The sequence below is a fragment of the Ictidomys tridecemlineatus genome, chromosome 7 (assembly GCF_052094955.1).
Source record: "Ictidomys tridecemlineatus isolate mIctTri1 chromosome 7, mIctTri1.hap1, whole genome shotgun sequence".
NCBI lineage: Eukaryota > Metazoa > Chordata > Mammalia > Rodentia > Sciuridae > Ictidomys > Ictidomys tridecemlineatus.
In genome coordinates, this window is record NC_135483.1 from 188,211,172 (window position 1) to 188,283,260 (window position 72,089).

Below are 72,089 nucleotides of genomic sequence, written 5' to 3' on the forward strand. Positions count from 1 at the left end.
ATGAATCACTAATGTTCCACACACTCAGAACAACTTGCAAAAGCATGTCTTGCTGTCATCTGTTTTTAGGTGCTTCTTGACAGTCCTCTAAAATATAGTGAATGAAAGCATCCATAATTTGGTTCATTTATTCACTTTCCAGTTAATTTTAAAAATGAACACTTTGGGGCTGGTGGTATATCTAAGTGGTAGAGTGCTTAACTAGCACGTGCAAGGTCCTGGGTTAGATACCCATCACCATACTGCACAATAATGATTAGCAGTTTTGGCATTTGGTAAGTAAATTCATGTCTAGAATATTACAAATTTTATTTCTGGCAAAGTTTTGTTTTTGTTGTTGACTTATTGGAAATAATTATACTATAGTTATACATAAAATTTGTAGATTTTTTCAAATCCTATTAGTAACCATCCAAGCAAAAAGCATACAATAGTGATTGTGTAATTTATTCAAAACTTTATTTTAGTTGCCTTTTAAATGTATGTAAAAAAAGGACACGTTATGTATGTTTTAGGTTTTAATATTTACTTCCACAAGCAATGAGACATTGTAATGTAAGAAAACAGCCAAATCAAATACACATATGAGCCACCTAGTGGTCAAATATTATTGTCACTTTCAGTTTATGGCTAAACTAAGCATTGTCACTCCTAAACAACCACTGGACTGAACTTGTGATTTAGAAAGCTACATTGGATCAAGTGATAGATTTTGTTTCATATGCCTATCATTGCATGTAAGTATCTTTACTCTGTGTGATGTCTGCATAATCTGTCAGTGATAGTTGGTTTTGGACAAGATCTGTAAGAAGGTGGTTTTGGATGAGACACAGCAGTCCTGAAGCAATGTGTGGTGACGCTGAAGTCACACTCTTTGCAGTCCCTTTACAGAAATCATTGTTCCAGGTCTTAAAATAACCATGCTCTGATTAAAGAAAACTGTGAATCCCTTATGAATGCCATCTTGTTTGATAGCTGGAGAAGCTGAGAAAAGTAACCCTGATGTTGCCTAGTACTGGTTTTGTGCAGTAGCTCTGAGTATGTGGTGAAACTTTGGATAAGGAAATGACAGTGAGTTGGTTTGATTGACATGTTCGAATATAATTGCAATTATATTCCTAACTAAAAGGATCAGCAGGGACCCTAGTAAAATTCTGTTGCCTTGGAATCATTACATCTGACTCAAAAACATGGCTCATGCTTCTCCTCAATATGTGCATGGGTGAATATGCCTGCATCCTGTTTTTTTTTTTTTTTTTTTTTGTGTGTGTGTGTGTCAGCAGCCATTTGGATTGCAGGACAAGCTTTTCTATTTGCTTTCTTGGCCTTTTGGCAGGTACAAAGGTACTGACTTGTTTCATGATAAGAACGCCATAGAAATGAAAGCTATAAGTGGGTGTTTAAGCACTCAGAAATTAAAAAGGTCATTTTTAACTCATTGTGGGTGCTGTGGTCAGGAGCAGCTCATAAAAAAAGCAAGGAAAGTCCCACTTCACTTTCAATATTCGTTTTTACTTTCTCTGAGAATGTTTCCGTTTAGTATTGAAACATGCAGACATGATATGCACTTTCTTTTCCTGAGCTCTAATCAAATTACTAAAAGGCAACAAAATATACAACCAGCAAATGTTAAGAGTCAATAAATAAAACATTTTTCATACCAAGGAAAAGACCTAACTAAGCAATCCCAGAGGAAATTTGAGTTAGCTCTAGAGATACATATATGGAAAGTTGTTCTACCCATTTGAATCTTTTATAAGATGTGTAAAATTATCAGAAATAAAAAAAGGAACTGAGGCAAAAAGGCAAATATTAAAAAATGTTGATGATCTTCATCAGGTATTACTTTGCCAATATCACTGAAATGAAATTCTTGAACCTATTCTGACACTGAAAGACATTTCTAATATGGCAGAAATCTAATTTCACTGCGGAGTCACACGCAGCGTTATCAGCCTCAGCAGACACTTTGGATACAATTCATAGGACGCACAGTGTCAAGTAAAACGTGAGCACAATTCAGGATGGGCAAGAGGTGCTGGAGCCGCAGCATCCACAGATCCTTAAGCTCTATATTGAACACTTGAACTTCAAATGCTGGAATGAAAGTTGATATTCTCTATAACTTAAAATTTCTTGGGATAGAAGCGGTGTGAAGGACAAAGAACTAAGCGGAAGAGTTTGCATGGTCAGCCCCCCTATATGGACAAGGCTGTCGCAGCTCTCAGGGGCTGAATCTAGGCTGAGCTGGTCCTTTGTTTTGACTTAATCCTTCTCATCCTTGTGCTTTCTGGAGTGCAACTGTATCCAAATTTCAGCTTCTGCTGCAAACTGCATCCCTACCTGCCTTGCATTTAGTCTAACCAACCCGGTGGTGGTATTTAGGCTTCCAATCAGAGGTCGTTCTACACATACTCTCTCCGCTTTACCTGGATTCTGTACCTGAAAGCGACACACCTGCTCGTTTAACACACACTAATCAAGTCGAGCAGAGCGTTTTCTTATTTTGGTGGTAACAGGGCAAAAAGTGGCTGATCACTCAAACAAAGAAGGGTGATTTGGGGTAGGGGAACAGTATCTGGAAAAGGGGTCACATTTCTTATGCTCCCCTGACAGGCAGTCAGTTCCACAAAACTGTTATAAGTGACATTTCTATTTCAAAGTTAGTGAAATGCTGTAGCACCTTATCTTCTCCCATTTGTATTTCAGGGGTCTTCAGATTATTGGGACAAATCCTAGGAGTGGATAATGTACCTTGTAATGTTGTTAAAACATAGTGATATGACTTCAAAACAGAACACGTGCCTCTCTAGCGGGCAGTATCTTTATTAAAGACTTCCTTTACCTTGTGAGACTTTTTCTGTCAAGGGTAATAGGACCATTTGAAAGACCAAGGTCAGACCCTACAATCTCAGATACAAGCAAAGCCTTGGAATGTTTCAGATCTCAACCACCTACTGCCTTCTTTTTGTATGTACAGAGAGATGAACAGGTAAGACTACATGAAGCTCACTTAATCTTATTTATGGAGATTAAAAGAAAGTCAGCCTTGTTTTTCTTTTTTACCTTGAAAGGCCTTTAGTGGAGAGGCACCAAGCCAAGCCCCACCCAGCCCCTAGGGCAGGTCCTAACACTCAGGATAGAAATGGCAAAAGCAGAGGTCTCTAAGCACAGTTCTGCACAGGCTGTGTCTCTTCAGGGCAGAGTTCTGCTCAGCACACCTGGATCATTACAGATGTCACCACTTTGTCAAAGGCCCTGGACTGGATGCGGTCTCCAGGGTTGCAGAAGAGGTTGCACACCATGTCTGTGCAGAAGCTATGCAGCTTCCAGATCATGCTGCAGATTTCATTGTCTCTTCATAGTCCTCTGTGTTGGAGGAATCTACCACAATGACAAACTTCACCTTGGAGTTGGTCACATAGCCGTATGCCCTCTGTTGGGTAGAGCAGGCCCAGGTAGGGCTCCCTCTGGTACACCAGGGCCTTCCCCCTGGTAGAGATCATCTTATCCGCCACATCCATGGAGGTGTGCACCATGTAGTGGAATTCAGCTCATTCTCCATGGGGGTTCTGTACAGAGGGTAATTCTCCTTGGCGATCACTGCGATACACACCACCATCATAAGTGCAAAATAAGTATCATGTATTCATATTTCTTTGAGGTCACACCTCTATCTCAGATACAGTTGTTCTTTCACAGAGAAAAATCTATGTAAAAAGATGATTACAGCAGTTTTCAAGATGGCGGATTAGAGGAGGCCGCTTTCCTGGCTGATCCCTGGAGTGAAACCAAGGAAGCGGACAGGCAGCTTCTCAGCAAGGTGGGTGAACAACAACAACAAAAGGGCGAGGAGGTTTACTGGAGTTTAAAACTGGACATTCAGAGCAGATCAGGGACTCAGAAGGTTCGATATAATAATGTAAAGGAGAAATCCCCAGCGGTACAGCTACTGTCTCAGCCTGGCTAGAAAGGAGTGGTCCCTCCATGAGAATAGTGGACAGATAAGGGAAGGAAAGGAACCTGAATGTTTAGGAGGCCAGAGGCTCATCTGGGTATGGCGAGGTCAAGGACATTGCCCGACTAGACTGCCTGGGCATTATCCTTGTGTGGGAGAGAAGCTGCCATCTCTCCAGGTGGCGTGCAGAGGACAGAGGAAGGAATCATTTTGCAGCCACAGTACAGGCCAGCTGCGGGAGCCGATTCCGGCAAATCCAAGGTTGGCCTGAAATGCAGGCCTGGTCAACCCCCACTACCCAAGACACAGTGAGCCCAAGTGGCCAGGGGAAAATCAAACATGGAAAGAGGTTTACACAGGGGACAACTGGTTGTGGAAACCCCCAGGATCTCCCTCTCCCCCTCCAATCTGGCTGCTTGCAGGACCAATGAATAACCCAATCAATAAATGGGCTAAGGAACAGAACAGACACTTCACAAAAGAAAAAATAGGAATCGTCCACAAATATATGGAAAAATGTTCAACATCACTAGCAAGTAGAGAAATGCAAATTAAAACTACACTGAGATTTCATCTCACTTCAGTCAGACGGCAGTTATAAAGAATACACGTAACAATAAATGTTGGCGAGGATGTGGGAAAAAAAGTACACTCCTACATTGCTGGTGGGACTGCAAATTGGTACAACCACTTGGAAAAGCAGTATAGAGATTCCTCAGAAAACTTGGAATGGAAAATCCTTGACCCAATTATCCCACTCCTTGGCATGTACCGAAAGGACTTAAAATCAGGATACTATAGTGACACAGCCATCAATGTTCATAGCAGCTCAATTCACAGTAGCTAAGCTCTTGAACCAGTGTAGGTGCCCTTCAATAGATAAATTGATAGAGAAAATGTGGTACATATACACACTGAATATTACTCAGCCATAAAAAAAGAATAAAATTTTGGCATTTGCCTGTAAGTGGATGGAATTGGAGGCTATCATGCTAAGTAAAATAAGCTGACCCCCCAAATCCAAAGGTTGAATATTCTCTCTGATATGTGGATGCCGACTCACAGTAGGCTGGGGGGAGGGAGGAGTGAGAGGTTCACCTGATTGAGGGGAAAAATGGGGGCAAGGATGGAGGGATGGGAATGGGAAAGACAGTAGAATGAACTGGACATAACTTTGCTGTGTTCATATATGAACACACAACCAATGTAACTACATCATATACAACCACAAGAATGAGAAGTTATATTGTAAGTATGTATGATATGTCAAAATACATTCTACTGTCATGTATAAAAGAACAACAACAACAGAGATACATGATTACTATATGAATAACCCAAGGTAGGCTTTGTACATTTTGGCTGTGATCCAGAATTGAAATGGCAGGTGAGCAGATTGACAATTATAATGTCCTCATTAGAAATCAGTTTGGTAATATTTTATGAAACTAAATTACTTTCCCAAACCCTTTTATACCTGAGGTCATGATGATAGGATAATTCTGGGAGAGTGACTTACTGGGTGAGTTCCATGGATGTGCTGGACAAAGGGCTGATTCACATCCCAGGCAGGACAGAGAGAAGACCAGGATTTGATTTATGCTACTTGGAACACCATTCATACGCATTTAGTGTTTGAATTGTTCAGTTCTGGAATGTTCTACCTACCAGACTGTAGCTGACCTGCCTGAAACGAGGGAAAGCAAAACTGGATAAAGGGGAGCTGCTGTGTTGAGTTTGGGACTGAATATTATTTTCAGTTTAGTGAATGAGTTTTGAGATTTGTAATGAAGTGTGTTTGAAATAAAATCTTGCGTCAGTGTTCTTTATTCCCAATGTCTGACTGCTCAACACAGTCTCCACTGTAAGTTCCAAGTAGCGGATATGTTCAGATAACTTACAGCAGAATTCCAACAACAACAAAAAATTGGCCTCTTTAAAAAATTTAAATGCACTTTATTTAGCACAAGCTCTGCCTTTTAAAAATTAAGTGTTTCTGGGATGGGGGTATAGCTCCATGGTAGATCTCACGTTTAGCCTGTAGGAAGCCATGGGTTCAAATTTCCAGCACCAAAAAATAAAGAATAAATAAATACAAATTAGGTGTTTAATTCCCCCAAGTTTATATATATTTATATATATAAATACTGCTAGAAACCCCCTGGAAATTCCCTGTACAGTGTTCTCTTTTAGATATCCCACTGATGCAGCATTACCACATCTATCTGGGGTCATGGTGGGAAGGAAGCTCCCTGCCTCTCCCAGGCCACTGAGAATTGATGTGACTATCTTCCCCTGGACGTGCAGGGGTATACAGAGCTATTCCTGAGGTAGAGTTTCAACACAAAATCTCAGCAGAGCACAAAATAAAAAAATAATTATGAAAAAAAATTAAATTGGCAAAATCATCAAATCAGAGCTTGTGAATAATACTGTTTTCAAAGTCCAAGAGCAGCCCTTAGAAATGGGACCAGATCTTGTTGTTCTCTCAGAGAACTGCAGAATTGAAACGGAGACATGCTCACGGGAAGAGGAAGAAAAATGGCTCACCAGACAAGACAATGTCCCAGGTGTTGAATACTTAGATCTGATGAGCATCTAAGCCAAGCAACGAGGTCAGCACAGTTGGTATATCTGCTCAGTAACAAGAACATCACCTCCAAGATTATGGTTTGTTTCCATGCCGTTTGCATGTTCTTACAAGTGACTGGAACTAGAATTTCCAGTTACTGCTATTCAAGGGGGTCCCCAACATGGGCTGTTCGTCTGTGATGGGTCCTGCTGACTACACACAGCTCAGCTGGGCTCACAGACATCTGCTTCAAAGCTGAGCTTGTGTTGTGGTTTTGAAAAGGCTCCCTGGAGCCCATAGTTGCAGACCGTGTCGATGCGTGGCGACCCGTCTCAAGCTCTCCTTCTCAAAATCCTGCCTTTCCATTCACTGATTTGAAAACAACCACAGTTGATGTAATAAGGTCAGAGCTTTGTCGCCATGCCCACGTTCCTGGGTTCCTCTGGTTGTGGCCGAGCTGGGCTCTGTACTTCCTTTCGGCATTTGGCAGAGTAGAGGATGTATATGCTTCTTATCAGGAAAATGCCAGCGATGACTGCAAAATAACTCCCGTAAACTAAAAACTGGAGAAAAACGAATAATCAGCCTCATATAAAATCTGACCACCTATGTCATTGACATCGTGGAATGATGCTGTCAGCTTGCTTGGATGATGGGGAAACAGACCTAGGATCTGAGGATGGGTCATGTTGATTAGACAATCCGCTCTTCTATCTTAGAAGAATCAAGTGTGAAAATGTAAGCAATTCAGGGATAGGGAGTCACTAGTTTGGAGGCAGATTGTCTAGACTCAAATCCCAGCTGCTGTTATCAATAGTGAAAGCACATTACATCCTACAGATTTATCTAGGTGTCCATGTTTGGAGGCTGGAATAGTGTTTTGTGCTATGTCTCAAACTCTTGGCTTGTGCCACCAGGCCTGACTTATGTGCAGTGTCTGTAAGGAAGAATTTAAGACCCCAAGGCTACTTCTTACCTCCCTTACCCAGGTAAATATCGACCTTCATGGTGTTATAATATAATTAAGGAATCGTGTGTTTTTAAGTTTGCCTAGCCAAAGAATTTAAGAAATCACAATATTGTTAGCTGTTGAAGAACTTTGGAGGCAACCTAGTTACTCTACATTCCCAGCAACTACATGAGAAGGAAAACAGAAGTCCTGGAGCTTACCTGCGTGGTGACTGGCAGGTTGAGCCCTCTCTGATCCACCACAATCACAGTCATGACAGTCTGAATCACCAAGGCAATAAAGGTGTTCATTCCAAACACCAGGGCATAGCGCTCCACGCTTAGGTTCACCGCGATCTGAAATCTACCATGAGATGTCAGACAAGTATTTTAACCACAAGATACAGGAGAGTCTTACCTTCAAAAGCTAGCAACTGGAGAGAACACAGTGTTGTTAATTGTACTTCTTGTCTAAATCCCTCAGTATACACGGACAGGCAGAGCAAAGGAATTAAATATCATTAAAGGCTGAATTAAGGATAACATGGGAAAAGTCCTCCTATCCAACTTAGTGCTTGCCAGAAATTAATCCTGAGTTCCTGAGTGTCCTAAATTCTCATAACATAAGAATATTGGCTGTCATCTAATCATAGATACTGTTTCCCAGTGAATTTTTTTTTTTTTTTTTTTTTTTTTTTTTTTTTTAGTATTATCTGTTTACTGTTAATTGCTGGCATGGACAAAGTTTGGTGTATCAATTATTCTTTGGAAGATCCAGACCTTGAGTGCTTGTACAATTGAGTAAATCTGAATTTAATTTGTAATTATATAGATTTTTAAACTCTTACTATATTCATTGAAATACAGGTGAAAGGCTTTGGACTTTGAATTTTTTTTTTTTTATGTAAAGAAAAAACGGAGTCCTATCTTAAAGTCTTCACCTTAAAAAACAACAACGAAAACCTCCAGACAAGAGTTTATCCATTAAGCCAGGGCAACACAGGGGAAAATTAACTTGCTAACTTGTTTCTTCTCCTTCCTTTGTCCCATGATGCTTTTCCTGCAGCTCTAACTCAATGTCTCCTCAATTGTTTATCAAAGACTTTTCACAAGTTAAAAACAAATCAACCTGATAAAGTTGCTTCAACATTTTTTCATGCACCTTGAAATTCAAGTGTTTCTCATCTCTTTAGTTACTATTAAAGCACATTTCCTGTATCCAGCTTTAACTATACTTATATGAACCATATCATTCTTTAGTCATTTTCTAAAACATCTCTCTGAAAAAAATGCAAAGATTATAGGAAATTCTATATCCCAGAGATCTTCTTTAAGAAATAATTAAATACCATTTGGTTCCATGTATCAGGGCAACCACGTTTCTTTTAATATTTTTATCTACTTTATTTCAGTATTCAATTTTTTATAAATTTCCCGAGAATATTTGGTTCACAGAAAAGTATGTGCTTGGAATTACTGAAGCAGCAAATGAGATTAGGGATGAAATCTAAACTTCAGCATTTAAAATTAAATCACATTACACCTTGTTATGGAAAATTGTTGGAAATAAAAAATAAAACCCTGATAATGTACCATTGCTTCTGTTTTATCACGAAGAATTGCTGGAAATTAAAAAAAAATCATTGAAACCAGACAATGTATCATTGCTTTTGATTTAGAAGGTAGCAGAACTTTTTTCCTGAATGACTAATCTGAGCAATATTCAGATAACAAATGGTTAAACGGAAAGATGACTTGGTTGTATTGGGTTTAAAATTAAGTAGTTTTAATATTGCAATTAAATTTAATATTGCAAGTAAATATTGCAATCATTAAATGTCACAATTGATTGCAATATTGTGTTTTAATATTGCAATTACATTCAATATTGCAATTGATTAAAATCCTTCTGAAGTTCTCAGAGGAACTTCAGGAATAAAAGAGGAAAAAATGCTTGGTAATACTCACACTGCTATGGTTATGAGAAGCATATAGCTGGACTTGAACACCAAATAGCCAGTGTAGCACACCCAGATGCTGAATGTGTAATGCATGAGGAGCAGAGACCCTGCACTGAACGTGGAGAAGATGGCCAGAGCCAGCTCCCCCAGGAGATCCCAGTTGATTTTCACATAACCCACTGCGAAGGCAGCCAGGGCTCCTGAAAACAAAACACGGGGAAGATCAATATACTGACTTTGTACACAGAAACCATCAACACACCTCAAACACTTGGCTCTTGAGCAATTCTGAAAGATGAATACATTGCTTTCACCAAAATTGTGTGATCTATCTGAATGAAGATCTATCCTTATTCATCTAGGTTTTCTTCTCTTTTCATTTCCTATTTCTCAGTTACTTCGTCATACACTTTAAATTAGTATCTATAACATACCAGGCATTAGACTAGGCAGAGGGTCCAAAAATGTTCCTACTCACAGCAGGAAGATTGGATAATCGACAAGAGACTGGATAATTGATGGTAATTAGGGTTAGTAATTGTGGTTCTCCTTAACAAAGTGAAAGGCATTTAAGTTTCAAAAAAGACTGAAAATTGATGAATTAATTTTCCCATATGTTATCTAAGAATGGGCCATATCTACAAAGGAGTATTTCCCCCAAGAATTTGGAAGGTAGGAGCAATCATTCCAATGAGCCAATTTGGGCACAGTTTTGGTTTTCAGGAGTGACACTGAAGCCCCCCAAAGACAGACAATAACAAAACAAAGACCACATGAGTTTTCTGAAACTTTTTGAATGAGGGTGTGGAAAAACCTCACTTCCTAAAAAATATCTTCAAAGCCTCATTTGACATTTAAGTTTCCATTTACAAGGCTGTAAATATTTATTGTAGAAAAAACTTCAAAGGCAGATTTCTCTCTGATATTAGAGTCTTGACTCTCATACCTCTTCCACGTCTTTTTTTTTTTTTTAAAAAAAACAACAACATAAAACTACTTTTAAAAATTGGTGGTATACAGGATTGCTGGGATGAGTACTAGTTAGATCATTGACAAGACTCTTTCAGTGAGATTTTGGAAGCCTTAATGAATTTTCAAAAATAATTAATAAAACTCATTACTTAGGCAAATCTTTTTCCTTTTGATATTAAAAACAATTCTGAAAGAACAGGGAATACTATGTCACTTGTCCAAATGATGAAATGGAGCCTGAGGAATTCAATAACAATTTATTTGGTTCTAAGGTCTGAGATCTCGAATTACTTTTACCTATACCCAAACATTAAGTAAAAGGTTATGATACTCCCATTTTTCCAGAATATTCCAATCTTGGAAAAAAATTAGCATGCTTCTGAACAGAGCTAATTATTTACCACTCTGGAAATGTTTAGAGAATTGAATTTAAAATGTAGCATATCAAAGGAAGATAAAGTGATGTTTACCTACCTCCAAATGTTGCAATAGCTTCTACTGCTCCATTATAGATGGAGGAATCTTGGGATGGGGCCTTGTCATCCCACAGGATCTGCACATAGTTCAAAACCTGGTTAAAACCCGCTGTGGAAAGAGCCCACCACAGGGACCAGTAGAAAAGACGCTTTGAGGAGTAGCACTCCCGCAGATCCTGGAACCACTGCACGCAGCTCCTCCAAGCCTCATGTTTGGGCTTGGGGCTGCTGGCCTGGCTCTCCTCCCCAGGCCTGGGAAGGCTGCCTGCTTCTTGGTCACCTCTAAGGTCTTCCTCTGGGACGGCAGTCTGTCCTGGTGTCTTCTGAGAAGCTTGTTTGCTGGGTTTTGCATGGAAAAACATGCTCTTCTTGGGCATTGGCAGAAAGAGGGAGAAGAAGAAAGCCACAGAGACAGAGGCCAAGGAGATGACGTGGAGGTGGAAGTAGGACACGTTTGCCAGGGAAACCAGGAGCTGGGCCAGCACCGAGGCCGCTGTGTAGGCCACCAGCGTGACACTCCGACAGTAGCCGCTCACCTTCTGGTAGTGCTCTGGTCTGACCACACTGTAGATGTAGGCGTAGTAGGCCACCTCGGTGGCCGACACCAGACCATAGACAAATTCAACCAGCTGCATGATCTTCACTCCTTGGCCAAACAGGAGCAGCAGCCAGGTGACAATGAAGCTTATCCCCTGTAAGACGATGACCGGCTTGTAGCGGACGTAATCAGTGAGGACAAACACGGGGAGCAGCAGCACCAGGTAAGAGTAGGTCCAAACAGGAAGGATCTCGTTGGTGATCTGCAAAGTGAGACACAGCGTGACCATGAGCCCGGCCATCTCTAGGGGACCTGCAGTGAGTACCTCACATTCCGTAGCTCACCAGATATTCTTGTGGAATCACATGATTGAAAACAGATTTTTAAGGTAACCTCTAAAAGATATTCCCCTTTCCCACGGGGGTCCAAAACCAACCAGAACCTTTCCCTCCACCAAAGAAAGGTGGGGGAATCCTACCTAACTTATATACTTACAGTATCCCAGGAGAATATATCGGGAGAGTGGGTAATCAGAATTTTATTTTATAGTAAATTTAAGTTTTAATAATATGTACAGTTAAGTGTATTAGTTAAAAAGCTACCCCTGCCCCTTTGGTTTTCCAAGTCTTAAAAAAAAAAAATTCCTATTTTTTTTTTTTTAGTATTAGGGATTAAACCCAGATGCACACTACTTTTGAGGTCCCTCTAAATTCAGAAGGTTGGCCTTGAACTTGTGATCCTCTTGTCTACGTGTCATGACTCGCTGGGATTACAGGTGTGACTAGCATCCCTGGCTCCTTTGTTGTCTGAACTGCTTGGGGGTACTGAAACCGTTACCCCAAGTGATTTTACAGAACAGGCTTGCCTTTCAGCCCTGCCACCTCACCACCAATAAACCCGCACCAATCAGCCCTCTAGGTGGAGCCACCCATAACGTTTTCATGGCTGTGGCTGGAGGTGGTAAAACCAGCCCAGGATACTTTTCTGGCCGGTGGGGACATTTTCTGGTTGCATTCATTATAAAGAAAAAGAATCTTTTTGGGGAGAGGGTACTGGGAATGGAACTCAGGGGAGCTTAACCACTGAGCTACATCCCCAGCTCTTTTTATTTTAAGACAGGATCTTGCTAAATTACTTAGGATCTCACTAAGTTGCTGAAGCTGGCTTTGAACTTGCCACCTTCCAGCTTCAGCCTTCCAGGTTGCTGGGTTATGGGCATGTGCCACCCAAGTCCAGTGAGACGGATCTTTTAAGTAAGAGAATTTGGCTTTCTAGGGAAGGAGGGAGTGATGGGAGAGAAAGCTGTTAATGTCTCACCTGCTGCTAAATAATTTTTTAAAAAATTGTTTTTAGTTGTACGTGGACACAATACCTTTATTTTATTTATTTTTATGTGGTGCTGAGGATAGAACCCCAAACCTCATACAAGTTAGGCAAGAGTTCTATCACTGAGCCACAACTGCAATCCCTATTTAATAGTTTTAAAACTGAATAACAACCTAAAGAAATATGGAATGTGTCACTTAACAATGAGGACATATTCTGAAAAATGCATCACTGAGCACTTTTCATTGAGCAATTTTCTTTGTGTACTTACACAACCCCAGATGGCATAGATTACTACATGCCTAGGTATGTCATATATATGGTATAGCCTACAGCTCCCAGGACATGATGAACAAAACACCAGGAGATTAAATTACATTCAAGAGAAAAAGATGTGGTCAAGAGATGGTGGCAAACAGGAGATACGTAAACACACACAAGCAATAAAGATGTAGGAGGCTGCTGCTGGTGGTCCCGGGCATGCTGTTCCATACTTGTCTTGTTACAAGTAGGACTATATTCTAAAACAGTGATTAAAAGCCACAAAGTGGTAAATGCATAAACCAGGAAGTCATTTATTATTATTAAGAAGTATTAGAGCTGGGGCTGTAGTTCAATGGTAGAGTGCTTGCCTCGCACCACATAAAAATATATAAAGATTTTTTTAAAAAGAAGAATTGTTATAGCCAGGCATCACACACATGCCTGTGATCTCACTGACTTTCAAGTTTGAAGAGCCTGAGCAACTTAGTGAGAGCCTCACTCACAACAAATAATAAAAAAAGGACTGGGGGGGGTGCTGTGGCTGTGGCTCAGTGGTGGAGCGCTTGCCTAGCACGTGTGAGGCACAGGGTTTGAGACTTAGCACTGCATACAGAAATAAACAAATTAAATAAAGGCATGATGTCCATCTACAACTACAAAAATAAATAAATAAATTTAAGTAAAAGGGCTGGGGATATAGATGAGCGGAAGTGCACCTTGGGTTTAATCCCCAGCAGAAAGAAAGGAAGGAAGGAAGAAAGGAAGGAAGGAAGGAAAAATACATATACTATATATGGTACACAATTATACACATTATATTTTTATATGGATGGCAGTGTGGTAGATTTGTTGATACTCACATTGATACAATCACAAGAGTAATGCATTATGCTGTGACTTAAGTTGGCCATGGCATCACTAGATGAAAGGAAGTTTTCAGCCTTTTCAACTATTTTGCAATCTTATAGGACCACTATCATGTAGATTCTTCGATGACTTTGTTATGTGATGCATAATTATATTTAAATTTTCTATTAGATATTGTTTATACCCAGCAGCCTTCCAGTTCACTAGGACTAGAGCCTGTGCTTAGAATTGACTTTTTTTTTTTTTTTTTTTTTTTTTAGGGTAAGTGTAATAAAGACAATAAAGATCTGAAAGGTTCCTATGCATTGAGACTAATGTCAGGACTATTATACAGGTATCGTGCTTGGCTGCCTAGTTTTGCAGATGTGAGGAGGAAGCATAACTCTATTGTATGATAAGTACTATGAAAATGGAACTCGCTGAGGTTTTCAAATTAAATGAGACCTATGTCCTTGTTCAAGTCCTGTAAAACTGAAGTTTATGTGTATGTGTATTAACTTACCTCTGTGCTGGTCAGGTTTTTATTTGGTCCAGATAAATATGGGATAAGGAATGGTTCTGAGGGTCTCATCATGGAGAAAAATCCAAATAAACAGAGGATCACAGTGGGATAAATCCAGGAATTGCTCGGTGAAGTTCTCAAACAATCCATGGCTAATCAAATGGAAACAAAGCAAAAATTAAGTAATCTCTTCCTTTCTTTTTTCTTTTTTGGAGGTGCTGGGGATCAAAACCAGAGCCTTATGCATGCTAAGCAACTGTTCTATCTCTGAGCTCCATCTGGGGACCCTCTACATGTTTTCTGAAAGGCTAGAGTTTCATCCATTTGTGTTGAAACAAAAAGGTGAATAATGAATAGGTGTTCTCAAATGTTGCTCAGGTGAGTCAGTCATGCCCTCCTCTGTCAATTAACTTCTTTTTAATTATCACTGAGGGAAGCAACAATGGTTATAAGTAGCTAGTAGTTATTGAGAAGCAGTGGGCCAACACAGGAACGAACCTAAGGAAAGCGCTAGCCAGTGGACTGGTGTACATGGGCCAGGTAAAGCACTTCCAAGAGAACACGTGGAGCTACTCCAACCTTCCACTCCCTGCCCACTCCACTGGGCAGTGATTCCGAGACTGTCCGCACAAGGGCAGCATTTGTTTATTCATGCATTCACCTCTCCAGCCGACTGTACTTGCCTAGCATTTTGCTAGACACAGAATAAATACCCAAGATATTTGTTAGGTGTGTCCCATCTTCTAAGAATTTATAATTCTTCAGTTAGAAGATTAAACTGGACAAAGACCTGACTTGCTGACTTTTGTCACTGGTAGGCTATTACTTTTTATTTGTATTTTATTTTTGGGGGGCACTGGGGCTGTGAATGCTGGGCAAGCCCACCACCACTGGCCACACCTCTAGCTCTTCTACTTTTCATCGTAACTGGGCTCTTCTTGAATCCTGCGGTTTCACACCACTCAATGTGGGCAGGTAGTCAATTAATACTTTATACTTTTTCCTAGCACAGAAATTACCTGAAATTCAAACTTCAGACATATAACACAAGAGGCTCTCATTTGTCATCCCACAGCAAACAAACAAAACTAGCCTTATTTTATGGTGGCTGAACTTGAAAACATTTGTTTTGTCTTGATGATTACAGTGTGTGCAAGCATACTCATTCCTATGCCTTCATGTTTGAGATTCAGCTTAGCTGTATTTTTGGTGGTCCTGATTGTGGTTAACTTCTGAGAATATTCACAAGAAGGAAACTAACCTGTTGTAGGATGCTTTTCTGTGTATTATCTTATTAAAGCCTCATAGCAACTATAAAATACATCATTTCCCCAAATTCTGAGTTGACTGTACAGAAAATCCGTGATGTTCAATGACTACATTCAAACCACATGGTTAAGTCCTGAAGCTAGGTGTCCCCAGCTCCCATTAGGATGCTCCCCCGACTCCACTGGCCTCACTCCTGTGGCCCCTCCCCTCTGCTGCAGCGGGTAACTAATGACACCCTCTTTTCACAGTGAGGAAAGGAAATGTTTTCACAAACATGTCCACATGTTTGTGGCTTAATCACATGTGTGGCTTAATCTAGAGGCTTCCAGAGGCTATGAAGGTTTGAAAGTGGGCCAGAGAGAGGTAAAAGGGTGCTTTTTCCAGAAGAACTAGTCTCCTGGGTGGAACTCCAGGTGTCTAGGCATAGGATCTTGCTGAGTCACGCCAAAGCTTGTCACCTACCCAGCTTTGTCACAACATGGCTCCAAACAGATGCATGGTTTTTCTCTTAAGTTAAATAAGGTAAACACCATTTTTTTTAAGAAACAGTGTAGAGAACAAGATGATCAGATTTTGGAACCAGGATTGTGACAACAGTGAACAATGATGACAGTGTAAAAGTTCTGTCCAGGGCAAATCGGGGTTGACGGTCCTTGGCTTATTCCCTCACACCAGAAATCATGGGCTTTCTCTTCTTCCTGGGGTGCCGCTGGGTTTGCTGGGAACTTCTCACAGGAAAGGGCATCCTCGCTAGTCCATTACTAAGGTCATCTTTTGAAGGGTGATCTTGATGGGGTGGCATGTGCTGACTCCACAGCTGGAACATTCTGTCCGTCTGTGCTGACCATGGATTGGACAGCCAACTCCAAGTCATCTTCTCCATGTATCGCAGAGACCTAGGACTACTCCCATGGCTGCCGGCTGTCAGAAGGCCCCTGGATTCCTGAACTGTCTCCTTATGCTCGGGATATTGCTGCCCATCTAGATATAGCTGAGAAGGTCAAGCAGAAAAATATAACAGATGTCCCCTAGAGTGTGAGCCCCGGGAGGGCAGGGCCTATTGTCCGGTTCACTACTGCACCCTGAGTGTCTCAGACAGTGCCTGATACATGGTAGGCCCTCAAGGAAGACGCTGAATAAATGGGATAAACCAGCAACTCCAGACTGCTTGGTTAAGAACAGGCAAGGTATAGGAGCCGGGGACGGCAGAACTGCAGAAGGGATAACTACCCCAACCCCGACCCCTGCCCCGCTGAGAATAAGTGCTGCCTGGTTTTCCTGGGTGAGCTTCTCTTTCAAGTTTCATCAGTGAAAGACCAGGGAGATCCTCGATTCTGCAAGAACCTTGCAGTTCAGTTTCTCATCTGTAAAATGGGACAGCAACCTTGGCTGCACCAAGACCATTAACTCTTTCTCCTGGGGAGCTTGTAGCCTATGGTCTCACTAATACATGGAAGTCATTACATATCTATCACCATCTTTCATTTTTATTTTTATTTAGCACTTGGGATTGAACCCAGGCTATTCTATCACTGAGCTAAATACCCCAGCCCCTTTTATTTTTTATTTTGAGACAGGGCCTTGCTAAGTTGCTGAGGCTAGCCTTCAACTTTTGATCCTCCTACCTCAGCCTCCTGAGTTGGTAGAATTAAAAGCATGCACCACTGAACCTGGCTTTCTGCTGCTTCTAACCCAGTGACTGTGTCCCACAGTATGTTAGTGTATATTGTGACCACATATGTATGTTTATATATTTTTGCTAACCTAAACAAAAGTTGCAGAAAAAAACTTGACTGTACTCTGTAATGCCTTCTGATAATTACTATTTTTTGCCTCATTAAAAAAAAAAAAGTGTGCTTGCAACTCACTGGATTTCTTTGACACCACAGTCTGAAAAACACAATATAAAACAATGGAATTGGAATGTTGCAGATAGCGCTGGGCTTTCTTGATATAAGGTAAGAGGAAAGATTAGTGAGGCTGGAATTAGAAAAACCGAGTCCAAGTCCCAGCTCTGATGTGAAAACCAGCACAATTCTTATTCCCTCTGGCTTTCATTTCTCCTTTGGCTGCAGGAGAATAGTAACTGTTTCTCATCTTATGAAAAAAGCCACAGCCCTCCCCCAGGTACCTTAGTGTCCTACCATTCCATATTCAACTCTGTCTATTTTGGGCATTTCCAAACAAGGCCACAGATTTTTATTGCTTCCCTATTGTTGGTAGAAGAATGATAATTTCCTTGCTAAGATATCTAACGCTACTTCATTGTAAGAGGCTCAGATTTTTTCTTTCTTTCCTATAAAATGTCAGATTTTTTTTTTTGTATTTGACTTGGTTCAAGTTTGCCTGGAGTGGCTTCTCACCACTTTGTTTTCATCTACCTTGGGAAGATTTCTTTTTATGTCACCTCTTACATGCTTGTAGTTTCTTGGTATAAGAGTTCATTTTATTCTCTTCTCTTTTTTTTTTCCAATTATTACCATGTTGTTGACTTTTTTCCACTTTGAACCACTTCCTTTAGTTGTTTTTTCCTTTCAGTAAGAAATAATACCATATTTGAAACTAACATAATTGGGACACTTTAACACAGAGCCCCTGCCTCAGGCCTTTTTTGTATTTTACTTAGAGACAGGGTCTCACTGAGTTGCTTAGGGCCTTGCTAAGTTGCTGAGGCTGGCTCTGAACATGATCCTCCTGCCAAAGCCTCCCGAGCTGCTGGGATTTCAGGTGTGTGCCTCCGTGCCTGGCAACTTAATTCTTACATTGACTGCAAGATGTACTCATTGGCCATCTTAATTCTGTGGTTTGGAGGGAAAAAATCTTTCTTCTTCTGTTTTGAAAATAGGAAGCATAACAGACTACGTCATTGCCAGGATCCCAGAAGTGAGCTACTAGAGCAGGTTAGAGCACATTTACTAATTCCACTGCTGAGTTTCCTTTAGTCAGCTTTCACTTACAGAGTTATTGTGTACATTATGCCCTTCCCCAACTTGTGCACATAAACGTTTTCAGGTGTTGGCCATGTATTTATTGGGGGAAGCTTATGTGCTTAATTGAGAACTTAAGTCAACTTGCACCTTATCTAAATTTCAGGTACGGACAGTGTCTTTATTTCCTAACCCGTAGGTAACTTGTGTTTATATACACAACAAAACTCTGTGGCTGCAGATATTTCTAGGTGTATTCCATTTGTGTGGAATAGGCAACTATTAAAAGCCAAGAACCGCAGAATCCTGGCATCACAGGAGGCTTCCAGAAGCCCTGTGTGGGGGAGGGTTTCCACCCAGGAGGAGCCTTAGCTGACTGAGTCTTTCCAAGAGAGGAGGACAGTGGAAAGGAATCTCTTCTTCAAATCCCCTCCCATGTTTGCTTAGAAGATACTGTCAGAATCAACCCAGATGCCAAAAACGTTCAAGGAAGCTGTCTAGAATCCCCAGTCTCCACCCAATTCCAGCCCAACCCCCCTCCACTAATCACTCCAGCCCCCTGAGACAGGGTGCCTGACGGGGCACCCCATCTTCACATTCCTCCCCAGAGCTTTACTGCAGTCAAATGAGAGCAACAGCTTGATCATTTAAAATAATAATCTTACAGCCTCAAAATTCCAAAGGGTTCGGGCAGCTGAGCCACAGACATATGCAAAAGATGTCACTTGTCCCAAGACAAAGGAGCCTTAGTGTGTTCCGAAGGAAAAGCCAGCTGTTTTATTGCTTCTGCACACAGGGCAGAATCATGCTGGGGCCACAGGTGTGGCAGGTGTTCCCCTCATACCAGGCACACTTTGGACACCAACTGGGTGTCTGCTGATTCGACTCAGTCCTGAGGCTGTCACCTGGAGAAAGTAGATAGCGATTCCCCAGGTTAGGGACTCAGTCCCACTAGGCTGCAAGTAGGCTGTCATCTATAGCTCTGACAGACTGGCTGTAAACTGGGTTCCCACTACTCCCTTCTTGAGTTCAGTTAATTTTCTGTGATGGTTCCAAGAGCTCCCCTGAACATATTTACTGCCTGCCCCTGCTTCCCTGGTACTGGGGATTGAACCCAGGGGTGCTCTACCACTAAGCTACATCCCAGCCCTTTTCATTTTTTTAAATTTTGAGACAGGGTCTTGTTAAATTGCTCAGGCTGGCCTGGAACTCACCATCTTCCTGCCTCTCACTGAGATTACAGGCATGTGCCACTGTACCTGATGGTTTGCTGGCTTTTTATAAGGGCTGTTTCAAAGGACATAAATGAACAGTCAGATGAAGGATGGACGCCAGGAGGAGGTATGGGGGCCATGGAGCTCCAATGCTTCCCTATAAGGGGTGCCAACCCACCAGCATCTGTGTGTCCAGCAAGCCAGCTCTTCCGAGCTTATGGTTCAAGAGTTTTCAGACCTTGATCTCCAGCCCCCCCACCCCCACTTCCTGGAATTCAAGCCCTCTAATCTGTAATCACTGGGTCTCCCCAGTGACTAGGTCTAGGGGCCTCACTCTAAGATAAGCTCATTAGCAGAGACCCAGAGTTATCCACGGGTCATTGTGAAAAACACAAACATTCCTACCACTCAGGAACTTCCACCAGTTTCAGCTTCGTGAGAGCAACCTGGGAAGATGACCAAACACTGCATATTTCCTAGTAGTTACGTTTTCTAAGGAGTTTACATTTTCAGCTTTCCATACTGCCAGTCCAGCCTCTCATCAGACAGAAGCAAACTAAAAGTCTGATTACTAAAAATAAAAATATTTGCTTTTAGCTGATAGCAGAGTATAACAACAATTATGCCTTTTATCAACTTATTACTAAAATAGAGAATTTAATTTTGAATAAAACATCCAAATAAAGCAGAGTTGCAGTCTGCTTAACTCAAGGCAAGTTGCTGGAGGAGGCCTGGGTTAGCAATCCAGGCAACTTAAAGAATGATTCATAAAAGAAGGAGAGGGAAGGAGGGAGGGAGGGAGGGAGGGAGGGAGAGACAGGACTACACTATCAACTGGATTTCACAGCTATTCATCCAGAGATACCCTTTAAAACACGTTAAGGGAAGGTGCACACTTAAAACTTAGTGCTGACATTAGACAAAAGAACTGTGTCCAAATAAATAATGAATTCCTAAAATTCAACAATAAAATATGAGCAGAAGATCTTAATGCTTCATAAAAATATAGTAAATTATCAGGAATCACAAGGTAAAATGATGAGAATATCTCACAACCACTAGAATGACTAAGCACAAAAAGACAAGCAACCAAATATTGGCAAAGACTTTGAGCCACTGAATTTGTATACACTGCTTGTGGGAATGTAAAATGATAAACAACTCTTTGGAAAATTATTTTCAGTCTATCCAAGAAAATTGGTATATTCATAACAACAAAAAAGCAAGAAGCAACTGAAGTGTTCATTAAATGGGGAATGTACATATTATGGTGTATATTAACAACTAATAGCAACGAGAAATAAAAAAAAAATAGTGCACTACTTCAAAAACTTGGGTGAATATTGAAAACAGGATATTTTGTCCCAAAGAATCCAGACACAAAAATGTACATAAAGTCCTAAAGCAAATCAAACTAATCTATGATGATAAAAACTTGATCAGTTGTTGCCTGGAGTAAGGGGTAGGAAAGAACTGATTGCAAAAGAGCACAAGGCACTTTTGGGGGTGATAAAATGCTCTGTATTTGATTGTAGAGAGGGTTACAAACTGCTGTCCAAAGTCACATGCTGCATGCTTATAATGTACAGTTTATTATATGCAAATCATACCTCAACAAAGATTATTTAATACATGGAACAGAACAAATGAATCTTAAACACCATTCTTCCTAAAAGAACCCAGACACAAAAAAGACAAGCTATATGATTATATTTGTATCAAGTCTCCAGACAAAACCACAGTACTTTAGGCAGATATCAGAATTATCATTTCTGAGATTGGGGGTCACTGACTGAAGAGGGAAACTTTTGGTTTGATTAAATAGTCTATGTTTTGATGGGGTAGAGTTACATGGATATATGCAATTAGAAACAATGAAACTTAAAGTCTGTATCTATACCACATGTGACTCATTCCTCATTTTAAGCAAATGCACCATTTCCCCCTACACAACCCTCTCAGCTTGGACCTTGGCTACTGGAACAACTATGAAGGTTAATCTCAAATTTCAGCACAGGGCAAGACTTCTACATAATCACAAAACAGAGCAAGATCTTTGAATCTCGGTCTGTCCCAGAAAGTTTAGATTGGAAATAGTGCCCATAAATCAAAGCTAGGACAGGCTAACAAGTCTAGCAAGTCTGGCCAAGTAGAACACTCTTTAAACTAATTCAGAGAGAATGGGTTACCTGTTCCTCCTGTACGCTAAATTTATCTCTCTCTGTAATCAGAATTGTTGTCCTGACTTCAAATTGAACTTCTGCTCTTTCCAGCTGCCAGCTGCTGCAAATCCCAGTCACAATGCCCCTTCTTCCTCTGTCAGGAGCCTTTCCTCCTCCTTCAGAACTGACCTGTCACAGCAAGGTCTCCCACCCCATTTCCAACGTTGAGTCCACGCCCTTCAGCAACCACCCTCTTTTGGAACCCCAAAGGAAAAAACAGATTCTACCTACACCGAGGAGACTTGGCTGCTCGGTGGGGGAGGGGGAAGACCCTTCCTGAGTGCAGGGGGTGGGGAGAAAGGATCACAAAGGTCTCCAGAACTTTCGACATGACCATTAGACAGATACTGAGTCTGAGCGGAAGAAGATTTAAATATGGTGCCACAAACCCGCCTGACCAGTGCCTCGGGACCAGATTGCACTTCCCGCAGGAGAGGGTGAGAGCTAGGACCGGGATCCACCTATGTGTGCACGGAGGAGCAAGGTCTCCACGCACGATGTTGAAAATCCTGTTTTCAACAACATCTTCAAGGTTCAACAGTCTCCATCTCTCCCCACTCCCCGCTTCCCTTCTTGTTTCTCCTCAGCCCCCAAATCTGCCCAGGAAAAACTGTCTGGCCAGCCCCGCTGGCAGCTCTGAACTGCAACAGGCTGGATGATAGAGTCGGGTGGCCTTAGGTCTGACCATTTCCCGGTGCACCAGCCACAGCCTGGCAGTTTGGAAGGTCCAGAGCTGGGGGAAATTCTCCCGGGACTCCCAGAGCCGTGGCGCGCCCCTGTACTCACTGAGACTCATGGTGCGGGACATCTACCTAAGCAGAGGACTTTAACACTCCCGCCTACAGCAAGACACCTGTGGCCGCCCTCCCGGAGATTAAGCCCTGGAGACTCAGACCCACAGTGACAGCTGTGGCGTGAGGAGGCTGCAACTGCGAAGAAGTAGCGTGCTGGGGCGAACAGGGTCCTGTGCACGAGTGCTGTGCGCCCTGGGGAAACAGCAAGTGAGCGCATACTCGCTGCACCAGAAGTGCAGGGCATTCTCCTTAGTCAAGATTCAATTGGTCCTCGTGCCCAAGGGAGGGCAGGCTTACCCGCAGCTGGCCCCTGGGACAAGCCATTTCACCCCGAACACAAGCTGCTCTTCCAGCCAGCCTGGGAGGTTCCATCGAACCATCCTAAGAGATTTTTACATGACAGGAACATTATAAGATCTCTGTAGCCTTTAACCCTGGCTTTTTTTTTTTTTTTTTAGTATGTAAAATCCTGTACTAATTGTACCTATCCGTTCTGTTTCTCTTACCATCTTCAACACTATGGTACACTCTCACCCTCTCTCTTCTTGCTCATCATGACACATCAAGGAAACAAAATTACTGACCAATATCCCTGATGAACACAGAAGAAAAAATTCTCAATAAAATATTAGCAATCTGCATTCAAAAGCACATTAAGAAGATTGCACAACCTGATCAAGCAGGTTTCATTCCAGTGATGCAAGGTTGTTTCAACCTATCAAATTAATAAATGCAATTCATCACATGAATAGAAGCAAGGACAAAAATCATAAATCATCTCAATAGATGGAGAAAAAGCCTTTGACAAAATCCAGCACCTACTGATGTAAAAAACACTGAAAATGTATGGATAGAAGAAACATACCTCAGTGTCATAAAGGCTATATATGACAAATCCAAAGCTAATATCATATTGAGCAGAGAAAAACTGAAAGCATTTCCTCTCAAATCAGAAACAAGACAAGGACGTTCACTCTAACTATTCCTATTCATATAGTTATCAAAACTCTAGCTAGAGCAATCAGGCAAGAGAAGGAAATCAATAGGATACAAAGAGGAAGAGAAGAAGGCAAATTTTCTGTTGCTGACAACATGCAATACTTTCTAAGAAAATCCAAAATGTTCCACCAGAATATTTCTAGAGCTGATGAATGAATTCAGCAAAGTAGCAGGATACAAGACCAATATACAAAAATCAATAGTTTTCCTATAGCATCAAAAAACAAAACAAAAACAAAAACAAAAAGAAAGAAAGAAAGGAAGAAAGAAAGAAGGAAGGAAAGAAAGAAATTATATTATTGCTTGGGAATAAATCATCTAACCAAAGAGGTGAAAGATGTCCACATTGAAAACCATAGAACAATGAAGAAAGAAATTGAAGAAGACCTTAGAAGATGAAAAGAACTCTATGTTCTTGGATAGGCAGAACAAATATTATCAAAATGGCCATAGTATCAAAATCAATAATCAGAGTAAATGCAATTCCCATCAAAATACCAATGATACTCTTCGTAGATCGAGAAAAAGCAGTCTTAAAATTCATATGGAAGAAAAAAAGAGCCAGATTAGCCAAAGCAAGGAAGCTTACGACATGAGTTCAATTTCTAGCTCCCCCCACCCTCTCTCTCCTCTCTCTCTCTCTCTCTCTCTCTCTCTCTCTCTCTCTCTCTCTCTCACACACACACACACACACACACACTCACACATAACCACAGCAATATTGAGCAATAAGAGTGATGCTGGATTTCACAGTACCTGATTTAAAATTGTTAAAGAGCTATAATTATAAAAGCAGCATGGTATTGGCATAAAAAGACATGGAGACTAATGGATTAGAATAGAAGGCACAGAAATAAATGCACATAGATACAGTCATCTAATTGTTGACAAAGGTGCCAAAAAAGTATGCTGGAGAAAAGACAGCACTTTTAACAAATGGTGGTGAGAAAACTGGATATCCATATATAGAAAAATAAGACTAGATCCTCATCTATCACTCTGCATAAAAACCAACTCAAAATGGATCAAAGACCTAGAAATTAGATCAGAAAACTGTGCAGCTGTTAGAAGAAAACAGGGTCAACACACCAAAATACTGGTACAGCACTGATTTCTTTAACAAAATTCCTAAAGCTCAAGGAATAAAAGCAATAATAAATCAGCAGGATGGCTTCAGATTAAATAGCTTCTGCACAGCAAAGGAAACAACTAAGAACGTGAAGTGAAAGCTTACAGAATGAGAGAAAATCTGTTCAACTACTCTTCTGATGGAGATTAATATTCAGAATATAGGTATATATATATATATATATATATATATATATATATATATACATACACACACTATTCAAAAAATTAACAACAAAAATAAATAAACCAATCAATAAATGGGAAAAAGAATTAAAGACATTTCTCAAAAGAAGAAATGCAAATGGCCAAGAAATATGTGAAAAAATGCTCAATTTCCTTAGCAATCAGGGAAATGCAAATCAAAATTATAGAGATTTTATCTCACTCCAGTTAGATGGAAATCATCAAAACTACAAATAATAATAAATACTGGTGAGGATGTGGGATAAAAGGTACACTTACACATTGTTGGTGGGACTTCAAAGCAGTGCAACCACTTTGGAAAGTAGCATGCACAGTCTTCAAAAGACTAGGAATGGACCACCATATAACCCAGCTCTCCCACTCCTTGGTATTTACCCCAAAGTATTTACCTAAAATCAGTATACTGTGGAGATACAGGTATATCAAGGTTTATAGCAGCACATTCACAATAGTCAAGTTAGGGAACCAGCTTAGGTGTCTCTCAATAGAAGACTGGATAAAGAAAATGTGGTTATGTATACACAACAAAGTTTTACTCAGCCATAAAGAAGAATGAAGGAATGGAAATATGGCATTTGCTGGTATAGGTAACTGGGAGACATAATGCTGAGTGAAATAAGCCAGATTCATAAAATCATATGCAGAAACTAGGATAAATATGAATTTTTAAAAAGCAGCCTAGCAGGGGAATCATGTAAACAGAAGGGAGTGAATTAGAGGGATGGGATGGAGGGGAGGGAAGATAAATGGAAAAAGAGTGGAATGGCAGAATAAAGTTAACCCAACTTCCTCACTTCCTATGGCACGTAGAAACATATCACAATAAAGTCCACTTTTCTTGTTAACTATAATGCACCAATTAAAAAATAAATCAATAAAAAAACCAAAGCTTTGAAATATTAAAAAAAAAAAAGCAAAAAACCTCTTGCTAAAGAGGTAAAGATTTGATCCTTACTGTTTGGATACAGTTTTTGTATAAATAATCTTGCATTTCCCCATTTAAATAATAAAAATTTTAATTGTTTAATCAAATTAAAATTTATTTAGATATATTTTACTATGAACAGTATTGTCTCCTATATTATTATGAATACTACTATTATTATTAAAATATGTTCCAAGTCTGTCAATAAATATGAGGGCAAGACAGCAACAATTCACACTGAATTTTATTGGCAGGGAAGGTTCGAGAAATTTTATACCTAAATTTCCCAAATCCTGAGTAATTTATTTTCCAATTTACTGATCCCAAATTTCAGGAGTTCTTAACACATACAAAGAGTTTCAAAAGAGTTCTTGCAGCAAAGAACATTAAAACAAAAATTGAAGATAATAAATTACATGAATTCATTAACAAATATACCATAATTTTTTGATTTTGAAAATTATTTAGATATTCATTTTGATTAAATAAATTATTATGTCTAGTAGTTCTGTGGGAGATGAAAAATATTAAATATTAAAAAAACCCTTTACATTTTAATTTATACTAAAAAACAACACAAATTTTATATTTAAATTATAGAGTGTCCAGTTTAAAAGTTGTACATTCAATGTTCCATAAGAAAAGTTAGTCCAGAGGAATGGGATGGAGGGGAATGATGGTATATATAGCCAATTATATAAAGGACATATCAACTTAAAATTTTACTTTTTCATATTACAAACTAAGGAGATTGGATTATAAGAAACATAGAGGGAAAAAGGTAGACACTGAAAAAATTAAAGGGAAGATTTGAAATAACTTGTAATAAATCATTTTGACTATCAAATTTGAAAATTTTCATTAGCTATCTATTTATAATGGTCCCACTCTATAAAACTTCATTTTCATTTGATAAAAAATTTGATAAATGTGGTATATACCAGTGAGTTTTACTCAGCCATAAAAAATAATAGAAATTATGTCATTTGCTGGTAAATGTATGGATTTCATAAATATTCTTAAAAAATATTTTCTTTTAATTGATGACCAAGGAAAGGATTTATTTAAATGAAATTTTGAATCTTTCTTATTTCTTACTGAATTGGTTTACTTGATTACATGCACATCTATTTGCTATTAATTAATAAATGAGGCAATAATAAAAGTTTCATATCTAATAAAAAACCAATTCATGTCTTTCTGAAACATAAATAACTAAAGAGGTATGCAAATTAAAAATGCTCTCCTTTGAATGTTGTTATTAAAGTTATCTAATTTAGTTTCTCTAAGTGACTTAGACTCTCAGAAAACTAATCTGGTTTCCTATTACCCACTGATAATCCTTTATGTCCCCTCCATCCCATTTTAAAAAAAAATTTTGTTGGAAACAAAGCACTTCACACAATTTCAAAAGGTGTGCATTAGGCTCAGATGTTCAATAAACTGGCTGAATAGTTCTTCTTCTGATTAAAACCATAGCAAGAAGCTGAATGCAGTGGTGCATGCTTGTAATCCCAGTGGCTTGGGAGGCTGAGGCAGGAAGATCTCGAGTTCAAGCCAATCTCAGCAAAAGCAAGGCAACTCAGTGAGACCCTGTCTCTAAATAAAATACAAAATAGGGCTGGGGACGTGGCTCAGTTGTTGAGTGTCCCTGAGTTCAATCCCCAATAATGCTCTCCAATCAACCAATCAACCAACCAAACAACAACAACAACAACAAAAAACCCACAGCAAGAGTAGAAATGAATGATCCTGGAAACTCAGTGGTGTGCGCCTTTAATAGAAAGTCAACCAACCAAACCTAGATATGGAAATGCAGTGTGGGCCTTTGATCAAAGGCATGGAGTGGGAAGAATTTTTGCTTCAAGGAGAAACCATGGGATGTTTAAGCTATTTTGCAGCTCTGTAACTGTAATAACTGAGAGCAGAGTGAAATAATGCTTGTTTATAGACATGCAAATACATTTTATCCAATAAAGGAACAACATTCTTTGCCATGGCCCATGGAATATCAGTGTCAATATTACCAATCTATATTGCATTACATATATTCAATATTCCTGTTCTAAAACTGTATCCATCATTTGAATTCTCCTTCCATCTGGCTGTAACAACCTTACTTGTTTCCTCACTAATGAGCCTTTAACACATGTTTATTTTTATACTGGCAAAGGAGTCATGACTTTACCTTTTTTAAAATATTATCTTTTAAGATTTTCATCACGTCTCCAGCTTACCCAAATAAACTCCTATTTATTCCTCTGAATTGAAATTAGTTGCTACTAGTTGTTAAATTATTAAATCAGCTTTAACATTTTAATACCTCACTGCAAACCTTCCCAACCAACTTTGAACTCCAGCCTGCGTCCAGGTTTGGGTTTGCAGTGGGCAGTGTGGTTCAGTGGAAAGAGCCTGACTTTGGAGTCTGACACTCACCTTTCCTCTGGGCTCCACCCTTGCTTATGGCATGTAAATAACCTTTCCAAGCCTCCTTTTAAAATGCAGGTGTTTATACCTCCATCACAAGACAGTCTTGGGAAGTGCTCAATCAGGTTCTTAGCAAATAATAGATACTCTATAAACCCTGTTTCCCATTCCTTCTCATGCAGGCACACCGTGTAAATTCAACCAGAATTGGTAATTCTGTGCAAAGTCCAGGGACAGTAATCTCAGAAAGGTACACAGTAGATAACTTTACCTTAACTGCTAAGGCCAAGAAATTCATCTTTGACTAGTTATACTTGTTAAATCAAAGATACAGGAGTTCACTGTTTCAGGCGAAGCTCCCTAACTTAGGGTCTCATAGAGAGGCTACAAATAAAAATGGAGTCACTCAAGCCCAAGTTCCAAGCTGAAAGTAAGTTGTTGATCAGAACGAAGTTCCTTCTGCTTTAATTCTTCCATAAAAGAAGTAACCTGAAATAACCTGATGCTAGCTAATCAGTTGTTTTTCTGTTCTTTTGCCTTTGTCCCCACCTGCTAAAGGACTTTAACTTGACCCATGGATTCTTGGTTTTGTTTGTGCTTTCTTCACTCTTTCTCTGCCTCAGCCCATTGGAACACTTACTCCATGTTACAGTGAAGTGTTGCACTAGAATACAAAATAAAGCCAATTAAGACCACCAAGCTAAATTGCAGTAATTTTGTAATTGGACATTCTTGAATTACATTTCCCCTACCCAACTTCTTGTTCTGTTATCAAATATGACTGAACAAAATTGGTATTTCTGTCCATTTCAGCTACTTCTAAGACAGTGTGAAGAAAAATATATCTGGAATGTTAGTTATGTTTTGGTCTATTTAAAACAAATTCCTTAATAAAGAAACACATTTTGCTTTAGCAGAAAATACTGGGTTCTAATATTGGGTAAGAACCAATCACCTCTGCGAAAGTAATTTTAAAAACCATTATTTTCTTCATCATTTTCAAACTTGAAGCGCGTCATAGGCTCCAACCTTCATGCATTTTTAGCTGGTGACTCTGACCTGATTAATAGATGTCATAAATGTTAATTGATGATCAAGTATCTCTTCCTGGAGTGTTACTGCAAGACGTGGTTGTGTTTTCTTTTAGTTTCAATCAAAGCAGTTCTCGATTGAGTCTAGGTTCCCTTAATCTCACATTCGCCTTTCTTTTCCTCACTAGAAAGGACCTCTGCCCCATCTTCGGTTTGGGATTTGGAATTTTGTGCTAAAATTTCTTTTCAGCTGAAAACTGTGAAACAGGGTGTGACCCTGGGAGTTGCTGATACTTTGACCAGAGTCGTGGTTCTATTTAATCTGCTTTTCCAGATGGTTGCACGGGAGAGTTCCAGCCAGACTTGGCTGGGCGGGACCCGGGCGGGACCCAGCCCAAGGGCCGGCAGAACCCAAAGGGCGACCGCACCCGGCAGGCGCTGGCCAGCCTGCAGGTCCCGCTGAACGCAGCTGCAGTTAGCCCCAAACTGAGGGGAGAGGGCTTCGCCTAGGGGCGCAGGAGTTTCTCCAATTAACTCACCCAGAGGTGTTCCTACCTGGAGAAGCGGTGTCGCTCACTTGTCCCCAACAACCAACCACGGGCGGCCTTAGGTGGACCCAGGAGGTAAGGAAGGCGGGGGCGGGGCCGCCAAGGAGCTCCTGACCCGAGGCCACGCCCCAACTTTGCATATGCTAATTTAGGTTCCTACGCCGAACTTAGCTAAGAACCCTTTTTTGCACAGAAGAAAGAAGTAAAGCTAATAAGTAGAGAAGCCTAGATCTTAGCTGGGACATCCTGGCTCCAGAACCAAAGTTTTTAATCAGTGTGTATGGGCGTGCATATGTTTAATGGAAGTGGGGTGGGATGGCCCTTTGAGAGTCTTTGATACAAATAACTCATATTAAAGTAATACTTCTTATTAAGCGAAGTTTTTTTTTTTTAGAACATAAAAAGTTGCTATTGGTTAAATGGAAATTTTTTAAGTAACTTTTTATCTATCTGTTGATGGAATTAAAAACACTCTAAACATAGACATTGACGGATTTCAACTGGTCACTAGCAGAAGTAAGATTGGTGAAAAGTCCTCCAGGTGTCTTGCATACCTGTTCCACTGGTTTGGATTTTCCGTGCTCACCCTCGGATGATTTATGAGAAGTCCGTAGATTATGAGCTACTTGTTGTGCAATGTGTTGTCTTTGCAAATTACTGCCCTCTCCCAGAGAACATTGTGAAACTTTGTGGGAGCTGAAGATGCCCTGATTTCCCCCAGACCTCTCCAAGAGAGATGATCTCCAGTGGGATCTAGAGAAATTTACGTCTGTTTCTCTCTTTCATAGCCACTGTCTAAGTCAGAGAGAGATGAGAAGGAATTCATTCATAGCAACATAAAGGTCACTTTGCAAATAAGAAGATGGTGAGATCTAAATTTTATTCCATGTGATCCAGTGGTGGGAAGGGCATGGGTGGGGTCATAAATGACAAGAGATTGGTCATATGTTTCTAATTGTTGACTTGGATGGTGGTTCTTAGAGAAATTTATTGTACTATCTCCACTTTTGTGTATGTTTGGCATTTTCCATAATAAAAATTAGTTTTTAAAAGAAATTCACTAAAAAGTTCTTTATTAGCAGGGCGGTGGTGCATGCCTATAATCCCAGCAATTTCGGAGGCTGAGGCAGGAGGTTCATAAATTCAAGACTAGCCTTAGCAACTTTGTGAGACAATCAACAACTTAGCAAGACCCTGTTTCATAATAAAAAGAATTAAAAGGACTAGGAATGTAGTTCAGTGGTAAATGTCCCTGGGTTTAATTCTGAAGAAGAAGATGAAGAAGAAGAAGAAGAAGAAGGAGGAGGAGGAGGAGGAGAAGGAGAAGGGAGGGGGAGAAGGAGAGGAGGAGGAGTTGTTATTTATACAGTAAATGCTATGTGCTGTAAACTGTTCTAGATGCTTGGATTCATCCATGAACAGAGTTCAAAATACCTGCCTTGAGGAATTCACACTCTGGATGAGGGCAGGATGCAGTAGAGGGAACAATTGTAAACATAAATTCATAAATTTTATGGTATGTTAGGAAGTATTTAGGGCAGTGGAAAAGAAAAATAGAAGATCCTGTGAGAATGTGGATCTGGTGAATGAGAGGATTCGGGTCTGAGACTTGGGGTTCTTCCTTCACCTTACAGGGGAGACTGAATAGGAACAGAAACAAGGGCAGAAGAAGAGCAGTGAGGTGAGGAACTTTATTAGGAAGGAGAGAAGAAAGTCAGGGGAGGAAGTGCTTTGGGAAGGAGAGAGTGGTCAGTTTACCAGATGTCATGGAGGACACATGAACCACCCCCCATGGGGAGAATGGTCAGCTTATCGAGCAGGTGAATCAAATGGCTCTTGAGGCTGTGCTCAGCAATGTGGCTACTCTGGTGCTCACAAAAATCTATTTGAGTAGTTGGTATAAGAGTAAAAAAGGGTGACCAAGCAAAGAAAATCTGACATTAGGAAGCTGATGGTGTAGTTGACTCTAATTTAATCTGTTTCCCTCCTAGAAGCTAACCAATGCTTCAGACATAACTCAGCTGCAGGCACTCCCAAGAACTCTAGGAGAGACAGAAATTTCCCTGATGGCCAAAGTTGGGTATCTACTCTCAATTTTTACTTTCAGTGTAAAGTGCATTCTAGGACACTATGGGACCAAGCATCCGCTAACTGAAACCTCTCCCAAGTCTTCCAATATCACCCACTATCCATTGTGCCATCAACCTTGCCCATGACAGGGAACACATCTCACAAACAGACAAGAAACACAATCAGATAAGGAGAAAATTTGCAAAAATTTATTTAAAAAGGTTTTTTTTAAACAGAGACATAGAAATAGGAAAGAAGTTAGTGAATGTATAGTATGAAAAAACAAAAAGTTTATTAACATTCATAATTTTTTCAAGAAAGTGAAATATTAGCTATATATATTATATTTTTGTTAAACTCATAATATAAATACTTTTTTTTTTTTTTGCATGTTGACACTGGGGATTGGACCCAGGGCACTCTACCTCTGAGCCACATCCCCAATGCTTTTCATTTTTTTGTTGTGAGCCAGGGTCTCAGTTGCCCAGGCCAGCCTGGAACTTGAGATCCTCCTGCCTCAGCCTTGGTAGGAGCTAGGATCACAGGCATGTGCCATGGCACCCAGCTTATAAATACATTTTGACACGAGTGGCTCTACTTTTACCATTATTGTTGATAACATATGCTAGTATTTTATTTTTTCTTCTGAAAAAAGAGACGCGATTACAAAGATGAAAAAAAATATATAGTTATCAGATGCTAAGTCCTAGAAGACACAGAGGAAGAAATGGAAGTAGTCATGACATCGCTGTGAAGGGAAAGAAACAACCCTGAAACCTCAGAGCACGATGTCAGGAAGAGTAATTCCAGTGCAGCTAGTAGACAGCGCAGGGGGGAGGCCCACAGGAGGGTGGAGGGGAGTCTTACCAAGCACTTGGAGCAACTCTCAGCCTGGAGACAGAGCCCCAAGGCCGCCTAGCAGCAGCACTGCTTCTGGCAGCAGCACTTCTGCTGGCAGCAGCCCTTCCCACAGCCGCAGGAGTGGCAGCAGGTGCGGCGGCAGCACACCCTGCGGGTGCAGCTGCCACCGCAGCCACAGCAGCCACAGCAGCCACAGCAGCCACAGCAGCCACCACAGCCGCCACAGCTGCCACAGCTACCACAGCTGCCACAGCTACCACAGCTGCCGCAGCCACCACAGCTATTGCAGCCACCGCAGCCACCGCAGCCTCCACAGCCTCCACAGCCACAGCAACCCATGTTGTCAGTAGAGAGGACTCAGGTGCAGAGAGGAGAGGACTCAGGAGAGGAGAGGGAGGTCTGGAGCCCTTTGCTTCAGGGCCCATTAAATACCCCCTCTGGGGCGTACCTTGTGACACGTGGCCACTTCCTTGTTCCGGAAGCCTCCCAGACAGAGTTTCACAAGACCCTGAGCATATGTCCTCATAGAACCCTCTTCCCCTTACCCATGTGCTTATTTTAGCACTTACTTCCTCAAGTTGTGCTTCTAATGAAAAAGATTTCTAAAATATTCATCCCTGTTCTAATCTACGACTTCAAGGGCATGCGCGACCCGCTGAGTCGCATCGGATGACAGCTCATCACGTGTGGGACGCCTCCCCTAGTGAAGACCTTGGTTTAGTGGGTCCTTTTCTGTTATCAAGGGCTGTCTGCCTAGTGGAAGAGGAGCTGGCATCTCTTGCAGAGTGACAAAGGCCCCCAAAGCCTCTTCTCACATGTCCTGAGGTTTTGATGCTAGAATGTCAGTTTTTCCATTTATTTTCAGGTTGATGTTTGTCCTGCAGTCACAATTCAAAAGGAAGGAATATAGGATTGGAAAGAATTGCCTGGGACTGGAGGCCTTGTCATGATGCATTTTAAAATGAGCGTGCATTCCCCCCTTTTCCTCAGGTATTCATAGGGTGGTGGGTGGTGGATCCCAAAGCCCCTGCTACCAGCTGGCTTCATGTCTCTTAGAATGCCACCATCCACCTATGACTCAGTTTCTTTCATGGAGATGAAATCATTTTAAGTTAAAAAAAATACTTTATGCTTTTAAGGCAGTTTTAGGGTGGTAGCAGAGTCGAGGGGAAGTAGAGGGAGCTCCTGTGTACCTGGTACAAGTGGCCTCCTCTTTGTCACCATCTGTCCCAGAGGGGTGTGTTGTTAATGTGGATGAATATTAACATATCCTCACAGTCAGTCATTCACACTAGGATTCCCTCTTGGTATTGAGCATTCTGTGGGCTTGGACAAATGTAGAACCCTACTTATTCATATCATATGTGGTATATAGAGTAGTTGTGTTGTCCAAAGTCCTCTGTACTCTGCTTATTCATCTCTTCCTGGAAAACACTGGCGTGAAGTAAGTTTCCTTTAGTTATTGTGACTTTGTGAAGTAGTGGTCAAGATAAATGTGCGATTATTATCATATTATTTCAGGCCTGACAACACAAATATAAACAGCACATGAATTACATAACCTTTTTAAAGAATCTAGACTTGAATTATGACTCCAACTTTCTAATAAAGGCAAGACTAAAGAGACAGCAAAATGGTTAGCCAGTGCAGTGGCACACACCAGTTATCCCCAAAAGCCCAGTGGCTGAGGCAGAAAGATCTCAAGTTAAAGCCCTACTATGAGAAGTTGGTGAGATCCTATTTCAAAATAAAGATTAAAAAGATTGGAGATGTAGCTCAGTGGAGAGTGCCCCCGAGTTCAATCCTCAATACTGCCAACACACACACACACACACACACACACACACACACACACACACACACACACACTCTCTCTCTCTCTCTCTCTCTCTCTCTCTCTCTCTCTCTCTCTCTCTCTCCAATCCCAGGGTGATTCTTTTCAACATTCTGGCTCAAAATGTCAGTAGTGCCAAGGTCAAGAAACTTTGCTGTAGTATCAATCTTTTTTTTTTTTCTTTAAAGTGTTTTCAGTTGTTGATGAACTTTATTTTATTTATTTAATTGTATGTGGTACTGAGAATCGAACCCAGTGTCTCACATGTGCTAGGAAAACACTGCACCGCTCACCTACAACTCCAGTCCTATAGTATCAATGTTTTCAAAGCATTTCCCCATCTATTATTTCAAAACAATATAATTGCCTGAGACTGACCCAAAAGGAAACATTTTTTTTCATTTACTTGACAAAGATGCATCGAGCCCCTGTCATCTACAAAGTCCCATGCTGAGAGCTTCCATAACTGAACAATTTTTGTGCCATTGGCTTTTGATTGACAGCAGGAACTAGGGTGGGGTGGGGTGCCATATGTATCAGACCAGGGGAAGCTGTGCAAAAGAGGTCCTGTCAGTTGGTTTCAAACGTGTTTATATATTAACTTGTTAAGTTCCTTCCATGTCCCCTTCCCTGCTTACTGTCTAGCCCACCGTGCTGCACTACATCTTGGTTTTGTTGGCTGCTTCTGCCTCTGCATTTGACAGCTGCCTCTACATTTCTTATTATTTTCCCTATGTGCCTCTTTCTTGGTGGCCAGTGTTAGTGTCTGTTAAAACCAGTGGAGATTTAGTTCCCTTCTATCACTTTTGACAAACCTGTATTATTGTTTTTAGTAAAATCCATACTGATGGCTACTTGATTATTGTGCTATAAATATTGCTCATGATAGAGTTAAAATAGTCTACCATGATTAAATTCCTTTCAATACAATTTTATCTTAGAGATTGCTTTAAATTCTCTCTCTCTCTCTCTCTCTCTCTCTCTCTCTTTGGTTTTACTTCTTTTAATCTATCTGTCATTGTAGGCTTTAGCAGTTGACATATGGATTTTCCTTTTGGATATCAATTCATAAAACTTTATGAGCACCCAAATTTAGTTTTAGTTCTAATTACAAAATGCTTATCTATTTTAAGTGCAATAAGAATTTACCAGGAAAAAAAAATAGACCCATTGCAAAGGTTTACTTGAGCTTTCCAAGGAATGAGTGTTCAAGACATTGGTTCTGTGCTTTGCAACTGTGTGAGAGGAAGTGAAACCTTTCTTTCCTCAGTGGACAAGCTCTGGCTAGGGTTTCAGGGCTGCGTCTGCAGTTTTGCCTGAGATGACTTTCATTTCTCCAGACTTTGCTAATAAAACTTTAGGGCATTGCAAAGCAAGAGTTTTCTGATCATTTTTATACATTGTTCGAATGTGAGACCAACAGGTCAAACATTGTGTGTTGAACTGTGTGGGTCACCTGAGTATCCCCATGACTCCCAGGAGATCTTAATGCATTTTTTAGGGTATTTCATTTAGAAAAATAAACAAAAGGAGCAATCTAATACACCTAGCTGGCATTACAAAGGGAAGTAAATACACACGTGAGATGCTTTTGTCACAGTCGAGCCTGGCAACAACAAGGAAGTGGTCATGTGCCCGTCCTCTCCTCTCCCAGAGTTGGTACTTAAGGGTGCCCAGCAGAAGGGGGCTCCAGACCTCCCTCTCCTCTCCTGAGTCCTCTCCTCTCTGCACCTGAGTCCTCTCGACTGACAACATGGGTTGCTGTGGCTGTGGAGGCTGCGGTGGCTGCGGTGGCTGCAGTAGCTGTGGTGGCTGCGGTAGCTGTGGTGGCTGTGGCAGCTGTGGTGGCTGTGGCAGCTGTGGTAGCTGTGGCAGCTGTGGCGGCTGCTGTGGCTGCTGTGGCTGCTGTGGCTGCTGTGGCTGTGGTGGCTGCTGCACCCGCAGGGTGTGCTGTCGCCGCACCTGCTGCCACTCCTGCGGCTGTGGGAAGGGCTGCTGCCAGCAGAAGTGCTGCTGCCAGAAGCAGTGCTGCTGCTAGGAGACCTGAGCCGGCCGTTGCAAGGAAAGGACAGTGCTGCAGGTGACGTAGTAAGACTTCCCTCTCGTCCTGCCAGTCCTCTCTGATTCAAAACATCTGCAGGTATTTCATCCAACATCCCCTGGGCTCTCAGACTCTGAAAGCACCCCCCCCCCAAACCTTCTCTAATCAGAGCATAAGCCCAGAAAAAATGGATTAATGGTTTTTAATGCTATGCTTTGTTGAAATTTAACTGTTGGGATATTTATTTCTATTTCTTCCCCTTTCTCTATAGCTTCTACGTTCTATGTTGCAGTGACTATTTTCTGTTTCTGTAAATCTAATGAAGTTCTTTCCCCAATAAACCACATGAAATTGGCATCAAAGATTCACCATTCTCTTCTCCTTTGTCTTATTTTACCGTGCCTAATTAAAAGTGCAATGAAACCCAGGAAAGGCAAGTTCTTGTGTTTGGTTGAGATGGTTTTAGGTTAGTTATGGATAATTTGTCCCTGTAATTCCAGTGGCTAGGGAGGCTGAGGCCAGAGGATTGTGAGTTCAAGCCACCCTCAGCAATTTAGCCCTATGCAACTTAGATAGACCCTGTCTCTAAACAAAATATAAAAGAGTTGGGGCTGGGGCTCAGTGATTAAGTGCTCCTGGGTGAAATGCCTGCTACCAATTAGGGGTTTTCAACTATTTTCTTATGTAAGTCAGAATAAAGATCCTGAACCTGATATCAATGAATATCATATTTCATCAGTTTCCCTTCACCCTTAATTTCAAGTTTTCAAATAGATTTTAATCTCAGGGTTTATAGTCAGATAAAATTCAACACCTAAAGCAATGTATCAATTTAGGTGTTGGTTATTTTAGTTTGGTTCTGTTAACAGATTAAAACTTGATCATGGTTTAACCAGTATTTCTTTTTTTTTAAAATTCCATCACCAGTACTAGTTAACTATCTCTCTAGCAGGTTATAGTCATACAATAGTTGAGTAAATCTATTCATATGATTTGTGAATTACTGAATCAACTTATCTGTTTGATTATATTATCCCATAAGTAAGAACATTAGAGATGCCTACAATCCCAGCTGCTTGGGAGGCTGAGGTGAGTCCAGGAGCTGAAGACCAGCCAGGGTAACATGGTGAGAACTCATCTCAAACCAAATCAAACCAAACACAAATACAACAATGATAACAATAGCAGCACCCTGATAGGAACATAAAGAGGCCACAAGGGGTGCATCTCTGAGTCCCCAGGAAGTGAAACAGCATGCAATGTATAATGTCCATCAAGCTACCTTCTCAACATAGTGCCCTTTCCTATAAGCAATCCCTTGAATTTTGTACCTGACTTTGTCAAAAGTGAGGGATGGAAAAAGTGGCTTAGGAGGTGATTTACTCCCACTGATTCTTGTTCCTGAACCACAGAGGTCTCTTCTTTTCTACTTGTGGAAGTACCCTCAGAGAGTCAATGTTTTTCTTTTTTTATTGGTTTTTCAAAACATTACAAAGCTCTTGACATATCATATTTCATACATTAGATTCAAATGGGAAATATGACATTGTAAAGAACTGCAGAAGAGGCCCATGCAGGGGCAAGCTTAAAGTACAGGTCAAATATCAATGTCAGGCCAGGTGTGGTGGTACATGTCTGTGATCCCAGCTACTCAGGAGGCTGAGGCAGGAGAATTCAAATTGGAGGCAGCCTCAGAAATTTAGCAAGACCCCTGTCTCAAAATAAAAAATAAAAAGGGCTGGGGATGTAGCTTAGTGGTAGAACACCCTTCCATTCAATCCCTAGTACCAATAAATAAATAGATAAGTTAATTAATTAATTAAAAATAACAATGCCAGGATGCTTCTAAGAAGAACCTATCTATGGTGATGTCTTCACAAGGCTCAAGAAAAATGGGCACTTCCTCCCAGGCCCATGTCTGTTTTCAGATAAACATAGAAGGCGAAAGGCTACAATGTTGCTGTGGCGGAGGGATGTTATTCCTTATTATTGCCTGTCAGACTCAGCACTAATGTGCATCCAAAAACCTATACTGATATAAAGTGGATGAATTTGTTTCAACGTACACCTGTCAATCACCAACTTCAATTCTGACACTGGTGGGCACAGAGGATATGCAAAAGTGAGCCCTGGCTGGGACCGTGACTGTTCTACCGGAGGGGTTAGATGTGAGTGGTAGTCCTTACTTCTAAGGATAATAGTAAAACAAAAAAAATATGCATCAGTGACATAATATTTTATAGATACATCCTGTCCACTCATTTAATAAATATTTATCGAGTGCCTACATTGTGTTGCACACTGTTCTAGGCACCCAAAATACTTCAATGAACAAAACAGGTCAGAACATCTGACCTGATAGAACCCTGACCTATGGTCTGCAGAAAACCAACTCATTATCTGTCATAACCATCCTAGTAGCCAGCCTACTGTTGACATGGGACTTACAAGAAGTCACTACTGTCTCACAAACACTCCAGCAATCCCAAAGATGACAATGGGCCCTAAATGCCCAGGACTTGATTAATTACTGACAGCTTCTCCAGTTCTTCTCCAACTTAAGACCAACCAGAGAAAGTCACGTAAGACCCTCTAACCAACCCTAGAGGAGGTCTCATTCCCAGTTAACCCATCCAGGGCTTCCCCTTACAAACAGCCCCCAGCCAGGCACCTCGGAGGCCTTTCCTTTTTCCACTATGCAATTCTTTGCCACTTCTCTGCATGCATTTGAATCTCTGCCAAAATATAAGCAGTGAACTAACTTCTTTGCTATGACAAACACTGGGTAAAATAGGCTTTTTCTGTGCTCACTTAGTCCATGTATTTCCACAAGACTCAGGAATTCTACTCTGTGTATAAATCCTTGCACCTGGGTTCCAGTGGACACATACAAGGATGCTCCTAGCAACACACTATCAAAAATAGCAAAACTCTGGAAAAAATAGGAATTCCCATTGTCTAGAGAAAAGGTGCACAAGTAAATTATTGTATATTCACAGAAAGGAATGAATTTAGTTGTTTTTCTTTTCCAAAGAAAAACAAAGTCATAGGAGCTGGGGATATAGCTCAGTTGGTAGAGAGCTTGCCTCGCATACACAAGGCCCTGGGTTCAATCCCCAGCACAAAAAAAAAAAAAAAAAAAAAAAGCAAAGTCATGGCAAACACAGGCTTTAGGGTAAGGGCTATTTTGGGGGTAAGGGTACAGGAGAATAGATTGTCAAGGTCCCGGACTGTTACATAATTAAAATGAGCAGCAAAATGAATAAAGAAGGCTAGGCTTAAAATACTTTATAATTGAAAGAGATTATGGTCCATAGTTTTTGTGTTCCTGAAAAATAAATGTTGTTAAAATGAGGCAAGTTTTAGGTGAAAAAATACAAGAATAGGAAGGATTGGAACTGAGAGAAGGGTGGGTGAGATTGCAAAAATGGGTGATCTAAATGAGACTCAGGTGGAATATGACACCTGAGCAAAGACTACAGAGCGATGAGGGAGTGGGCGCTCCAGTTATCTGGGACTTTGTAGAGCATTCTAGAAAGTGGGAAGGCTACATGAGAAGGCAGTTCAACTCAATCAATTGAATAAGGGTGCCAGTAGAGCAGGGGTCAGGAAAGTATGGGATGTGGGAGAGCTGTTGCATTTCACAGGTGTTAGTTTAGGTCATTCCAGACTTTGGCTTTGACCGCTGGTGAATGGGAGAGATGGCAAGTGTTCAGGTCTAGAAAGGAGATCTTCTGCCTTCCATGAAAAAGAATCATTATAAACAGTTCCCTGGGAATGGACCCTAGAAGGGCCTACCTGGGCCTGCACCATCCTGAGGAATCCTTGCAGGGCAGAGCAGATGTAGCTTGGACCTGTGGGAGAGGGGTGCAGACCATGAGGGGTGCTGACCCATCCAGTGCAGGGTGTGAACGGAAAATAAGATACAAGGGGGTAACAGTGTCTTTTTGGTCAGGGTTTGAGTGTCAGGAGGTACTGAACACGGTGGCTATTTTGTCCTAAAATGCCTTAAGCCATGAACTTGGGCAAAAGGAAAACCCACATGGGTAGGAGGAGGTTGGGCTTTACCCTGAAGAGAGCAGGTAATCTGTCTATCCATGACTTTACCGTCCTGGGAACGCTGTGTAGGCTGAGGCCCTGCCGGAGGGGGTTTCTCCTCCTTTCATTGCAGTTTAATTGTGGTTTCTGGATGGACTCCCAGGAGAGTGAAGAAACCTGAGGGGTGTGTGTGTGTGTGTGTGTGTGTGTGTGTGTGCGTGTGGAGGGAGGTGGCAGGTGCTGCCAGGCTGGAGGGAAGGTAGAGGGAAGGTGGGACCCAGGTCTGAGCTCTTGTAAGGCTTCCAAAGCTTGTGTTTGGTCATGATTTTAAATTGTCATCTGTTGTCCTTGGACCTTTAATAGAAAATTGTCCTAAAATTATAATCTGGTTTCTGAAAAGTTGTGCTCCGCCCTTGAAAGATTAGCCTGAGTGATGGACAAACAGTGGATATCAGGAGAATTTATAGGAATTTGATATGATATATGGGTTTTACGTAAACACCACCATCACCACCACACTCACACCACACTATTTTACACTGTGCTATAGTTGTGTAAGAAGGTATCACTGGGTTAAGAGAATCTGGGACCTCTCCATACCAGTTTTGCAGCCAGAGCCCATTTCAAATTCAGGAAAAAAGAAAAAAAAAATATTTTTGTCATTTCATTTTTATGGTTGGGATCCAAGTTTTTTCCTAAGTGGTCAGCTAAATATATAATTGCTTGGGCACTTAATGATGGATATGAGATGATTATAGAAATTATGCACATAATTGCCTATTATGTGATGTTGTGGCTTGTATCCAAAACTCATGCTGGACTTTAATCCCCATTGTGAGGTACTTGGAGCATAGAAACTTAATTCAACTATGGGAAGTGACTAGGATTAGATAAGGTTATTTTTCAATGACCACAATTAAATTCTGCTAGCTTTTTAAAAAGAGAGAGAGAGAGAGGCCAGACATGCAGACACACAGGTGTGCTTTCTGTCTCTTCCCAAGTGATGATGCTTCTCACCACCTGGGGACTCGGCCAGCAAGAAAGCCATCACTAGATGCAGCCCTTGACCTTGCACCTCCAGAACCATAAACCAAAATAAAGTTATTTTTGTTAAGGCTTACCCAGTCTGTGATGTTATTATTAGAAACAGAAAACAGATTAGTACATGTGGTCATTTAAAAGTTTCTAAAATGTAAATATTTAACAAGAAGGGTATTTATCCATGATTAAACATTAGGTTAAAAATCAGGTCACAAAACTATACATTCATAATGCTTTTAATTTTATTATATAAATGCACAAGAAATAGTGCTATATAAATTAAAAAGGAAAGAGTGTATTAGCAATGGAGGAATCTGGTGGACATCATGCTAGTTGGGTGGTCACATTGAACATCCCCAGTAATGGAATAAACTGACACTACACACTTCTTGATGTGATCCACTGAGAAAAATACACCAACTGCATCACATTCCCACAAAAACGCTAAAGTGGAATCTGATCACGAGGAAACAACCATAATATCCATATCAAGAATTATTTTCCAAAACAAAAGTCACAGGGGCAAAAAATAAAATGTTGGAGGACCATTCTAGATTAAAGCTGACTAAAAATACCTCTTTGACTGGATCCAGGGTGAAACATTATTACAAATACAGATGTAAATTATAGGACATTCTTGCGAGAATTGGGGAAATTTCAGGTCAATTGCATATTACATAGTAGAAAGTGTCACTTAAATTTCTTGAATCTGATCCTTGTTTTGTGATTCTATATAGGACTGGGAGATATATACAAAAACTTTTAGGAGTGAATGTCATTTCTGTAACTTACTCTCAAGTGGGAGAGAGAACAAAAAATATATGGCAGAATGTTCCCACTGATGAGCTGAACTAAATGGCATATCTGATGTGAATGTAATGTTCTTTGGACTTTGATGTGGTTTTGAGATGCTACAAAATAAAAATATTGGGTAAAAATAAAGCGTAGGGAAGTGATGGAAGGCTAGATGATAAAATGGTTCAGGTGGTTGTCACAGACATGTTTATTTTCTCCTTTTTTAATTTCCATAATGAAAACACTTTAAAATTGTTTATAATGAACTTGCTATGTTAAATTCATGAAAAAAAAACTTTTAAAGAAAGATGGGAAAGGCTTTTTATCTTCCCCATTTTTCCCGTCCTGTCCGCCAGGTCAGTTCCTGTAGGTAACAACAGGTGGCTTGGGAGCAAGGTAGGGGTTGGTGTTCAGGTGCAGCGCCACCTCCAGGGTGCGGGAGGGCCCTTAGTATCCACAACCTTCTGGAACAGCCCTCGCATCTGCTTGTGAGTGTTTTTTGGGATGAGTCTCTCTCAACTGGATAGTTTTCTTGGGAATCTAGGTGTGGTCTAACTCCCTGACCTAAGAGGATCTTTTGGACAAAATCTATAAGAATTTGAAAACCTGCAAAGGATAAGATTAGGATAAAACGTAATCCATTCAACAAAATCTTTTGATTTTTGAAAAACAAGAATCCCCTTACTTCCCCCGGTGTGGCTTTACTTTCATGGATGGAGACAGTGAAACACTGGGGTCTTTGGCTCTTAGAAGGTCAGGAATGTGTACCCCTCCCCACGGTGAAGGCAGCCCCCATTGCTGCCACTGCTGCTGTTTTTGCCTGGATCCCCTCAGCTGGTGTGTGTGCTTCAAGAGACCCCCAGAGCTCACCCCGGAGCACTGCCCTCCCTGGTGAGTAGCTCTTGTTTCTCAGAGTGACCTAGTGACAACACAAAAGTGCACAGGATGCTCATGGCCTGTGACACCGGTGGGCTTCCCATGAGACAAGCGCTCCATTCTTCCTGAAGTCTTCCTGAACCCCTTCTTTGCCCCCACTCATCATCTCACATGCACCTCACTGGGTAAAGCTTTCATTTGAGTATGTGTCATGATGTTTTTGGATAAATTTCTATTTACACAAATGATATCACACACACTCACTTCTTTCTTCCATCTCACACCGTTTCTTCTTTCTTAGAGATCTGGCTCACTCTTTCTGACAACTGTGCGATAATCCCTTGTATGGCTGTGATGTCCATTTAATCTGGCTCTAGTAACAGCCATTTAGGATTTCCCTAGTCTTTTATTCTGTACACTTCAATGAATAAGAAATAATGCCTTTGTCCAGGATGCGAAAGTTCTGAAATGAAAGTCATGTGCTTTTCCTCTTAAATGTACAGATGAACAAACTGCTGTCCTAGGGAATCTCTCATTTAGCATTCTTACCAAAAAGGTAGAGAGGGCACTGACGATTTTTCCGGGTCCTTGTTGACAGTTTGTGATCCATTTCCAAAACATCAAGTGGTGGGGACTGAGAAAGAAATTGTTCAAGGGACATGTGAAGAAAGGGTGCCTGGGGGCAGGAAAGATGATGGACTGAGATGGACACCATTACCCTGGGTATGTGTATGACTGCACATATGGTAAGAGGCTACATCATGTACAACCAGAGAAATGAAAAGTAGCGCTGCAATTGTGTTCAATGAATCAAAATGCATTCTGCTGTCATACATACCTAATTAAAATAAATACATTAATAAAAGAGAAAAAACCTAACATTTTAATGATACATAAAAAAATAAAGGACATGTGAAGGACGAGCTCTCTAGAGCCATGTCCTTTTAGTGCAGGATTGCTGTGGTGTTGCCAATGACAGTTCCCTCCTAAACACTTATTGTTGCAAAAGGGATGGCAGAGCTCACGTGAAAGCTTCAGAGCTCCAAAGGCTGATTTGTTTACATCGAATGTGAAAATGAAATTCTAAGTCAGGAGCAGGGTTGTGTTCTGTTATAGAGAATATTTAGATTGGACTTGGCTAAAAATCTGGGGGAATCCATCTTTTGTGACTAAACTAAGTTTTAAATTCAATTACAGAATTCCCTTTGTCAAAAAGATACCTTTCCCAAGTTGAATTTAAATTATATGGAAAATCCATATTTTTATTAGATTATTTTTTTCCTATGAAGGAATATGCATGAATAACAAGGGCAGAAATTCTGATGCCCAAGGTGGATTTTGTCATTTGTGTGTGTATGTGTGTGTTTGAGTGTGTTTACTCCTCCACATGCATATATGGCTATTATTATAAGTTAATTTACCCTTTTTGAAAAAAATAAATATTTCATATCTCAACATAGATGCAAAACAGATGAAACATTAAAAATTTAATGATAATTTTTCTTTCTTTTTTTGGTACCAGGACTTGAATCCAGGGATGCTTAACTACTGAGCCACATCCTCAGTCTTTTTTATTTTTTATTTTAAGACAGGATTTTGCTAAGTTGCTTAGGGCCTTACTAAATAGCTGAGGCTGGCTTTGAATTTGCAATCCCCCTGCCTCAACCTCCTCAGCCTTTGGGATTACACATGTGTACCTCCACGCCTGGCAAATGTTGATTGATGTAGATCTGCCATTACAAAAGTAGTTCAAATTCATAGTAAATTCATGTGATACAAAAAATTATTTCCTCTCTACTCAATATTGGACCTCTATCCTTTCTCAGAAGTAGTTACCAAATAAGAGACTTTTGTGAATCAATATTTTAAGGTCAATTTAGAATCATTTATTAGACATTGAAAGATTGTGGAAATACAATGCAGCAAAAGAGAAATCAGAAATCCACTGTACTCACAGTCAGGAAAGGTGGATGTTGGTATACAGAAGCCATAAACATATGCTAGGAGCAAAATATTGAGAATCTAGATCCCATTGGTCTAGATCCCATAGGGTTGGTGTTCAGGTGCAGAGAGGTACCCGTATCTTTGAATGTAACTGCTCATACTGGTTTCCACACTCTTCAATTGGGAAGGATCACACAAAACCAAGATTCAAAGACAGAAATAGAAGAGATCAGTCCCTCACAGCAGGGCTGGTGGGTCTGGAAATAGCAGACAGGACCAAAATGAAGAATCCTCCCCCATCCACAACTACAGACTCCCCTAGGGCAGCCCAATGAGCAGCATCTAAGTGCCACAGTCCCCACAGAAGTATTGCCAGGAGGTTTTCTACCTTTGTTCTGGATGACATTGTAGAAGATATCCCTGAGACTATAAAAATGAAAATGACTTCTTAAGCTACAGGGCGGGAACGTCAAGGAGAAATGTGCCATAAAGCCCAGGTGACGGGGAGATAGCAGGGAGCAGCCAGGAGGGGAAGGGTTCTGAGCAATGAGAAGCAGCGGACTCCTAGCAGCTCCTGCTGACCCACTCACCTAGCAGCAGCATTGCTTCTTGCAGCCACACTTCTGCTGGCAGCAGCACTTCTGCTGGCAGCAGCCCTTCCCACAGCCACAGGAGCCACAGCCACAGGAGCCACAGCCACAGGAGCCACAGCCACAGGAGCGGCAGCAAGTGCGGCGGCAGCAGCACACAGGGGTGCTGCAGCAGCCCCCACAGCAGCCACGGCAGCAGGGGCAGCAGTTGGAGCAGCAGCCGACTCGGTAGCATCTGCATGTGGTGCAGCTGTTGCAGCCACCGCAGCCACCGCAGCCACCACAGCCTCCGCAGCCAGAGCAACCCATGGTGTCAGCAGAGAGGACTCAGGTGCAGGGAAGAGAAGACTCAGGAGAGGAGAGGCAGGTCTGGTGCCTCCTTCTGCTGGGGGACACCCTTATATGCTGCCCCTGTCCCCTTCATTTTTAGCCCAGTTTCCATGGAAGGCTCTCACAAGATCTATTATTCACTTCCTTCTTCAGTTTACTCGACATAACATTGCTATTTAAAGACTGCACAACAGTCTTTATTATAAAGTCTTTGGCTTTTCTGGCATGAATGAAATAATTGTGTTTTTTTTTTTTTGGTTCAGATGTAGGAAATCAATGGCCAAATTACAGGAAAAAGGAGTCCTTGCCCCTGCCAGTGCTGACCGAGTCTCGGCCGTGGGCCACTGTAGACACTTCATGAGTGTCTCATGCATGCAGTCAAACTTCTCAGGTCATTGGACATTGGAAATGGAGAGCAAGAAGGAACCCTCCAACCCCTTGGTGGATGAGAAATACATCAAGTGAGTCATTTTAAGGTTTCTTTCTCTAGTTTTTAAAATGTAAGCTTATGAAGCAGATACCCTGGTAAACCCAGGAACACCAGCATTCTGGGGGAAGCAGAGCCCCCGTAAAGCCAGGTCATCCGTGATCCTGAACCTGCCATGTAAGTCCAGGAAAAGCCATGGAGCATTTTCCACATTAAACCCTCAGGCTTCTTCAGTAGGTTTCCTGTAGGACCTGAATTGGGTAGTCCTTAAATTACAAAGGTGGTAAAGCAAGTGCATACCCCTATGGGCCAGTCCTCATATGCACAGGCTACCTGGGACAGGAAATGGAAGCCTGGCAGGTAGAGTCAGCAAAGCACTGCAGATGAGCATCCGTCAGTGCATGGACAGGCTGACACCGAGTCCCGGCTACAGTACATGTCAGAGAGGTATGAAGTGACCAGTCACCAGATGGAACTTTTTACATTTTTGTTTTCTCAAATATTTAACAGAAAAACAGCAAATAGTTGCCTTGCCCTTAGCAGATAACTTAGGACCCATAAAATTTATTTTTAGCATTTGATATCACACAATTATTTTAATTTAGTTTTCAATAATCAAGCAGTTCTGCTGAATGAAGGATCTCAGGCAGTCAGAAAAAGAATGTCTGTGTTTTAAGATGAGATAGAATGTGATATGTAAATATGTAAATATGATTTGAAATTAGGAGTGCCTACTCTGTACCATTTGTTTATGGTTTTTTACTAATTCTTTCAAGAACATTGTCCTAATTTGGGGGTGTGAGGAATTCTTATGTGGAGAAAATGTTCTGTCTAACCTGTGATGATTAGGAAGTATAGATGGAAACACAGAGCTTTTACTTGATTAGATTCAGACTCTCATACTATAGAAAGAATTATTTAAAATATATTAGGCATTTATTATATCCACTGAATACTCACATTGTGCCAGGTACTATTCAAAGCTCCAGAACAAAACGTACACACATTTACGTTCTCATGGACCCAAATGTCTTGGAGATATGTTCTAATCTAAATATAGAGTTAAGAAATGAGGAAAAGTTAAATCTAGCAATGGTGAGAGTCATCAAGGAAGGATGCACGAGGCCTCATGAGGTCTTTTATGGGGACTGGGATAAACAACAACAGGAAACTAGCTACTGGCTGCATATGTAGGGCTGAGATTGTTGGAGTTGGTATATAAGCAGCTCCCCAGCAGAAGGAGGCACCAGACCTGCCTCTCCTCTCCCAAGTCCTCTCCTCACTGCACCTGAGTCCTCTCTACTGACACCATGGGTTGCTGTGGCTGTGGAGGCTGTGGAGGCTGTGGAGGCTGTGGAGGCTGTGGAAGCTGTGGAGGCTGCGGTGGCTGCGGTGGCTGTGGTGGCTGCAACAGCTGCACCACATGCAGATGCTACCGAGTCGGCTGCTGCTCCAACTGCTGCCCCTGCTGCCGTGGCTGCTGTGGGGGCTGCTGCAGCACCCCTGTGTGCTGCTGCCGCCGCACCTGCTGCCGCTCCTGTGGCTGTGGCTCTTGTGGCGGTGGCTGTGGGAAGGGCTGCTGCCAGCAGAAATGTTGTTGCCAGAAGCAGTGCTGCTGCTAGGGGGCCACAAGCCTCTGGGCAGGTGCTGCCAGGACCCTTTCTGTTGATTAATCCACCTGTCTGCAGGTGCTGCTGGGAGTTTGCTTGTTCCCCTTGTTAAGGCTTTCTTCCTTCCCATTCTTTCTGTTGCATGCTGTCTCCATGGCACCTGGACTCCAGCACAATCCTCCTTGATTCTAACAGTCCATAGTTTTAGTCTTTCCTTCCTTCCTCCCTCCCTCCCTCCCTCCCTTCCTTCCTTCCTCCCTCCCTCCCTTCCTTCCTTCCTTCCTTCCGTCCTTCCTTCCTTCCGTCCTTCCTTCCTTCCTTCCTCCCTCCTTCCCTCCCTCCCTCTCTCCCTTTTTCTTTCTCCTCTTCCTTTCTTCCTTCCTTTCCTCCTTCCTCCTTTCTGTCCTTTCCTCCTCCCTTCCTCTCTCTCTTTTAGTACTGGGGATTAAACCCAGAGGGGTGCTTCACCCCTGAGTTACATCCTTTGTCTTTTTAAATTTTGAAATAGGGTCTCAATATATTGCCAAGGGCCTTGCTCAGTTGCTGAGGCTGGCTTTGAATTTGTGCTCCTCCTGTCTCAGCTTTCTAAGTCTCTGGGATTGTAGACATGTGCCAGCATACTTGACAATTTTTCTCCCCTTTTAAGGAAATTATATGAGTATCCCATGAAATGCCACCCAAGAACAAAGATGGAGGATATCTTGATTATTGAGACCAGCAAAATGGAATAACGGTTTCTACTGTTTTCTACTTTTAATTCTTTTCTGTCTCACATGAGATCTTATGTGTACCAAACTTGACCTCAACTTTCTGTATTCTTCCTAGACAAAGTCTTAAAAATTTATTAATAAAATGCAAACATAAAATCTGAACAGTTTCCTTTAGTTTTATTCTTTAGTTATTTTCATTAAACTACCATTAATTATGATCTTCCATGAGTTGCAGCCATCAGGGATGCACAAATAACTATGTCCCTGTGAGATTTAAAATCCTGTCATACACAAATGACCAAAACACAAGGTAAAACAATAATGAACATGGTAAAAAGTCGATGTTGATGTGACATATAATGGGCAGGAAGTACTTTGTGTTCGATGGGGAGTAGGTGTACTTCAAAAGAGCTGAAATGGTCATTATATAATAAAGTTAAAAAATACTTTAAAAAAGAGCTGGAATGACTTCAAGAAGGAGATAATGTTGTGATTTGGACGTGAGTTGTCCCCCAAGAGCTCATGTGTGAGACAGTGCAAGAATGTTCAGAGACGAAATGCTTGGGTTATGAGAGTTATAACCGAATCAGTGGATTAATCCGCTGATATGGATCAACCAGGTGGTAACTGTAGGAAGGTAGGATTGGAAGAGGATGTAGGTCATTGGGGACATGTCTTTGGGGCTTATATTTTGTCTCTGCTTCCTATAGCCATGTCCTGAGCTGCTTTCCTCCACCATGTCCTTCCTCCATGACTTTCAGTCTCACCTTAGGCCCAGAGCTATGGAGTCAATCAACCATGGCTGAACTTCTGAAACCAGGAGCCCAAATAAAGTTTCCTCCTCTACATTGTTCTTGTTGGGTCTTTTAGTCACAGTGAAGCAAAAGCTGACTAAAATAGGTAACATTTGGAGTGTGTTTTGAGGAGTTAGAAATGTTTTGATAAGTGGAGTTGATTGGAGACAGAAGTTCCAAAAAGAAGACCAAAACACAAGGAATAAAGAGTTTAAGACATACATGGGAGCTTGCCACCGTAACTTGGATGAAAAGCCTATTACCATAAATAGTTAGAAATAAGCAAGGAAAGGAAGAACAAGTCTTTGATTTGGAAGTCTGATAGTTTAACCACAATAGCAACATCTAAGGTCAAAACAATGAGCATTCATGCTGCCCTTAAAAGCCAGGCATTCTCCTAAAAACCTACATGTGTCATGTATCACACGGTGATGGGAGAACTATTGTGCCCACTGCAAGGACAGGAAAGAGTACGGAGAGGTAGCAAGTGACTTGCTCAGAGCACACGTCTGCTGCTGCTGGAGCTGGGACACACAACAGTGGGGTAGGCCTGGGAGGCTTTGGAGAGGGGGTCTAACTGCAGCCGTGTGAAGCATTGGCTAGTTTCCTGGGGAAGCTGAGGCTGTGGCAGTATTCCTGGGGACAGCACTGCGGGCCTGAAACAGCAGCAGAGGGGTGATGCTGGGGACCGTGGGAATTAAAGGCACAATACAAAACCAAATAAAGGAGGGCGATGCCTACAATTGCAACACGGATGACAACAGTGACCTAATGATACATACTGACTTCTGACAGATTTGGGAACTCTACAAGGTAGCCCATTTAAAAAATTATATTAAGTGTAGTCAACAACTGGGTAAGAAACCAATCATTTCCTTTAAAGTTTTTTTTTTATTTGTTGTTGTTCTGTAAGTTATAGAGGGAAAGAAAGTTGATAAATGAAAAAAGCTCTATAATAAAGGTACATAAAAATTCTCTCATAAATTGCTCTAATCCTAGTCACGATGTATTTTTTTTCTATTATAGATGCAACCTTATCTGATTACTTTGAGAAGAGACAGATCTACTCGATTTTCTTTATTAGTCTGAGCAGAAAATACTAGGCTTGAAAAAAATTGCTTTTTTATTCTACTTATCTAATATTGATATTGTACATTCATTTTTAAGAGGAATATTTGCTCACAAATTATAATCCTAAAACACTCTATGTGGATCATGGAGTTGGCACATATTGTGGTTTGCTAATAAATATTTTAGAATGAATGGAAGCTGCATACATTTACATGCAGCATCATGTGTAACCTGATGTATGTTATACAGGTAATATACTTGTATAGCTATTCATATTAGTTACAGTGTGCTTTTGTATATAGGTCATATTTTAATATCTAGATTATAAACATGTTATTAATATGGCATATATATATATATATATATATATATATATATATAGTCAGCTAGATTGTATTGTTATTTATGTTAAAAACTCTACTTGCACACCTATACATGTGCATACACATATTCATGTTCCAGAGTTTGAAACTCTATGGCTCAATAGGTGATTCTGTAACATGGCAATTTGGGAAATGTGTTCTCAAATGTAGTCTTTCCTGTTTTTGAGACTGGCATCCATCTCCTTCTGTTCCTTCTCCATCTTGGGGTCTGCTGGGATTCTTAGGACTTTACCTTTGTATTTAACTCATGCTCTATGGCTCCAGGAGCCAAGTTATCATCAGTTAAAGTGTCACCATATGAAAGACATTTAGGCACTTCAATTCAGCCGAAGCAATGACATAGGGATCTTTCATATAGACGGCTATGTCATTAAGGATGGGGTACATCCTGAGAAGAGTGTTGTTCTGTTATTGTGCAACTATCATAGAGTGAACTTACACAAGCTTAGGTGGAATAGCCTCCTACACCTGTGGGCTACCCAGTGTATACAAGTATACGTGTGTGTAGCCGTTTCCTGCTAAGATCATGATGGACAAAACAATATGAAATTCAATCTAGCATGAGAGGAAACCTGCGTCTGGGTAAACACAAGATGTGTGAGGCTGCTGCAGGCGTAACACAGCATACTGTTTACAGTGAAAAACATTTTTTTTTTTTTTAAATAAGTGGAACCTACTCCAAAATAACAATTAAAAATACAGGTACGTACACAAACCAGTAGCACAGTTGTTTATTATCATTACCAAGTGTTATGTCCTATACATAATTGTATGTGCTATATTTTTGTGTAAAGACTGGCAACTCTGTAGGCATGTTTACACAAGCTTTTCTGCAAGCACGTGAGTGATGAGCTGCTCCACATCACAAGGGTTACGAGGTCACTAGGGCATGAGAATTTCTCAGCTCCATTAGAATCTTATGGGGCCACGTATTGACACATGGCCTGTTGCCAATTGAAATAGCACACAGCTCTACTTATAATGTGACAAATGTCCTTGAATTTCGTGTTTGTGCTGGATGGCTGAGGAGGAGGAAGGCAGGTATTGTGAGAGGTTGGGATCGAACTCAGGGAAGGAGGAAGATGAGGGCAATTGGTGATGGGCTTGCCCTTAGGTGCTGGAAAGATGCCAGATATGGTCAGAAAACTACCTGAAGCTAGAAAGGGGTAAGGAAAGACTCCCTTACAGGTTTGAGGGGAGCATCTTGATCCAGCAACTTGATCTTCAACTTTTAGCTTCCCAAACCATGAGGCGACAGATCTGTCATTTTGAACTACTCGCTTTTTAGTCCTCTGTCTTCGTAGCTCTAGGAAACTAATATGCAGGTGAAGTATAGGAAGAATCGCCGTGGATTCCTTTCACTTGGTCTAGTATCTGTTCACCTTCCTGAGCTCTCTTGCTAGATGCAATGTCTTGTCAGTTGATTCTGTTGATATTTCCAGTTATTCTTGTCTTGTTCCTCATAGTAAATAGAGTACACGGAAAGTCCCTCTGTCACATGGGATGTCTGCTGTACGTTACCTGGACATTGGAGCAAGAGGTGTTCTTTTTAAAAAACAAAGAGGTACTTATTTTATGATAGGCATTTTCTGTGTCAGTTGAAGTGGATTTCTAATTTTTCTCCTTCTATCTACTGAATTTTATAAGTGAAGTGACTTTATCCATTTCTTTCCTTGATGCTTACCTGTTTGAAATCAGTATTATATCTGCTCCATAAAATGATCCAGACAACTTTTATTATTTTCTACTTCTAGAATAACTTTGTAAATGAGGAATTAGGTATCTTAAAGAAACTGGTAGATTTACTAAAATAGGGATGTTTAAAAATGTATGTATACTTCCTTATAATTTTTTTAAAATGCAGAGTAAAATGATTGTCTTCCAGTGGAGGAAAGAGGAAACAAAGTTATACTTTTCTGGATGTATGTTGTTTTCTACATTTGACTTCAGAAACATGTGAATATTTTACATCATTATACAAACAATTAAAAAATTTAAAATCCCTAAAAACTCAAGGTAAAATAAAACAGGGGAGCTTAAATGTAGGTTAAGGGGGTGGTGTAACCACATGGAGGAAATAGCTTAAATAACTTTAAAGAACAATGATTTGTCATGTACGTCTCCAGTGAATTGTATTCTAAGGACAAACAAACAAACCAACAAAAAACAACAAAACCAAAATAAAACACAACTGTGTTTAGTAATTTGTGTGTGTGTGTGCGTGCGCGCTGTACTGGGGCTTGAACCCGGGTTTCGCACATGCTAGGTGAGTGCTGGAGCTCTACCACTGAGTTACATTTCCAAAGTCCTTTTAAATTTCTTTTGAGACAGAGTCTCTCTTCATTGCCCAGACTGGCCTAAAACTTGTGATCCTCCTGCCTTGACCTCCAGAGTAGCTGGAATTACAGATGTGCATCACCTTGTCTGTCCTTCAGTCATTATATTTTTAGTTGTGGTTTGATGTTAGGCAGAGATATGTGTGTGTGTGTGTGTGTGTGTATGCATGTGTGCGCTTGTGCTCAGTAGAAAATGATAAAAATGCAATTATGTGGATGTTCATTTGTAACTGGCACTTTTTTTTTAAATATGGAAGGGTGGATGTGAGATAAGTGAGGCTAATTAAGTTAGAAGTATCAGTCTGAATTTATGGCATATTGAAATTTTTTTGCTCTATTTATGGAAAAGATGTAGAAATGGATCAGCCTAGTAGCAATGACTACTCCTGGAACAGATTGTGGCTTCTAAATACCATTTGCCACTAACAAGAACCAGGGCTTTACAGAGTCCTCAGGAATCAACTTAGGAGGTCCCTACTGGTCATACACAGACAATCTGAGCATCTACAAGAACAGGACTGTGATAAATCAGAATATTTAATATGTCTAGATCTATGAGTTCACGCTAATTCTTAGCCCAAATGAAAACAACCTATTGGTCACATGTTGGAAGATACTGGAGAATCAACACATTGCCTTGAAAACTGGTAAATAATCATTCATCCTGTCTTTTCATTCTAAATCCTATCTCAGGGTTATCAAATAGTCGACAAAGAAAATTTTTAAATAGAGAAATAGTCAAGCTAGTAATGGGAGAAGAGTTGATAAAATTAAAATATCACCATTTTTTTTAACCACTGAATGAGGTAACAGATGTCTTAGTCAATTTTCTGCTGCTATAACAGAATGTCACAAACTGAGTAATTTATTAAAAAAAAATTTATTTGGCTCACAGTTCTTCAGGATGGGAAGTCCAAGAGTATGGTGCTGATATCTTGTCTGAGGACCTTCATGTTGCATCATAACCTGGCAAAATAGCAAACAAGCTTGTGTGGGACAGAGGGGGAACTGGAGCAAACCTGTCTTTTTTATAAGGAACGCATTCCTGAGATAACTAACCCGCTCATATGATGTCAGCATTCATCCATTTGTGAGGCCTATTAAAAGTTCCCTCTCTTAATACAGTTACAATTACAATTAAATTCCAACGTGAGTTTTGGAGGGGACATCCAAACAGAGTAGTGGATATGGATTTTATAAAGCTAAAAACCTGGCTACCAATTTATAGGAGAGACAGAGCCCAAGAGAACAAGTGAGATAGTCACTATTGCAGTGTATGACTTTGTTTGGATCCTGAATTGAGCCAACTAAATATCTGTCTTTCTATCTATCTCAGGGAATTTAAATTATGAGTTCATACTGGATGATGGAATCATGTTTCTTTCCTATTTAGTTGTGATGATGGCATTGTCAGTTATGAAAGAAAGCTTTTTTCTTTTATCTTATAGAGCTACTAAAAATAATTTCAGAACTATTTATATTGAAATAACATGTATGATGCTCCAGATTTATTTAAAAATGGTCTGGGAAAATAATGAGTTGGGTTGTTACACACACACACACACACACACACACACACACACACACTCACACAGCCCCCAACCTGGTAAGTTACTTGTAAAATCACCCAGCGTGGGTTTTCCTCTCCCCCTGGGAAGTCTGTAACATCTCAATTTCTCCTATATTAATTTCCAATCATTCAGTTTTGAATACTTTTTAGTTTCCTTTATGGTTTCTCTTTTAAACCCAAGATTGTTTAGTAATATGTTTTTTTTAACATGTGGGATTTCTCTTAATTATTCTTTTACAATTAATTCTTGATCTTATTACTTTAAATTATAGAATACAACGTCTCATAGTGAGTGATCTTTTAGCCTTTAAAAAAAATGACTTCCTGAATGTGCTAGGTCTCTACTGCTCCCGTGTCATAGGAGGAATGTGTGTTCTCTGCTGGATGCCGAGTTTTTCATAGAATCATTGTTTGAGCTTATGAATTGCATCTTTCAGATCAGTGAAGAACCAAAAATAAGTGGTAATTATTTTTTCCTGTCAAGGAGTCATGTTTTATCACTCTCATTGTTAGAAAGGGCTGGTTCAGGGCAACAACACTGACTTTTATTGTGATTTATTGTTATAAGATTCTCTCCACACAATGCACCACCTCCTTGCTTGGGAGGGGCCACTTCCCTTGAAATGCCTGCCTCCCCCACCCCACGCCACTGGCTCATGTCTTCAGCTTTTTCTTTGGGTGAAATCTGCCATTCTGGTAGGATGATGTTAAAAGTTTCAGATTAAAATGGTTGGTTTATCTCTTTCTTCCTGAAGACTGATCACTTGGGAATGTGAAGAATAAAATCCAAGGTGGTCTCTCCAGCCGACACCAGTTTTCTTTTGTCAGCAGGCCTTTTGTTCTGCCCAAAGATCATTCCAAGATAACATGAATCAAATGTAAGAACTACCAAATTTCCTATCGTTTTATGTGGTTGCTTATTTTAGTTGGCGTTTTTGCCACGGTGATCAAAAGACTTGACAAGAACAACTTGGGAGGAGGGCAGGTTTATTCAGTCCTCTGGGTTTCAGAGGTCTCAGTCCATAGATGGCCAACTCCTTTGCTCTGGGCCCACGGTGAGGCGCAGACATCATGGCAGAAGAGCACGGAGTGGGGAGGCAATGTGCCAATCAGGAAGCAGAGAGAGCTCCCCTCACCAGGCACAAAATATGAACCCCAAAACCATGCCCCAGTGACCTACCTCCTCCAGCCACACACTGCCTGCCTACAGTTACCATCCAACTCATCCCTATCAGGAGATTAATCCACGGCTTAGGTTACAACTGCCATTATCTAATCATTTCACCTCTGAACCTTTTTGCATTGTCTCACCCGAGCTTTTGGGAGATACCTCCCATGTAAACCATAACACTGCTGTGCCCTTACTTCCCTCTGCCCCCCCAAGAGTCACTCCCCAGCCATCTGCACACACCGGTTCAGATAGCCTTCAAATCCTGTGTGTTTCATTAACTTCAAGTCCCAGAGTTTTCCTTCTGCTTCTAAAACTTCCCTGGGGCTCATGTTAGGGACGGAAGCCAGAGCCTATGATGGTTTGTCATCTTGACAGGAAATGGAGATATACCTGGACAGCACCAAGCCAAGGCTTGTTATGGAGAGCCACCTGGAGTGGGTATGTCAACTACAGAGTCAGGACTCAGTCTCTAGGAAAGCTCAGTGGATAGGGCTGCTTTAGAGAATGCCACTGTATTGGGTTCCTGTTTGGCAGTACTGGCTAGGGAAGCATGTCTGGTTTGCTTTCTTTTAAGGTTTTGTTTTCCCTCCTCATGTCCTACACTTTCCCGCTTGTTAACATTCCTAACCAATATCTATCAGGACAGTCTCTATCAAAATAAAGTTAACTGCTTTTACTATGTTGTGAAAAAAGTACATGTTCCGTTTATCTACATCCATTGCAGATTAGCTGTGTGAAGGCTCCCGGTCCCTTCACAACCAGTGGGAGTGTGCAGACATAAGGATTGGTGTTAGGGTTATAGAGATGGAAATAGTGATCTGAAATAACTGGAAAACTACATTGGATGTGCTCATGTTTTGTTTAACCAGGGGCAGAACCCAGAGAGGGTCGTTCAGGTGAGTGCAGCCCCTCTCACCCTATTCTTCTCAGCCAGGCCCCATGAGATCTAGGACCTAGACTTTCTGCTCCAGGAGCCAGGATGTAAGTCTCTGCTTACCTTGGTGTGATCAATCATGTGGAAGAAAAGACCTCCATCTGTTCAGACCAGCTCTGGATTTAGTCATGTGTCAGGTAGTTGTCTGAAAAGTATGCCTGTCTAAAATTGTTTGTACAGTAACATGTCAGAGAGACAGATTTTGCTGTTTGTGAGCAGTAGAAACTTTTAAATTTATGACTGCAAACTGCTCAGAAGCAGACAGTGGGCACACCACAAGGGAGAGAGAAAAACTGATTCTCCCAGTTGCTGAAGGACGGTTTTCCATGAAGTTGTGAGTACATCTATGCATGATTTGGTGCATTGCAGTCACTGTGCTAGAAATTTTATATGGAGGGGAAATCACAAATGATCAAGTCAAGAGACTCAGAAGAGAGAATGAGAAGCCAGTATGCCCATGTTTCCAAAATTGGACAAGGACAGTACTAAAAACCAAAACTACAGGGCAATTCTTACTTGTGAACATGGATGTAAAGCTTCTAAATGAATTGTTAATAAATGGAATTCACATATAAATGATGTAATAACCCAGTAGGCTTTCCCCTAAGAATATAATAATGCCTTCTTTAGCAAATCTATTAATGGAATCAACTAGATGAAAAGAGAAAATTCACAAGACTATATTAATAAATATATATAGAAAAAATCTGAAAGATTCTCCCAGCCACCATGCTAAAATACATTAGATTTGGAACACACACCACAAAAGTCATTAACCTGACAAAATATAGTCGCCAAAAACTATAGCAATATTGTATTTTGAAACTTACCTTTAAATTTATGAACAGGATGCTGTCAACATTCTTGTTCAATAATAGTGAAGGTCTTAGCCAATATTATTAACCACAAGTTAAAAAAAAGAACTATAAAAATTGAAAAAAAGAAAAGCAAACCCTTACTATTGATAGATAATTGTTTCTCTAGAATATCAAAATGAACCTCCAACCACTGAATAAGAAGAAATGTTGCTGGAAACAAACCAACATAAAAAATTAATTATATTTTACTCACCAGCAACAGCCAACAAAAATGTAATAGAAAAACACCATTTACTCTTCTAAAAATATCTACATCTAAAAATAAATTTAGGAAAATGTGGAATACCATCATTGGCAAAATAGAAATATATTTAAAGGACATCAAAGAAAGCCAGAGCTAATGAAGAGATAAACAATATTCATGGATGGAAAACCTCATTTTTTTGAAGATGATTGTCTATTTTCCCTCAAATAAATATAAAACAAAACAACCATTTTTTAAAGGAATCTGATGAGCCAATCCTAAAATGTATGTCAATGTATGAAAGAACAAAGAGGAAACAATACAACTAGAAGAAGAGTCAGGATAGATATTTGTCCTTACAGATGTTAATGCAGTAATTTAATGTAAGTGATTTATATCTTTTCAATATATATAAATGAAACAGATTAAAGGGTCTAAGAACAAATCCAAACCTTTCAAACACTTGGTCTGGGATGGTGTGGGTATTATAATACAGTGGGAGAAATCAAGGTTAAATCAATTAACAGTGTTGAAGAAATTGGCTCATCATATAGGAAAAAATAGAACAAATGTATATCCTTACATAATGACATTAGTTAAAATAAGCTGCATGAGGTTTAAAGATTTAAATGTCAGTACAAAAACTTTAATGCTCTTCACTTTGTTTATTGATTTACAGTATTGAGGATTGAACCTAGTGATACTTTACCACTGAGTTATATCATCAGCCTTTTTATTTTTATGTTCTATTTTGAGACAGGGTCTTACTACATTTCCTAGGATATTCTTGAGCTTTCAATTCTCCTGCCTCAGTTTTCCAAGTACCTGGGATTACAGGTGTGTGCCACTGCACATGGCTTTAATGCTCTTTAAACAATATAAAGTACATAATATCTTTACAATATCACAGTTGTAAAAGATTTCCCAAACTAGATGTGAAAAGTACTAACTTAAAGGAAATGATTAATTTGATTTCATAATAATTAAACACTTCTACAAGAAAGTCCCATAAAATTAAAAGCCAAGTGGTGAAATATTTGTAACATGTAAGACATTTTATACTCTGAAATATATGAACTCACCCACAAGTTTAAAAAGTGCCTGGAACCCAATGGAAAAATAAACAAAGTAACTATATAGGTAATTTAAAAGGAAATTCAAAATAATTCTCAATCTCAGGGAAACATAAATTAAAAGTATAATATACCCAAACTTAAAAACAGCATACTACAGGGACACATCCATTTCAGTGTTTATAGCAGCACAATTCACAATAGCTAAATTGTGGAACCAACTCAGATGCCCTTCATTGGATTAATGGACAGGACAACTTTGGTATATATACACAATGGAACCTTACTCAGCATTAAAAGAGAATAAAATCATGGCATTTGCAGGTAAGTGGATGGAGTTGGAGAATATAATGCTAAGTGAAGCAAGCCAATCCCCCAAACCAAAGGCCAAATGTTTTCTTTGATATGAGGATGCTGACTTATAATGGCGATGGACGGGAAACTTGGAAGGAATGGAGGAACTTTAGAGAGGGCAAAGGGGAGGGAGGGGAGGGATGGGGGCAAAGGTTTAGGAATGATAGTGAAATGAGTTAGACATCATTACCCTAAGTACATGTATAAAGATACAAATGGTGTGAAAATATTTTATGTACAATCTGTGACTTGAAAAAATGTACTCTCTATGTATAGTATGAAATGAGTTGCATTCTGCCATCATGTATAACAAATTAGAATAAATAAATTAAAAAAAAGTATAATGATATATCACGTTGTAGCCTTCAGCTTAAGTGTGTGTGTGTGTGTGTGTGTGTGTGTGTGTGTGTGTGTGTGATCTATGTGTAAGAGCAGGGACTAGTAGAGATTCAAGGAAACAGTAATTAGCATACACTGTTGTTGCAAACATAAATTGATACAACCACTTTGGAAAGCAAGTAGGCAATATGTTTTCAGCTGTGTATATAGTTCAACTCAGCAATTAAATTTTGATTATAAATGAGAAGGACATAAATTTTATGACTGTCTTTTGGAGCCCCAGAAGAAATCAGTTAGTCCTGTTTATTGAGAAGGAGTCATAGCTTGGCACCCTCCTTACTAAAAATAATCTGAACCAAATGTGAGTGTGCTTTCAATTCTGTGGATACTATGTTGAGAGGGTCTGATAATGTTTCACCTGAACAAAGCCATCAAAAAAATTATTTATTTTTCTCACATTATGATTGGTCTCTGAAATTCAAATCACAGCTCCATATTATTATTGTGTATATTCAATGCTGATATCAAGAACACTTCTGTGAAATGCATTGTTGGTCAATTTTGTCACTGCAAAAATATTCTAGAGTGTGCTTGCACAAACTGCAATGTCTATGAGGTCACCAGGTGGTATAACCTTCTGGGACCACCGTGGGATATGTGGTCCACTGCTGATCAAAACATAGCACATGAATGCACTCCATGATGCAAGTACTGCCAATGGAGAAAGTAAAGAGAAATTTGTGATCCTTTCTCTTGACCTCAAAGAATCTTTTCCTGTATGGAACTCACTCCAGACAACATTTTGTCTTTATTATCCTTGTTATCCTTTGTTTCTGTACTTGGGGGGGAAAAAGCATATATGTGCATGAAATAAAGTGGTAAATGACTTGTAAATAAAAGAATGAAATGTTCGAAAAACATTTTTCTACTTTATTTTTATAGAAGACAAATAACTTTTCTAGTGTTTTTTTGGTAAAGAAAAAAGCTTTTCATAAAAAGTAGTTTATGACTGTCTTATATCCTCAATCACATCACCAGTTCCGCATGTGCCATTCAGAAGATTCCCATCTCAACGACATTTCTTGACCTGTTTCGGTTTCAGTAAACACTGCGCCTTTTCTCCAGAACTTGAACTTCACAGATAAAGATACTTATCAAAGGCCATAGACAGCTCTCTGCAGCGTGGGATGCTGACTTGTCTGCATGGTGCATGGATGCCAGTCACCCCAGTGATTCTGGGCACCCAGTGATGCTACTTAATGAGAGGTAGTTGGCAGAGTCAGTTGAGGGGCCTGGCAGGGCAGGCCTGAAGCACTTGGTGAGAAAGCTAAGGTCGGCTTTGGTGTCCCTCTGTTGCTGTCACCATTCTGTGCTTCAGGCTGCTGGTGGGGCTGGGGGCCATGCCTTCCCCTGAGTTCAGGGTTCCAGTGTTCTCCTCCTTTTTCTAAACCAACTTTGAAAGAAATATTTAATAGCAGAAGTCACTTATTAAAAGCTGTGTGAATATATACTTAAGGTGACACTCTGCACACAATTTCATTTAACATTTTATTCTTAACTGGGAACTATCTGTGAAAGACCATCAGCCATGATTACTAGTTGGGGCTGGAGCACTTTTGTGACATTTGGAGCACATCTAGGTTTAGAGAGGAACCCTGGGTATGTGGACACAGTGAAGATGCTGATCACTTGAGTGGCAGTTCTGTAAAGCAAGGGTTAACGGTGCACGCAGCAATCATTCAACACTCCTGTGTTGTCACTTTGGCACTCTGCACAGAGACTAAAGGGCACCGGATCCAAGACAGGGTTCATTTAGTAACTGGCTATAACATCTTTATGGCCTTTCCTCCAGACTATTTTTATACGGAGCAGAATGGCTCCTTAAATGATTAACACCCTTGACAGTTATTGCTGTTTGTCTTCAAAGGCGCCTGTGGAATTTTGTGGAATATGTGCACATTTCTGCTTGTGTGGGCATCTTAAACATTAACAAACTCGTGAAAGGTTCTTTGTTTTCTTTTCTTGTTTTAGCCATCTGAATCTCATTGATCCCCCTGCTGAAGTGGGAGCACTCTCATGGCAGGTGAGGTTGGGGTGCAGGACCTAAGATAAAATACCATGAATGTCACAAAAATACTCGCCATGTATGCTTGCATATGCATGCCTTCCTGCCACCCCAGAGGATTTGAGTTTCAGAGCTCTGAGTGGAGAGCTGAAAGAAACCCAGAAAGACAAAATATATTTAAAATAGAGAGGAGTGAGAAGAATTAGATCAGGAAAGGCAATAAGTGAGGTTCCAAGAGAAGAAAGCCTATATGGAGTTCTTTGGGAATTTGGGAATTGTTTACAGGGAAACTGGCGTACTCTGTTAGGGAGGGACACTGGAGAGACTCATGTTTCAAATGTTTTTCTCTGGCTCCTGTAATTGCCTTCCCACGTTTTGTTAAGAAATTGTAGTGGATTTTACTGTGGAACCAACCTAGAGGCCTTTCAATAGATGAATGGATTAAAAAAAGGTGGCACATATACACAATGGAATATCACTCAGCTATAGAAGAGAATAAAATCGTGGCATTTGCAGGTAAATGGATGGAGTTAAAGAAAATAATGCTAAGTTAGCCAATTCCCAAAAAAGCAAATGATGAATGTTTTCTTTGATATAAGGAGGCTAATTCATAGTGGGATAGGGAGAGGGGGCATGGGAGGAATAGATAAACTCTAGCTAGGATGGAGGGGTTGGAGGGGAAGGGAAGGGGCATGGGGTTGGAAATGATGGTGGAACGTGATGATCATTATTATCCAAAGTGCAGGTATGAAGACACAAATTGGTGTGAATATACTGTGTATACAACCAGAGATATGAAAAATGGTGCTCTATCTGTGTAATAAGAATTGTAATGTATTCTTCTATCATATATAAACAAAAAAATTAAAAAATATATAAATAGGGAAATAACTTGACAACTTGTAATAAGCTGTCAAGACCATTATACAGTCAAGGAAAAAGAAGAGTGTGTGGGGAGAGATTTCCTGTATTTCTATATTTTTGAAACTAATGTACTCAGTGTCATTAAACAGAAAAATCATTCCCCCCCCCCCCCAAAAAAAAGAAATTGTAGTGGATTCTTCTTCTTTTTTTCTTTTTTAAAGATAACTGTGATTCTGTACTGGGATGAACCACATTACAAAGAATGCAAATACCTGTGTATCTACTCCTCTATCTAAATTTACGTTAATGTTATATTGAAAAAATAGAGTCTATCCAGAATTGCTAACAACACAGCCAAGTGACTACCTTTAATTTACATTTCTTTTTATGCCTCAAACTAATCTCTCCAAGGGGATTAGTAAATTGGTATATGACCCTAAAGACAAACTAATACATTAGATTCTGAATAGATCAATTAGATGACTGCTTCCTATACTGGAAATTGGAAATGTAATTTCCATAAAAATCTCCTTAGAGTTTTATTTATTTTTTATTTTTTTAATATTTGTTTTTTTTTAAATTTTTTTGGTGGACACAACATCTTTATTTTTTATTTGTATGTAGAGTTTTAAATATGGCCAAGCGACTAGATTCAATCATATGCAGTGTGTTGTCATCTTTGTTAATATCTAGAGTGGCATTTCTCAGGTGCGCACGTCCACTGGTCTCATAGTCACTTCTGAGTCTACATAAAATGCATATTCCTGGAACTCAGAGGCTCCAGGCTTAAGTGATCAGAATCCCTGCCATGCTGCTCCTGTGTATTCCACAAAGACCGTTGTCATCCTGCCTGCCTTTTCTATGGATCCTGGCACATCTGAAATGTTTCGGGGGCCTCAGTTGTGCTTGGCCTGTGTTGTGCTTTGGGTGGCTGAATAATGGCACCCCAAAGATGTCTGCTGCATAATCCCCAGAACCTAGGATTATGTTACCTTATGGAGCGACAGGGATTTTGTAGACCTGATTAAGTAAAGAATTTGAGATGGGGACATTGTCCTGGAATATCTGATTACGTTAATGTAACCTTCAAGGTGCTTAAAAGAGGGAGAAAGAGGGTCAGAGTTGGAGGAGCTGTGAGGACAGAAGCAGAGGTTAGAGGGACGTGATTGCTGGTAAGGACCATGAACCAAGGACCTCTTCTAAAAGCTGGAAGAGACAAGGAAATGAATTCTCCCCTAAAGGCTCAGGAGAGAGCACAGGGCCCACAGACCCTGTATCTCTCTGGAGATGGATTTGTTCTTGGCTGAATGTGCAACTATTATCATGGCTATTGATGTATTCTCAGAGCTAGCCTAGGAGAGGATGACTGGCAAGGATTTGTTGAATAAATAAATGAATGATTACTGCCGGACCTCATGTGGCTTTAACTTGATCCCCTCTCTAAGAAAGAAAGTGGCTAGGATCAGAACGGCAGGCTTCTTAGAAATGTGTATGATATATTTGGCTGTCATGGTCCAGCTTCTGGTCCAGGAGGAGATGACCTCTTCTGTTCCCCGCCCCCGGCCCTCTGCTTTTCTAGATACCAGGGATTGAACTCAGGGACACTCAATACCTGAGCCACATCCCTAGCGCTATTTTGTATTTTATTTAGAGACAGGGTCTCACTGAGTTGCTTACTGCCCTGCTTTTCTTGAGGCTGGCTGTGAACTTGTGATCCTCCTGCCTCAGCCTCCTGAGCCGCTGAGACTACAGGTGTGTGCCACTGAACCTGGACCCTTTCTTTTTTATGATGAACCATAACTTGATACTTGGTCAGTTAGACATTTGGATTTTACCTGGGACTAAAATCTCAAATTTAGATTTTAAGCATGTAGACATTTCTTGAGCATTTTTATTTCAGAAAATTGTGAGTATGCTTACTCAAATAAATGCTACTTTCTCGTAGTCAATAAATTTCTAAGGGAAATTTGATACATATTTTGGATATAAAGAGTCATCATCAGGTGACAATTTTTCTCCATTTTGCTATAAAATGGAAAGGGTGAACCTCAGGTAAAGTAGCAAAGGATTTATGTTCCATTCAAGTCAATTTATGATACTTTTAATGGGCTCTGACTTTTTCCCAGGCCCTAGGCTCAGAGAAGGATGGAACTCACTTGGCCCTGCCTTAGGGGACTCCAGTCTCTTGTGTCTGATTTCCCCAGGCTCTGACCACAGATCGGCATGGGGCAGGCCTGTTCAGTCAAACTTTAGAGTAGTCACACGAGGCAAAGGCGGAATTCTCCAGAAAACTCATTAGGAGTTAATGGGATGAATTAGTATTTAATTATCGGGATTAGAATGTAAGTAGTGGAGCTAATTAACTAATGAAGTCATGACCATAAGAATGATTATTTCTTTTATATATGGCTGCATTACCAGGCACACCAAAGTTAGAGGCTTAAGCCACAGACATTTCATTAAGGTTTGCAGTGTTGTGGGTGACAGGTGGCTCCTACTGCCTTTGGTGTCACTCAGATGACAAGTGGAGCTGGAAGCCTCTTGGCTCTGTGGGGGCAGGAAGGCTGGTGTCTCTCTCTCCTCATAGTCACAGGTCGCTCTTCCTCAGGTGACCTCTGCCTTGCTTGGGAGGAGTATGAAAAGCACCTCACAGCCATCTTGACCGTGCTCCGATCCCTCCTCTATCACTCAGCATAAATTCCTGAGCTTTTAAGGTCAAAGCTCTTTATTCCTGCCTCCAATATAGTCATTTTGATGGGGGGAAAAAGATGCATTTACATGTAACTAAAGATTATCTTTTTTAAAAAAAAAAACAACTTGTGGTAACTACATGAAAATCCTTGTATGAAAATCACATGGCAGCACCAGTAATTATGAGGCTGCTCAACAATTTCCCCCAAGGGATATAATACAAGAATGAATCATATTGCATACAAGAATGTGACTACCATTATAGTGGCATGTACAACATGAAATGGAAATCCAGGGGAGAGGTATTTTGGGGGTGAAAAGATTGAAAAATCTTCATCAGAGAGCAGTTCACGGGCTGGGGCTGTAGCTCAGAGGTAGAGCACTTGGCTATCTGGAGTGAGGTCCTGGGTTCAATTCCTGGTGCTGTGGTGCAAGACGGAGGGAGGGGTGACACAAACGTGATCTGGAAACCCACTGGGCCTTGGGAAGCTGGGACAAGGTGCTCAGATGTTACCTCCAGGCCACTGTGAGCCAGACAGAACTCTGAAGCAGGGGTGTGGCTGGTCAGAACTAGCTCGAGACATTTCCTAGGACAAGGGAATCAAAAGGCAAAGGGTTTAAACAAGCAGCTCACAGACAGGGTTTTACAAAAGGCCCGGAAACTTGAATAATTTGGAAAAAAAAAACCCCACAAAGATAGTATTAAAGTGCACCTCTGAGGTGGATTCTTCTATTCATGTTTGAACAGGAAAGATTAATCAAAGTCTGCTGGAAGGAATAGGCACTAAACAGAAATTTAGGACCCAACAACAGGCATCCATATTGAGCTTTCCACCTTGGGACTTTTGAAGCACTTTTTATATAAGAGCTCACATAACTGACACAGCAAGCTCATGAAGCAGATTGTTACTCTTTCCATTTAACAAGAAGAGAGGGGCACAGAGTCAACAAGTGTCCCCGCTAGTCTTAGCAGAACAGGCATTAGAATTCGGGCAGCCCGGCTCCTGACACAGAGCTCTTAAACACAGCCCTGTGCTGCCACCCGATGGCTCCCTGTGGTAAATGCAAAGAGGGAGGTGTGGCCTGGCCAGTGTGGATTACCAGGTATGGCTCCCTAGGGGATGTGAATTGGAGCCAGAAATGAGAAAGACTGGTTTGGAAGACAAGCAGAGGGAGCAGCATGAACCAAGGCATGATGTTATTGCACCACGTGCGGGAACAACAACAACAACAACAAACTGTTAGGCGATTAAGTGTAGAGGTGGTGTGCACTGAGCTACAGGAGACCTCTTAGGACATGGTAAGTTAGGGACTTGGACTCTGTTCTGAGACTGATGAGAAACCACTGAAAAGTGGTAATCACAGGAGTGGCCTGGGCAGATTGGCATTTTACATACATTCCTCAGTGGCTGCAAGGAGAATGGATGTGGGGGGCGAGATCAGGAGCAGAAGGCAATGAAGAGCAGCCAGAAAAGAGGTGGTGAGTATCCAAGTGTCCAGGAAGCGAGCCCTGCGGTGTGTGGGGAGGAGCACGAAGTCAAGACATGCTTAGAAATAGATAGGAACAAAGTTTTCAGGACTTGGTGAGTGGGTGGAGGGAGCGGAAGACAGAGTGAAAGTCATGGTCAGTGATCTGAGATGGACAAAGCACAGGAGGAGCAGGCTCCAGAACCATGGGAAAATACATGGTCACAGCTGCTTATTAGCTGCTCTTGAAGCTCCATAGCACTTACCCTTAGCCAGGGGCTTTTGTTCCCTAGTAGACCCTTGGAAATGTCACAGTTGAGCAGGTGGGCAGCAGAGCTAGTGGGTGCTGTTAAGCATCCTTCCTCTGTGCACAGGACAGTTCCCACCACAAAGAATCCTCCAGTTCTGAAGGTCAGACTTAGAAGAACCCAGCTCCCTGGAGGGGCTCAGCTGCAACGCTGCTGGGTGGGAACCAGGTGCAGGGGCACAGGCTGTCTCCATCATGCTGCATCTGTCCCATGTCAATCTGCTCAGTGAGGCCACAACAGAAGACACTTGCCAGCAATGCATCTTAAAAGAAATAAGGCCAGACATTTGGGCAAATTCCCAGGGAATTCCACGTTGGCCCCTATCCACGGCAGCTCAGGATTCTCCCAGATGCTGGGTTTGTAGGCTTCTGTGAGCTAAGATCTGCATTCCAAAGCCCAGATAAGATCACCTCCTCATTTCTAGGAAGCTGCTAGATAAAGTTGGAGGAGAAAACGACTTCCTCTTTTACCCAACATCTCTTTTTCAGGAGTATAGATGCCAGACGATGAGTTTTCCCAGAACTGCAGCTTTATCTTCCCAGGGTCGGCCTCATACTCTTGTGGTTAATGCCCGTGATAGAAGATCATGGTACAATTTAAACATGGGCATGCTGCAGACTATCTCTATAGTTATTTTCAATGAAAGGGACACCAGAGAATTAGAAGCGATTTCACATCTTAGGGGAGAAAAAATTTCTCATTAGTGCAGATCCTGGTTGGTGGTTTTTATTTTTTATTTTTTGGGGGTACCAGGGATTGAGCTCAGGAGTACTCAACCACTGAGCCACATCCCCAGCCCTATTTTGTATTGTATTTAGAGACTGGGTCTCACTGAATTGCTTAGTGCCTTACTTTGCTGAGTCTGGCTTTGAACTTGTGATCCTCTTGCCTCAGCCTCCTGAGCTGCTGGGATTGCACGTGTGCACCACTGTGCCCAGCTGGTTGGGTGGTTTTGAGGGCAGCATACTGGATGCTATTCCTGCATTTCCCGAGATTTGCAATGACCCTCAGTAACTGGAACTCTACCACTTGTTCAATGGATAGTTCCAACCTCCATTTGCCTGTTCCCTCATCAATGTCTCAATCTCTGCTAGGGTGGAGACTAGTTGCCCACTAGGTGGGTGGATGCAGAGGAGTGACCAGTTCTCCAGGATGTTCGGGGGGCCCTCTCTCTGCCTAGCAGATTTTGGCCATAGCTTCAGTTCAGGCAGAGACACATGTCAGTCTCACCCCTAATATCTCACTGTGCTCATTGGGAGAAGGTGACCTGTTTCCCCAGCTGATAACACCAGGCTGATCCACTGAGAATGACTTTCTTATGCTCTGTGCCCTTATTTCTCATATGCACATGCAGGAGGTTCTGCAGGGTAGACAGAAAACTCCCTGACAGGAAGTCACAGACTCCTCATGTATCAAAGTCAGCACATTCTCTAATAGATTTCTTTTCTTCCTTGGGGAAAAGACAGAAAGAAAAAAGAAAACCACTTGCAACTACCAATTGTAGACAGCAAAAGCACACGTCAAAGTCTAGATGTCTGAATCCTTAAGAAAGGAAGTTTGACTGGCACAGTGGTACATGCCTGAAATCCCAGGGGCTCAGGAGGCTGAGGCAGGAGGATTGCAAGTTCAAAGCCAGTCTTAGCAATTTAATGAGGCCCTGTCTCTAAATAGAAATAAATAAATAAATAAAAGGGCTGGGGATGTGGCTTAGTGGATAGGTGGCCCTGGTTTCAATCTCTAGTAAAAAAAAAAAAAGAAAAGAAAGAAAGAAGGATTCTGTAAAGATTGAGACAGTCTTATCGGGTGCTAGAAAGATGTAAGAAATGCAAGCCAAAGAAGGCAGTATTGGTAAAGGACACCTATCTCGTGTTACTTGCCTCAATCTCTTCATTGGTTTTGAAAAATGGCAATCTTTGCTTTTCTTGGGAGTGGAGTAGGGGCCATTGAGATAGGAGGATGAAGGGTAGTGAGCAGCACAAAATGCAGATTGCTGAGTACACTGGGATGCACCTCATTCTCACATATGAAGACATGTTGACGTTTTTCTGGAGTCACGCTCCTCCTCCAGCTGAAAGATTATTGATCTCTGTTGTCTTCAGCTAAAGGGAGAAACTCACAGGTGTCTGCGTACATAACCGTTGTCAACAGTCTTCAGGGATTTCACTATTGGCTACTTAACAAGTAACAGGATGAGGAGATAAAATGAGCAGTCCTGCCATTGACCAGTGCCCAGGTGGCCTGAGGCCTCCACATCTTTTAGGAAGGGACAGTTCCTCTTGCAAGATGCTGTGGTTGGCCAGGCTTTGGGGCCTGGGGCTTGGGGCCTGAGACCAGAGAACTGGCTTTAGGTGAGGAGTTGGTCCATTCTAGACCTGCACACCTGTGTCTGGCTGGGGCACGATGTGTCAGTCCTGGGGGAGTTTCAAAAGAAAGATTCAAAAGAAAGGCCTGGAATCTCAGGATGCAGAACAGTCTAAATGTGTGACTCTCCTTATTTTAGTCCATTTAGGCAACTCGCACAAAATACCTCGAGCTGGCTGTCTTATAAACAACAGAAACTTATTTCTTACAATTCTGGAGGTTACAAGTCCAAGGTCAAGGTGCTGATAGATTCGGTGATTCTGTGCCTGGTGAGGGCTCATTTCTCATAGATGGCGTCTCCTGGCGTGGTCCCTGCATGGTGGGGAGGATCAGCTAGCTGTCTGGGGGTCTCTTTATGAGAGCACCCATCTCCTTCATGAGGGGGAGCCCTCAAGAGCTAATCAAGGCCCTGTCTCCCATCAGCAGCACCATGGGGGTTAGCTTTCAACATAGGAATTTGGAGGCTGTGAACATTTATATCATAGAGTTCCTTTTCAGTTTACATTTATGGGAAGAATCATGTTGCCAAATACTGTTGATGATTTTGACTTGTTCATGATTTAAGAGTATTTCTGCTGGTAAAAAAGATACAAAATTTTAGTTAGACAAGAGAAGTAAGTTTAAGAGATCTATTGTACACCATGGTGACTGTTGTTAATAACTACATATTGTGTACTTGAAAATTGCCAAGAGTAGATTTCAAATGTCTTCACACACAAAAAAAATAAGAATGTGAGTTAATGCACCTGCTTAATAGTTTTATTTAGCATTCCACAATGTGTACATTCATTGAAACATCATGCTATAGACCTCAAACTTTTAGTTATTTAAAATCAAAGTAAAGTAATTAAGAAATAAAAAATATCTAAAAGACATTTGCTTGGAAATTGTTCCTACCTGGTTACCATATCATACCCCAGGCTCATGTATTCCTGTGGAAATTCTCTGGGACTTGGAAGTGTTTGTAGGGTGCCCAGGAAAGCAGTATGAGAAAGACTTTCTGGAGGAGGGAGCAGATCCCAGGTGAGGCCTCAGGGGCCAAGTGGAAGGCTCCGACTCCCCTGTGCTCCTCCCCTGCTCTGATGGCTTCTGTGGGATAAAAGGGATGGATCACCCTGACGACCTGTATCAGTTGGTGGCTCAGAACAACACATTCATTCTCTTGCCGTTCCTGAGGTCAGGAGCCCCAAATCAGTCTCGCTGGGCTGAAATCAAGGTCTCAGCAGGACTGGCTTCCCTGACCTTTCTAACTTCCCGAGGCCTTGCGCATCCCTGACTGCGAACCCCGTCCTGTGTCACGCCAACCTTTGTTTCCCTGGTCACATCCCGACTTCCTCCTCTGCCTTCAGATCTCTGTCTGCCTCCATCTTATAAGGACATTTACAAAAAATTGAAAGACATTTAGGAGCCATCCTGGTAATCCAGGATCATCTTTCTATGTGTGCAAAACCCTTTTTCCATGTAAGGTATATTCATGGGTTCCAGGGATTAGGTCCTAGACATTTTGGGGGTCCATCAGTCTGCCAAACCATAGCCCCTTTTCCTTTCTCATAGGTCAGGCCAGGTGAATTGGAGGGTTAGGGTTAGTCAACAGGAAAAGCTCTCAGGATCAGAAAATATTTGCAAAACATAAGGCCAACACAACTACCCTAACATCAATGTTTTAACTCTAGCAAGTACTATCTGTTCAAAGCCAAGGCTTCCTCTAGAATTCTTGAGAAATTCAAACTGTCAGCAAATTAAACATTCGTTTATTAAAGTTTATTTGCATAGCATCCTTTTATTATATTTCATATTTTAATTTCTGTTTTCTTACAGTTGACATTGTGTGGTAACTTTTGCTCACTTCACCCAGGGTTGGACTACAGGTGTTTTTTTTTTTTTTTTTCCTTGTTTCTAAAACATCCTTTCTTTTCTTGGTGGAACTGATCGGGGTCTGCTGAGCTCCCCAGCTGTGTTTTGCCCACCTGAGCTCCTTCAGGGAACAGGATTCTGCTGAGGAAC

The 72,089-nt window shown here is 40.9% G+C and overlaps 1 protein-coding gene, 1 long non-coding RNA gene and 1 pseudogene across 5 annotated transcripts; 1 reads left to right on the forward strand and 2 right to left on the reverse strand.

Annotated features, from left to right (window-relative positions):
• Positions 1-1,491: 1,491 nt before the first annotated feature.
• On the reverse strand, positions 1,492-5,742 carry LOC101963910 (trafficking protein particle complex subunit 2-like protein pseudogene; annotated as a pseudogene).
• A 151-nt stretch (positions 5,743-5,893) lies between these two features.
• Slc19a3 (solute carrier family 19 member 3) lies at positions 5,894-30,166 on the reverse strand. 4 transcript variants are annotated; one of them, XM_040267960.2, is made up of 6 exons: positions 30,083-30,166; positions 14,385-14,536; positions 10,886-11,687; positions 9,447-9,639; positions 7,701-7,842; positions 5,894-7,093 (listed from the first exon to the last, which is right to left on the reverse strand). In XM_040267960.2, the coding sequence occupies exons 2-6, from the start codon at positions 14,532-14,534 to the stop codon at positions 6,935-6,937; spliced, it is 1,446 nt and encodes a 481-aa protein (XP_040123894.2). In that variant the 5' UTR covers positions 14,535-14,536; positions 30,083-30,166; the 3' UTR covers positions 5,894-6,934. The 4 variants fall into 4 exon arrangements, with proteins under 4 accessions (XP_040123894.2, XP_040123893.2, XP_040123892.2 ...); XM_040267959.2 differs by lacking the exon at positions 30,083-30,166 and adding an exon at positions 22,916-23,040; XM_040267958.2 differs by lacking the exon at positions 30,083-30,166 and adding an exon at positions 22,803-23,024.
• On the forward strand, positions 29,884-49,404 carry LOC144365653 (uncharacterized). The gene is made up of 3 exons (XR_013424352.1): positions 29,884-30,150; positions 46,759-46,956; positions 49,179-49,404. It is a non-coding gene; the product is annotated as an uncharacterized LOC144365653 (long non-coding RNA).
• Positions 49,405-72,089: the final 22,685 nt, after the last annotated feature.

Bases quoted from the DNA above. Each gene is read 5' to 3' on its own strand.
- Slc19a3 (XM_040267959.2), bottom strand. From the start codon at position 23,027: ATGCGCTCACTTGCTGTTTCCCCAGGGCGCACAGCACTCGTGCACAGG. The intron at 11,688-14,384 runs GTAAGTTAATAC...CTCACTTTGCAG, and splicing joins AAAACCTGACCAGCACAGAG to ATCACCAACGAGATCCTTCC. The intron at 7,843-9,446 runs GTGAGTATTACC...ATCTCATGGTAG, and splicing joins CTTCTCATAACCATAGCAGT to ATTTCAGATCGCGGTGAACC.